Source organism: Pantherophis guttatus, chromosome 2 (genome assembly GCF_059756535.1).
Source record: "Pantherophis guttatus breed Tessera chromosome 2, ASM5975653v1, whole genome shotgun sequence".
Taxonomy (NCBI): Eukaryota; Metazoa; Chordata; class Lepidosauria; order Squamata; family Colubridae; genus Pantherophis; species Pantherophis guttatus.
In genome coordinates, this window is record NC_142064.1 from 76241204 (window position 1) to 76305693 (window position 64490).

The window sequence follows — 64490 nt, forward strand, 5'->3', positions numbered from 1 at the left end:
GAGGGAGGTACTGTATAAATTTTTTTTTGGAAGATTCGGTAACTGCGCTTGGTCTATTTTATGATTTCCAAGCTCTGTTCCAAGCACTGCTGCAATTACATTTAAACATAGAGAATAATGGCCTATTGACATGTATATGGTTTTAGAAAATATGAGGCCTCTTTTACTCCACTGGAATTTCTGCCACAGTTTACATTTACATTGCATTAAGGATGCTCTTTTTTAAAGGCAGCATCCTATACATTCAGACGTTTTGACGTTATCTGGGTCAGAGGTAACGCCTCAAAGCTATAGGCCCTGGGTCTCCCAGGAATCTCTCAGAGGCAGACACAATGCATTAATGAAAATGAGAAAAATACCATGAGAATTTTTTTTCCATGTTATTAAGTCATGCTTTATGACATACCTGCTGCTCCAACATTTATCTATTGGAGATAAATTGTCATGGTCATGCTCTTTTGCTCCATCCCAACTGCATTATACATTACCAAAATTGAAATCTGCATTGTTTCTCCCCCAACCCATCCCACAGTCTCATGTACAGCGCGACGTGACTGTACAAGAAAGGGCAAGGCGCATGAAGGCGCCCCGTTCATCCTGCAAAGTTTTCTCCATGCATTTACCAGTGCACCGAGCAGCTGGCGGGTTTTATTTGTAGTTTGACAGGGGGGGAGGATGGTGTGTGTGTATGTGTGTGTGAGAGAGAGAAATTATTCCTGGCTCCTTTGCCGAATCTTAACCAGCTTGTCAGGGTTCAGAACTGCACAGCTTGGGCCAGGTATGTAAGCAACTCAGCACCTTTCTTGTTTCCAGCAGTGCCCAAGACATAATTGAAGCGGAATGCAGAAATATTCCACCTGTGAGAATGGAGAAAGAAAGGGCTCTTTGTCATTCTCCAAGAATAGGTCAGTTGTAAACAGCAGCTGCTCAAGGAGTCTGGAGGCTTGAAATGAATAGCAAGCCCTATAAAAGTAGGGCAGGGCCTATCCCAAATCAAGTATGCAGCCTTACGTCTCCTTACTAGAATGCCAGCAAGAAGAGGGGCATTTAGCACAAAATTCTCCGAGACTGAGATAGAAGTCCCTGCCCTAGTTTCCACTGTTAAATGCGATTTTCTAAAAGCAGCACTTTCTAATGCTTACAGCTGTACAGTGTATTTTTAATGGTTTGTTTTATTATTCTAAAGATGCAACCAATCTAGTTTCATGGGGTCAGGAGTAAATAATTTCTCCTGCTTTGCCCTTTTTACCTTTTCTCATTGTAAATGCTCCTTTTCCTAGAAAACAGTCAGGCATGGTGAAATATCCCTCACTGTGCACCTTGCCTCTTTTTAAGGCCGAATAGTAGAGTCAGTAGAATTGCCTTATGTAATTATGGTATTGGGCTGTTCCACTTTTGAATTCAGTGTGGGTGGGGAGAATTTGGGGTTTGTCGCCCAATGTTTAGACAGAGAATTAGCCGGTCAACAGAAAGCGTCCTTCCGAGGCTGATGTTTCCCCTGCCTTCATTCCATCTGTTTTAGCATTTAATTTAAACAAACATGCCTTCACCTTCACTTCTCTCTCTGCAGTGCCATTTATACAGGAAGGCCAGCCTGAGTCTGTCTGTTCTAGCACCATAAATAGTGAATGAAGATGAGATGGTTTGGAGTGATTGAGAGTGGGTCTTTCAGCCGCTGAAGTTGCCATTCCGCTGAAATTGGTAACTGCATAATAAAGCAAACACTGAATTACATTTATTTAGCAAAGCTTGCAAAGCTTTGTAAACTCTGAAGTGAAAAAGGAAATGAGCTATATAATGGGCTTACAGAAGTTCATAGGAATGCAGTTTGTCAAGAACCATCAGGTGGTGTCTTATTTAGCTATCAAATTGGCATACGATTAACACAGTGACTATGGAAAGAAGTATGATATACGTTAGGCAATTGTTCCTAATAAATTTTAATCTGAAACGTTATTTTATTTTGAGAAAAGCAACCCTCGACGGCAATTCCACCAACCTTTATTCTCAATAACTTTTCCAATCTTTCTATTCTAAAAGAAAGCATGCAAATTTTGATCTGCGAATTATGCTGATTTTATTTCAGTGGGCCTGCATACTTGTCATAGGTAACATGATATGCAGTTTTCTTACATGGAAACTTTTTAATTTATTTAGATGGACGTCACGTTGCCTTGAATGAATGGGAACAACAACAAGGCCTTGTTCCAAAACATAGACCACAGAAGGTGTAAGTCATCTTCCCTAAACTGGGCCCCTCCATTCATACGGAGACTAAAATTCTGAGCATTCTTACATAGTTGTTGGAAATTCTGTTCCTGGATAACTGGAGGACACTGGTACAGAATCTTATTCTGAATAGCCACACCAAGACCAGACTAAAGACTGCAGAGGATTATTTTTTAGCTTCCTCACATCTTATTGAGGCCTGGACTCCCTGACTGGGAACCTTATCGGCTGTGTCTTCAAGACAAAGGACTGAATCTAAAGAGAATAATTTATAAAACAATGCAGCAACTTTACACACCGATTAATAAACAAGGAGTTTGCCTCTAGGTGATTTTTAGAAGCCAAATGGCCATGCAAAGTTTTAATAAGGCATACACAGAAAGATAGTAGGCCATACCTAATTTATGTTTTGAATTAGAACCGTATTAGAATTGAATGTATTAGAACCGTCATTCAGGATACTTCCTACCCGTTTATATTCCAGAGCTCTCAACAAAAGTCAGGCTCGTCTCAGCCCTAGAAAAACCCATTTGTCAGAATGACAGGTTTATGAACATATATTTAGTGTCAGTGATAGCAAAGATTGACAGCCTTTAGACAGCATTGTAATATTAAGGGATCCCGCAAGGTTAACTGGGTTCTGGATGCCACCCATATTTACATTCAGAATATGCCTGATATTGCATCGCTCCATAGCTTTATAGGCATTCTTAAATAATTTGTATTAGTTGTATTAAGTCTATGAGCATAATCACTGATTCTGGATAGGGCAATGGATCATATCTAAAGCACAAACAAACACTACTTTGTATAATGGGCACTAAAATGGAATCCATATATTCCAAAAAACAAAGGTTTCAAAATAAACTCTTTGGTTTATGCTAAAATTGGGATGACCAAACTACAAACATGCTATAAAAATTCTATATGACTTATACAAATCCTGGATACCTACATGGGCGTGATATCAGAAGACAATAGGAGCACAGTGTCCTGGGCCTACAGTATGTGAAGCAGCTTCAATTTCCTTCACGGATCACTTTATTCTGATTCCTGATTCTTAAATGTCCCTCAACACGAAAAAGTGAGGTGCTATTCCTCCATGCCACAAAATGAGCTGCTTCACTTTTTCTGGCTGCTTTACTTTGCTGGCAGTGCAGTCAGAAATTTACAAATTCTATGCTCAGGCATAGAAAATTACAAAACGACAATGAAGGAGCTTCTTTGTTAATGCTCTCTGATAGGCTGAGCCTCTGGCAATTTCCAATCACGACATTTCACAGTGCAGCCTCAAAGGGGCACTTTAATCAAGGTTTCAAGTTGAATCCACCTCCACGTATTCCTCTTTCTTCCTGGAAAGGCTTAAAATCTCAAAATAGTTGAAAATTAGTATAATAAGGTCTCAAATTTAGTTGATAGATATGTAAAGTATGTACTATTCAATGGTGCCATTCATCAGCATTTCCTTCCTACGTCCCATTAATAATATTCACTCAATTAACATCAACTTGAGAGGCATATTTCACTTCTTAACCATGCTATAATCAGTCTTTGTACCAAAACAATAACTGCGGTAATTTTCTGAATTGTAAATCTAAAACATGCCCTGTCAGAAACCTGTTAAATTTACAATGAATTTGTCAGAAGTATTCCAGCCAGAACTACTTTAATGCACAAAATGCCTACCTTGTTAACACTACTGCTTTTTCTGTTAAATATATAACAGAGAAAAATATAAATGAATCCATGAGATGAATATAAGTACTTCACAGTATGCTCCTTTCCCTTTTAAATTTCTCCTTTCCACTCTAATTCCCCCCCTCCTCCCTTACATGGTTGTGTCTTTGCACAAATAAACTCAGAATCTATGTGTGAAGATATGGAAGTGCGGAGACGGTTGAGGTTATCTCTGATTTTGAAATATTGCTTAATAAATTCTTTCCACCCAATATGCCTGTCGAGGCAGGGCAATGTGGTTGCCAAAGAGGCATTCTAAGGCACGGAGTTTGCATAGAATGCCACACATATTTGTTGCCACAGAAATATTCAGAGTGCAATCAAGCGCAATGCTACTCAGCCCACCAGGAAACATGCTGCAGATTGGACTCAGATGTACTTTACATGAGATTCATTGGTCTTCAAAATTTTATCTTTAGAATTTACCATAAATATAAAAATAACAGAATGCTGCAACCATAGTCTCTCTCTTTTTTAAGGTGGATATTTTGCATCTCTCACAAATCAACATAGTGTTTGTTAAAACTTAAGGTGCAAAAGGCTAAGCAGGGCTGTCTGCAGCTTGTGGTCAAAAAAATCTAGATAGTGGCCAGGGCAGGCTGATCAAAGTTTTACCAGTTTTTTATGTGTCATGGCTGCCATTTTGACTTTTTTGACTACACACTGAAGATATTCATAAGGCTATGGAGTACTGGTTATATATATATATATATATATAGGTAGTCATTGGTTAATAACAGTAACTGAGAGCAAAATTTCTGTTATTAAGTGATGCAGTCTTAAAGCATGATGTCCTATGACCACATTGCTTACCAACTGTGATCTTGTCATTTGCATTTGCCATTCTTAACCAAGGACTGTGAGTGGTTCAGCAAGTCCCAGATGGTCACAAGCAGACCAGCAGGCAAGTGAGGGGCAGTCTGGGAATAGCTTTGCCAAGTGCGAAAGGGTGCACAAGTGGCACAATTATGGAAGGTGGCTGCTGCCTGCCAGGGGAGGGTGCAAGTGACTAACTGAAGTGACTTGCAACCTTCCCTGCCAGATTCCTCATTGGCTTTGCTTGTAGGAAGCCAACAGGAAAGGTTGCAAAAGACGATCAAGTATCCATGGACAATGCAACCATTGTAAGTGAAGACAGTTGCCATTCCCCAGCTCACAATCATGTGGTTGCAAATGTGCTGGGATGGACAGAACTTTGAGGACTGCTCATAAGTCTCCTTTTTCAGCATAGTTATAATTTTTGCTACCTGTAGATGATACTGTGTTTCCCCAAAAATAAGACCCTGTCTTATATTTTTTTGAACCCTGAAATAAGCGCTTGGCCTTATTGCCATGCACTCAAAAGCCCGATTGGGCTTGCTATAAGGGGATGTCTTATTTTGGGGGAAACAGGGTATTTTGGAGTATTCTGGCAAATTTTAAGGAAATCTTTTTGATAGGAATATTATTGATAGAATTTCTTTCACCACTGATGAATACTTAAATGCTGCTTGTTTTCTTTTCTATCTACTCTTCTGCCAAGAAAGGAGGCTTATGGAGAAAGGGTATCTCTGTCTGATAGATCTATTAATCTATCATAGATAGATCTATCATCGAACGGCCTAGGGAGTAGCCTCTTATTTTGGGCTAGGAGTTTAAAATGACCTCTATTGCTTTGCTGGTAAAGATTTTTATCTAACTGTCTATCTATCTGTTTATCTATCTATGTCATCTATCACTCTACTGTAGAAAGAAGGTGGCATATTGTTTATACCAGTGTTTCTCAACCTTAGCAACATTAAGGTGTGTGGACTTGCCAAGATTGAGAAATATTGGTTTATATCACAATTCATTCACATGATGTATTTATTCTCCTTAATTCGCTGGCAGAGCAAAAGAAAATATGAGAAGAGAATGAAAGAATAGCAGAAAGCCTTGCTAGGTGGCAATATCTAAATAAATTTAGATGAACTTGAAAAATCTAACCACAGTCAGATGGGAGACCACCAGAACATCTGAGAACTATGGGCTAGACTTGGAAGTTGAAAAAACCTCCGAGAAGAAGGCATGCCACTGGCAAGCCACTTCCATATCAGTGGCAAGAAAACTACATTTCCATAGCCATGAATTATCTGAGACTCAAAAGAACCTTATCTTGATCTGGGAATCTGACAGATTCTATTCCCTTATTCTTTGAATCTGTTTACTTCTTCATTGTGTCACCAAGGCCATTAGTATATTTTTTTCTGCTGTATTTGAGAAATGGTCTTGCAAAACAAAAAGGCATTGATAAGGTATCTTTCTGTTTGCCTATTATTAAGCAATGATACTCATAGTTGCAAAAAATAGTCTGCCAAATCTCCACTTGATATTGTTAATTACTCTATGAAACAACAATAGTAATTAATCAGCTCAACATACTAGTAGAAGTTTCTGTCACTCCCATGTGCCTCCTGAGACTTCCAACTTTATTTTAGTCTGTAGATCAGAGGTGGGTTTCAGCAGTTCTGACCAGTTCTGGAGAACTGGTAGTGGAATTTTTGAGTAGTTCGGAGAACTGGTAGTAAACATTCTGATTGGCCCCGCCCCCATTTATTCTCTGCCTCCCAAGTCCCAGCTGATCGGGAGGAAATGGGGATTTTGCAGTAACCTTCCCCTGGAGTGGGGTGGGAATGGAGATTTTACAGTATCCTTCCCCTGCCACACCCACCAAGCCATGCCCATCAAGCCATGCCACACCCACCAAGCCACGCCTACAGAACCGGTAGTAAAAATGTTTGAAACCCACCACTGCTGTAGATGCTACGTTCTGCTGGATGTCCGAGCCTGGGATACTGCAAATCACGCACCGGACATACATCCACCAATAGGAAGTGCTTATTAAATAGATTGTGAAAAAGCATAATTACTATAGCATTAGGGTAAAAAAATAATCAGGGCAAGTAAATTTTGATCAGGTAAATTTCTGGTCAAGTGGTCTGATCAACTGCACCTATTAAATATCTTCCTGGACAATCTATCCTAGTGCAAGTTTACCCACTATATTAACTGCATTTAAGCAAGGTACAAGCATCTTAACTTGTAAAGCTACTTAGGATGAATTGCATGAGAGAACAAAATCATTTAAAAAATATATATTATATAATTTATACTCCAATTTAAATCCAGATCATAATTCGGACTCCAGTTTCACGGGCTTTGGAAGCACAGGTAAAAACAAAAGCCATTTTCATAAGGTCAACAGAAAACAAAGTTGAGAAGCAGACAAATATTTTATTATGATTACTGTTGTTGTCCATGATCCTTTGAAACTGATGCTCTTACAATAATAACTGTTGAAAGCACCATGAGTGGCAGATTGAGCATTTTACATCTATTATTCTATTAGTACAGTCAAGAATTGGGACAGAAATAAACTAGCTTCTTTTTCCATTTGTCCCAGTGGAAAGGAAGCTAGAAGAAGATTCATGGATTAAAATAAAGGAAACAATGAAGAGAAGCCCTCCATCCCGCCAAATTGTCATTGTGAATTTATGCTCACTTATCTGAGAGCAAGCTCCACTGATTTCATTCTTCCAAGTGAATGTTGTTGCGAATCTGTATTGTGTTACTATTTTATTTTTGCAGTGCATTTATGTTTGGCCTTTTTGCTCTTTGCTCAGAGCTCAGTACTGAGTACTTTGGAGTTTCCTTTCATTTTATTCTCAACACAGCAACTCTGTAAGATGAACTGAGAGAGTGATGAGTAGAAAATTTTCCACAAAATTTCCACAAGGTTAAATGTGGATTTGAACCATTTTATCTCCTTCTAATATTTTAACCTCTACACTACGTTTGCTTTAAAATTTGATTGAAGCAATAGGTTTAGAAAGGGGATATACCTGATAATGCCCAAATATGCATTTTGGCTCAGAAGTACATCCATCCATCCATCCATCCATCCATCCATCCATCCATCCATCCCCTTCCTTCCTTCCTTCCTTCCTTCCTTCCTTCCTTCCTTGTTTGCTTGCTTGCTTGCTTGCTTGCTTGCTTGCTTACCTTATCTATCTATCTATCTATCTATCTATCTATCTATCTATCTATCTATCTATCTCCCACCTTTATTATTTTTTATAAATAAGTTAAGGTGGCGATAAATTAAGTTACTCCTTTCTCCTATTTTCCCCATGACAACAATTCTGTGAGGTGAGTTGGACTGAGAGTCTGGCCCAAAGTCACCCAGCTAGCTTTCCGGCCTAAGATGGGGCTAGAACTCACAGTCTCCTGGTTTCTAGACTGCCGCCTTAACTACTAGATTAAACTGGTTCCTTTAAAAACACTAAAAAAAAGAGGGCAGACTTTTCTAGATGTAGCACGAACTGAACATTTTGTAGTATTTGCTGTGTTAGGAAAAAAATCATTATTTGCAGGAATAAACAGGAATACCTTTTTATAGAATAATATCTGAAGGCAGTAATAGTTAAAATAATTCAGTAAAAGAGACTGCTTTATTAAGTCTGAGTTCCTAAATGACTGAAAGCAGGTTAACTTTCCTTTTAATTAGAAGGCTTAGTAACTTCTTCAGAACTGACTTCCTTCTCTTTGACTGTAGTAAATGTCCAGCCCATTTCAGCACATGTGACTAAAATTCACATCTCTGATATAGCTCCTGTCATAGAATTTTATGGAATTCATTTTTTTCTTCCCACTTAACAGAGAACATACTAGTCACTTCAGTGAAGCAATAACATCTCTTACTTAAGGTGACCAGACGTCCCACTTTTGGCGGGACAGTCCCGCTTTTGAGCAATTTGTCCCGCGTCCCGTGGCGTTTTTAAAAAGTCCCGATTTTTCATTCTGCCTTCTGAGTCCCGGCTGCCTCCTGAGTCCCAGCTGATGGCTAGAGGGAAAAACCTGTTTAAACTCTTGCCGCGGGGCTTCAAAGGGCCGCCCTACGTTGATTAGCTCGGCTTCCCCCTCTCAGCTGATTTGCGCAGGGCTCTGCTCTTGCTAAATTGCTCAGCAGTTTTTTTTTCTCTTTGTGCAAACCAAGCTCAAAACGAAACTGAAAGTAAAACAGGCTGTTGGCTTTGCTGTTTGCTTGCAACGTTGGAAAATTAAGCAGCAGATTTATTTTCCTTTTCCTCACCAAAAAAGGTAGGTGCAAACAATGGGAAATTATTTAGGGCAAAAGAGGAGAGTTCAAGATTTTAAAACACAAAAGAAAAAAAAGCTCTTTTTAACTAGGGAATTGTAATAATTGAGATACTATTAATTGTATACTGTGTTGAAAGCAGAAATGGTTAAGTTGTGGTTTGGAGGAATATATGGGGGAAATTATTTGGTTTATTATTATTGGTAAGTATAATTAATTGATTTGTAAGAAATTGGATTGCATGGAAATAATTGGAATATTCATGTTCATATTGATTAATATACAAAAAAGATAGTTATATAACTAATTGATTTATATTAAAATGTTGAATTTGTATTAAACAACTGTATTACATAATTACATAATTAACCAATGTGAGGATGGATGTAAAAATAGATGACAATGGGAAGGGGTATAATATAGAATAGAAGGGAAAAATTGAATTTGATTAAGATTAGAGATGAGGATGAAGGGTAATATTGTTTTTTTAAAAAAATAGATGAGGAATAAATATGGCAAAAAGGAAATATAGAAATTGTAAATTTAATTGAAATGACTAAACACTGTTTAAATTTGTGAACCAGCCAAATATTCTGTTCAAAGAAAATACATTGTATGTTTGTATGTTTGTTTCTAATTATTGCTATTTATTCATATTTGTTCTCTTTTATTCTTTAAAGTTTAACAATTCATTCTTTATCTTAATATCTTTATATTGGTTTGGGGTTGGCTTTCTTCCCTTTCATCTTTTTTATTGTACAGCAATCTTTCTCCTCAAACCTACCACCTCTCTTTTCTTTCCTTCTTACTTTCTCTTCCCCCCACCCTCTTCTTCTCCTCCCTATTTCCTCTTCCTTTCTCCTTCTCCTCCTCTCTTCCTCCCTCTCTTACCGTCACTCCTACTCTAATTTCCCTTCCCTTCCTTCATCCCTCTCTATTACTGTATCCTTTTATGCATATGGTCTACTCAGAGGGCTGAAAAAGTTATTTTTGACTGGTCCTCACACTTTTGACCAGTCCTCGAACTTACGACTGTCCTCACATTTTACATTTTTGCCCTATCTTGTCATCATGGTGAAGAGAAGCAGTTGTGAAATGAGTGACATGGTTGTTAAGAATGCTGCACGGGCATAAATGTGAGGATGGTCATAAGTGTGAGGACCAGTCAAAAGTGTGAGGACCTGTCAGAAATGACTTTTTTCAGCTCTCTGGTTAGTCCTTTTGTTTATATGGACTACTCAGAGGGCTGAAAAAGTTATTTTTGACTGGTCCTCGCACTTTTGACCAGTCCTCGAACTTACGACTGTCCTCACATTTTACGTTTTTGCCCTATCTTGTCACCATGGTGAAGAGAAGCAGTTGTGAAATGATGGTTAACATGGTTGTTAAGAATGCTGCACGGGCATAAATGTGAGAATGGTCATAAGTGTGAGGACCAGTCAAAAGTGTGAGGACCTGTCAGAAATGACTTTCCAGCCCTCTGAGTAGTCCCTATACACATAGCCATGGCCACCCGGTCACATGACCAGCTAGCCACGCCCACCCGGTCACATGGCCTCCAAGCCACGCCCACACAATAAGCCACGCCCACAATGGTGTCCCTCTTACCAATGTTAAAATCTGTTCACCTTACCCTATACACATAGCCATGGCCACCCGGTCACATGACCAGCTAGCCACGCCCACCCAGTCACATGACCAGCTAGCCACACCCACAAAATAAGCCACGCCCACAATGTCCCTCTTTACCAATGTTAAAATCTGGTCACCTTACTCTTGCTCCACTAATCAAACGAGAGTACTTCATGAGTTTTCAATCTTTTATGCTGGCCGTGTCATCAGAATGTTTTAATAACTTTGTCTCTCTGTAATAATTTTTACATGTTTGGCCTGCCACTGACATATGTCTTTGGAAGCTTCTGGTTGAAGCCGTAAATGGAACAAAAGATTATATATCAGAGTTTGTAAGATAATGCACTTGGACAGGCAAAATAGAATTCCAACAGCGATTTTAAGAATTATTAACAATTTTTTTTTTTTTAATGTTATGTATCCCATGTTACATTCTTTTCCTATAGTTATATTATAGTCACTATTTTCCCAAGATGATTCATAATTCTCAATTAGCACCATTGGGATCTTGTTGTTCAGCAAATGAAATTCAATTGTCTTTTCCATTAACTTTTCTGAATTAAATTGCAGCCACTATTCCAACATCAGAGTTTGGGAGCTACTTGATGTTGATATTCACCTGATATTTCCTTTATATCTCCCTTCCCTTGTTAAGATTGTTTTTCCTTTAAATTATTCCTTGTTTATCTAATAGATTTAATATTTAGGTATTTATTTATAAGTATTTATTTAAGCCATGTAAGATAACCCCAAAGAACTTATTATTTTTGTATTATTATTTCTACTATTTATTTTTTAAATATATAGGGTCTATCATATAAGGCAGTTCTAGATGGTAAATTACATTAATGGCACAAAACAGGAAAAAGGTTGTGTAAAACAATGTTACAATTGAAGTAACAACAATAATCAGTGGAATGACTTGCCTCCAAAAGTTGTGGCTGCTCCCTCCCTAGAGATTTTTAAAAAGAAATTGAACGGCTATTTGTCTGGAATGGTATAGGGCAGTGATGGCTAACCTTTTTGGCGTTGTGTGCCAAAAGTGGGGGGGGGGTCGCACGCGTGTGTCCACACCCATAATTCAATGCACCCCGCTCCCCCACGCGCAACCCCCCCTGCACTCCCCCTGCTTGGTATGTGATGGACCGGTGGGCCCGTTTTTTCACCCTCCCCAGGCTCCAGAGCCTTTCTAGGAGCCTGGAGAGGGCAAAAACAGCCTTCCCCAGCTCCCCGGAGGCCCTCTGGAGGCCAGAAACAGCCTGTTTCCTGATTTCCAGTGGGCCCAGAAGGTCCAAAAATCAGCTGGCCAGTGTATGCATGCACACCGGAGATGAGCTAGGGCAACGCTCGCATGCCCATTGATATGGCTCCACGTGCCACCTGTGGCACGCGTGCCATATGTTCGCCATCCCAAGTATAGGGTCTTCTGCTTGAGCAGGGGGTTGGACTAAAAGACCTCCAAGGTCCCTTCTAACTCTGTTATTCTGTTATTAAAACAATTGTACCAATACAAGCATTCCAGCAGCGTCATCGTATGATATCAAACTGCTGAAATGATTAAAACATGTTCAGCACATATCTAAACAATAATATATCTCAGAAAGGAGTGTTTCTCAGAATGGCATTACAGTAGAAAAGGATATTTTATTGGTTGAGGGCAAATAAATATTCACAGGATGTGATCCAGCCAATAGAGTCTATTATGATAACTGTAACATTCAAATTCATCTGAACAATTTATCTGCTTGCTGTATCAGTCCTATACCATGTTGTTAAGCAGTTGTTAGGTAATCGTTGCAAACTTAAACCACGATTGTATCTTGATGAATGCCCTGGGACAATGACTAGCCCTAATGTATTAGCGTAAAGAAAATAATTGTGAATTTACATGCTTTCTTCAAAAAAAATATATCCTCCATTATAAAAGTTTGTTTTTAGCAAACAGGGCACCTAACTATTCTTAGAATGGAACAGAACAGAATAGAATTCTTTATTGGCCAAGTGTGATTGGACACACAAGGAATTTGTCTTTGGTGCATATGCTCCCAGTGTACATAAAAAGACAAGATACATTTGTCAAGAATCATAAGGTACAACACAATGATAGTCATAGGATACAAATAAGCAATCAGGAAACAATCAATATCAATATAAATCATAAGGATACAAGCAACAAAGTTACAGTCATGTAGTCATAAGTGGGAGGAGATGGGTGATAGGAACGGTGAGAAGACTAATAGTAATAGTAATGCAACCTTAGTGAAAAGCGTGACAGTTTGAGGGAATTATTTGTTTAGCAGAGTAATGGCGTTCAGGAAAAACTGTTCTTGTGTCTAGTTGTTCTGGTGTACAGTGCTCTATAGCGTCGCTTTGAGGGTAGGAGTTGAAACAGTTTATGTCCAGGATGCCAGAGGTCTGTAAATATTTTCACAGCCCCTCTCTTTGACTCGTGCAGTATACAGATCCTCAATGGAAGGCAGGTTGGTAGTAATTGTTTTTTTTGCCGTTCTAATTATCCTCTGAAGTCTGTGTCTGTTTTGCTGAGTTGCAGAACTGAACCAGACAGTTATGGAGGTGCAGATGACAGACTCAATAATTCCTCTGTAGAACTGGATCAGCAGTTCCTTAGGTTGTTTGAGCTTCCTGAGTTGGCGCAGAAAGAACATTCTTTGTTGTGCTTTTGTGATGACGTTTTTGATGTTAGGTGTCCATTTTAGGTCTTGCGATATGATAGAACCTAGAAATTTGAACCTAGAAATCTTAGTTGGGACTAGTGTTATTGTTATTGTTGGTCACAACAGTCAGCCAAATGTCCAAATGGATTTGACATTGTTATCCACCTATGGAATCCCAAGGACCTGAAATAGGCAGATGTTTCTGTTTAATATTATTAAAGGTAACATCACAGGATGTAAGCTGTTCCATGTAAAGCTGCCTTTTGCAATTGACTTATGATTATTTTGATTATTATTACTGTATACACAATACTGTGAAATCACAGCTGCCAGTTCTTTAGCTGGTATTGGTTTTCATATGCATTGAGTTCTTTCTAAAAATTAAGGATGTCGTATGATATCAGCATATTATTATTTAAATTTAAATCCCAGCGACTCTGCTTTGTGTGATCCCGACAGAATAGTTAGGTGTCCTCTTTGCTGGAAACAAATTGCTTTTATAATGGAGGTGTTGAATACTCATCAATAAACAGAGTGAAGCCGAAGAAAGGAAGGCTTCACTCAGGTCCGCCGTCCAGCCAGGAAGAATAGTTTGAACTGATTGGTCGATTTGTCTGGCAGTCCCTATAAAGGGGCAAGCTGCCAGACACACTTTGCTGGAGTTTCCTTGTAGCAATAAAGAGCTGAAGTCATACTTGCGCCTCTGCCTCTTCACTCCACCCACTACACAACAAGATTATTATTTTTTTAAGAAAACCAATAAACTCACAATTACTTTATAGATCCAGGATTGACTTTAAATGTCATTAAAATAGCAACAATAAGAGGAGATAATTATAAAATTTCCTTTTGTACTACTTCTTATAATAATGTATATGCATTAGCTTTTATATACTATCCAGAATCAGCCTTTATCTTCCTTTCAATTTATAATGTCATTCTTGATTAACTTCTTTCATTTAAGTGGATATGCTTTCAGCCTATGTTGATTGGATATAATTATATGTCCCTTATTAATACATACAGTTGTCCCAACAGGGTCCTTATTATACGTGCTTCATGTATAATTAGCATTAGTGATTGTACCATGGAGAAAATTTTCCAAAAAAGACTAAATTTATCAGTGCAATTTTGGGATGGCAAAGAGAACTGGAAAATATACTTTAGGGAACAAACTTCAGAAGTGCTATATTGTTACTTTAGTTACTAAATCAGGATAAGACGCAACTTTTCTATATCTGGAAAAATATCTTTAGTGTGAAGCACTAATAGGAATTAACTCTGTTTTTGTTAAAGACAAATTATTGCATTAATTGTGTTCTCCATTTCATTGTATCATCCTTAATTCTCTTTGTCTATTGGGGAAAAAAATCAAAGGAAAAATGAAGAGAATATGAAAAGACTAATAAAAATGGTGAATCATTGAACATCTCTGGATATTACAAATGCAAAGGCAAAAAGAGAACTATGATATATAAATAATAGAATTTTGATAAGCATAGGATGAGGTTCAAATTGTCCATTAATTTGGGGTGACATATGGTAGATTTGAGCGGGCTCAGAAGTATTTCACGAGAAAAATCTTGCACTCTTCTGTACACAATAGAATTCCCTATGCTACGAGGCTCGAAATTTTCAGTTTGGATAATTTAGAATTGTGTCGCTTGCGGTCAGACCTAGGTATTGCATACAAAATTATACGTAATAATGTTTTACTTGTAAATGACTTTTTTTGTTTAATCGCAATAATGCGCAGGCTAACAACCACTTTAAACTCAATGTAAATCGTTCTAAACTTGACTGTAAAAAATATGATTTCTCTAATAGAGTTGTCAAAGTCTGGAATGCTCTACTTGATTCAGTTGTTTCAGCTACAAATTTTCACAGTTTCAGTCACAAATTGACTTCCGTGGAGCTTACATCATAAAGTGGTCAGTAGAGGGGACGTGCATAACTGCACTGACATGCCTATAGTCCTTGTCATTGTATTTTTATTCTTTTATTCTTGTTCTTGTTTTTGTTTGACAAATTCTAATAAATAAATAAATAAATTTCTAAAGAATGTGATTAATATGAAAAACAAAGAAAAACAGGAAGTTCATCTTCCTGTTTCCCTTTAATCAAAAGAAGGAAGGAAGGAAATCTTCATGCTGATATCAACAAACTGATAAGAACCAATCAAATATATGAGAAAAGGAAGTGAAGGAGGGGTAAAGAAAATAAACCAAACTGAATATAATTCAATAAAATAGGCTGATATTATTGAAAATTCAAAATATTTATTAAAAGCATTTTAAATTTAACATTCAATTTTTAAAGTTTATTATAGCAAATGAATTAAAGAAAGAAAAATTATATTCACAATAGTATTAAAATTAAGGGGGAGGGCCTTCTCTGTGGGGACTCCAACCCTTTGGAATGAACTGCCCCCGGAGATACGGAATATCCCTGATCTCCGTGCTTTCCGCCGTGCCCTCAAGACCCTGATGTTCCAACAGGCGGGGCTAAACATACGAACATGTGAATGATTTTTTAAATGTTATCTAATTCTGGGTTTTATTTAATTGACCAAACTAAGTAATAATTTTAATTAGCAATTTTATGATGTTTGTGTGTCTATATTTTTCTTGACTGTACACCACCTTGAGTCCTACGGGAGAAAGGCGGTATAGAAATATAATAAATAAATAAATAAATAAATAAATAAATAAATAAATAAATAAATAAATAAGTACTGTTCTGACAACACTCATAATAAAAATGCAAAAGAAAAAAAGGCCCTTGAAATTAAATTAAAAACAGAAAAATGTTTTACAATCATACTGGCTGAACATCTTCTCTCCTGTCTCTTTGCTGAAAAATTCTTCATTCAACTGTGCAGTTGTTGATGTCTTGATAGATTCAAAATAACAGGGATATAGCCAAGAAGAACATATATGCTTTGGTCTATCCAGGGTCTTTATAAATTATGAAAGTCTGAAATATGAAAACAGTAAAGACAAGTCCAAACCTTATAAGCAGATATTCCAGCCAGACTAAGATTTCATATTACTTAAAGTAACCCTGCACTAGTTTACTTGGACAGTAAATTCAAGTGTTGTAAAATAATTCAGATATAACCTTGGGAAAAGTATGGAGATTGAAGCAAGTATGAGAAAGAAACTGAAAATAATTCTGCTGTAATTTTGTCCTTTACAAGATGGGCCAAAGATGGGACAGTCTTTTGTAATTTTGTTATCAAGCCCTATAGTTAGCATTTCTGAAATCCTGCACTGTTTGTTTCTTGGTGTGAGCTATACCAAAGGACTGATATCAAGCTTGAAAGAGTTTCTCTGCCCATTTTATACTTTAAAAAAATCAAGATGTGATTATTTTGAGTTTCTTTCAGGGGTGAAATTCAGCAGGTTCTGACAGGTTCTGGAGAACTGGTAGTGGAATTTTGAGTAGTTTGGAGAACCGGCAAATACCACCTCTGGCTGGCCCCAGAGTGGGGTGAGAATGGGGATTTTGCAGTATCCTTTCCCTGGAGTGGGGTGGGAATGGGGATTTTGCAGTATCCTCCCCTGGAGTGGGGTGGAAATGGAGATTTTGTAGTATCCTTCCCCTGCCGCACCCACCAAGCCATGCCCACCAAGCCACATTCACCAAGCCACGCCCACCAAGTCACAACATGCCCACCAAGCCACGCCCACGGAACAGGTAGTAAAAAAAAATTGAATTCCACCACTGGCTTCTTTCACATGCTTGCTGCAGTCTTCGTACTGTGTAATTGCTTCACTAAGTCCCTCCCTAATGATTCATTCCTTTCCCACCCTTCCATATTTTCTCCAAAGTCATCTCTAAATTCCATTATAACCACATATTTCAAAGATCATGAAAATAACATGTCAAACTACCAACTGACAATTCAGACTGTGGCAGGATATACATGTAATAAGTAAATAAATACATTCTTATTTTTAAAAAGATGAACTTGCTTAAGAAACATATTTTAGTTCCTCCATCACTTCCAAAAACAACAATAGCTTCTGGTGAAAAAAGATGGAATAACAAAAGTGGAGAATAATAAACTACCAAGAAGTATTCTGAGGGAAATAAAACCTTTAAAAATTATGTAAAATTATTTTAAAATTATTTCTTTAGAATTGAGTTGATCCTAGGTAATAGTATTAGTAATAGTATTAGTAATAGTATTGTGAGAAACCCAATTTCCTCAAAAACAGACCAGTGTTGAAAGCCAAATACCATCAATAAATAAGAAATATTGAAGGTTAATTTTACCTTTCCCAACAGGTAATTATAATTGTACAATAAAAATACCACAACATGTCATTGCTATGAGAAATCATTAAATGTTCTGGAAATTCATTTAAAAATATAACAAAATGTGATGAAATAAATAGAGGAAGTTTGTCAAAATGTAAATCAACCATGGAGTTAAACTCATCTTAATCAATATTTTAAGGAATTCTAGACTATCTTTCTCAATCCTATTTCATGTACCTTAAAATGGGATTATTTCAAATTTGCCCATTGTGAAAAATTCCTGGGAATTCTCATTTCAGAGTAAATAATAAGCACAGAACTTAAACCTCCAACTCCTGTAAAAATTTTCATATGGACCAATGACATCAAATCCAATTCATTCTAATTATAGAATAATCAGACAGGATACCAAACTTATTTATTCATTAGCCACGATTAAGCATAGAAATTTATGGTCTACTTATAAACTATAACATCTGTGTACAATAAAAATCTATGCTGAGGGTCCCTGCTATAATTCTGTCAATGTTTTCAAATTTCTGTCTGTACAAATAAGCTTTCTAAAACCAATTTAAATTTATGTATTAACTTGACATAAATTTAATACTAGAGAAAAAAATATATTCATTATTTAGTCTTAAATGAATAGGCTTAAATTTTTCCCCATTCTCCAAATTTGAAATTCATTATCCATAATGCAAAGCAGAAACATCCGTTCATTCTGGTCTCAAATCTGGGCTTACATTTATGAGAAAATAAAAAGGTTCAAAATTAAGGATAAAACTTTATTGACCATTTTGTTCACAACACTTAGATTTTTTCATTAAAATAAAGGCAAGGAAATAGAAATGCAGAGAACAAGATTAGATGGCTCCATTGTTGAGGTAGCCATTTTTATCCTCTTTTTGCATTAGGGTCTATATATTTATTTTTACATTATAATCTAAATGTAGATTTTTACATTTTTTTATATATGCCATTTTTATATTTGTATTTTTATCCATTTTATCCAACTGTTGTGTTTTGTGACCAACACACTTTTTGTAGTCACTTTTTACAAGAGGGAGGGGTCTATACAAATTTAATTAACATATTAAAAAGTGTCCAATGGAGTATATAGATAAACCAAATTGCATTTTGTTCATTTCAAATAAACAGTTCTCATTTAATGGGGAGTTTGAGAAGCTTTTCCAGGTTTTAAGCCTCCAAGTGACTTGCTTGTTGTTGTTTGGGTCTTATTAAAATAAAATATGAATGAAATTGGTTTGGACAGCCTTTTTGTGGCTAAGGAAGAGCCAAAAACAATTTTGGATTGGACAGTACTTGGAACCGTTATTGAATCATTTTCAGTATTAAAAAGGAAAAATCTAGTTCTCTTCTGAAATGAGACATATTGCTGGCTTTTAAGTGAATACAGATTAAGTCAGCAATGCTGACAGCTCTTGTTTTAAGTAATTTGAATTTACCATTGTGATAATATCAGTACTAGAAAACTCCAAAACAAAATATCTACTTTTAATTTGAATTAGAGGAATTATCAAAGGTTAGCTTCAATGAGAAATGATGCATCATTCTGTATTTCATAACCCTACAGGATTCATATTAGTTTCAACACTGTATAAAATTCTGCAAATTAAGTCTGTAGGTTTAATATACTAACCCAGTTATATTACAGGAGGATTTTGGCCTTCCGTCAAAGTTTGACAAAACACTGCAGATTATGTGAATGTGAAACACATACCATATGTTAAAGTTCTTGATTGGATCTGCCTTTCTAAATACTTTTAATTTTTATTTTATTAGTATAGAATGCAATGAACACTGTTGTTCACCAATTCATTTCTTTATCAATCCAGTCTATAGAAGTATTGTGTTCATATATTGGAAAAGATGGGCACTATCATAAGAGACAATTTTCAATCAGGGCTGACCGTTGCTATCAGTCTAAACTGGTTTGAAACATACCATTGATTGTCTTTTTTTCTGCTAGATTCAGTTTGCTGAGAACAGGTAGGAAAAATCATGAACTAATTAAGACTCCCTCTAGCTGACCAATAGGAGAATAGGGGTGTCAAATCGAAATTTTCCCCTTTCCTGAAAAAAACAAATCTGTTCAGTAAGTAATTTTCTTAACCTTCTCTCCTTTCAGTTTCCATCTACATCAATGTTGTAGTGATTTATTTGATTTATTATTAAAAATTTGAGGGGGGAAATGGCTACCAAAAGAAAAAGAGAAAGGGAAACATAGCAGATGAAATAGTAAAATATCAGTAAACGAACAGGGCATTTGCAATGTTTATTGCACTTCAGATTGTAATGAAGTAATTGTATAAAACTACATTCATTGTATCATTAAAAAAAACTAGAAATCTTTATAAAAGACAGAATAATATTAACGTCACCACTGTCTTAGTTGGTGAAGATAATGGAATTTTCTGAGATGGCTAAACTGTCTTTCTTGATTAGACAATTTGTATTGTCATTGGTGACTGGAAATTCCCTATAGATTTTTTTTGTGTGAAACAGGAAAAAAATGAATTTATGACTGTTATGATTAGAAAAAAAACAGGTAAGAGAAAAAAGAGACTTTGTTTTTGTAACCACAAAGTAAGATGTACTTTTGTATTTGTATTTGTAATTATAATTGCAGAAAAAACAATTACTACCAACCTGCCTTCCATTGAGGACCTGAATACTGCACCAGTCAAAAAGAGGGCCATGAAAATATTTACAGACCCCTCACATCCTGGACATAAGCTGTTTCAACTCCAACCCACAAAATGAGGCTATAGAGCACTGCACACCAGAACAACTAGACACAAGAACAGTTTTTTCCCGAACGCCATCACTGCTAAACAAATAATTCCCTCAACACTGTCAAACTAGTTATTAAGTCTGCATTACTATTAATGTTCCCATCATTCCTATCACCCATCTCCTTCCACTTATGACTGTATGACTGTAACCTTGTTGCTGGTATCCTTAAGATTTATATTGACTGTTTCCCTATGACTATAATTAAGTGTTGTACCTTATGATTCTTGATGAATGTATCTTTTCTTTTATGTACACCGAGAGCGTCTGCACCAAAACAAATTCCTTGTGTGTCCAATCACACTTGGCCAATAAAGAATTCTATTCTATTCTATTCTATTCTATTAGTCAGAAGGACCCAGTTAACAGAAGCAATCATTCAATCTTGGTTTCACATTATAACAGCTACAGAACTAAAAGACTTGGTTCACTCCATGGGAAGACGTTGTAAGGCCGTAATTCATGCTAAAGGTTATCCAACTAAGTATTAACTGATATGATAATTTTTGTATATCTCATTTTTTCAATGGTGATATTTTTTGTATATCTCGTTTTTTCTACGTGTTTCATTTTTCTTCTTTATACTGTAACTGCTATTTTAATAGTAAATCCTTCCTAAAAATTATTGCATTACATTCTACATTAAATTATCTTTCCATTGATATATAATTTTATGGTTGTTGTTGTTAGTTGTGAAGTTGTGTCCAACCCATCGCTACCCCATGGACAACGTTCCTCCAGGCCTTCCTGTCCTCTACCATCCTGTGGAGTCCATTTATGGTACTACTCAAAAAAAAAAAAAGTGGTGTTATTAGCTAGTTTTAGAAAATACACTTTTCCCAAAAGGTTTCCACAATTTTGGCCATTATTGTATATAATAGAGTTATGAAACCTTTTTTGACATAGCCACTTTCATTAATGCGATGTTCTGATATAGCATTTAAAATTTTCCTTTTGGTTTCTCTTCTATTGAAAATATGACTCTACTTCTACATAACTTTGCTAACAGAAAATTATGGCTTTAGAATTTACACATCCTGTTTGCCTTATTTTGCTTTGTCCATAGCATTTCAGTTTGCTACAGAATATACCTTGGGTTCTATTCTCCCACCCACCCCCCTCCAATCGTTTTTTTAAAAATATTACAAACACCAGGTCTTGATGAAATTCTACAATGTGAGAACAGAAAGAAATCAGCTTTTCAACATACATAAATGTAAAAGAAGGCATTTTTTCAGAATATTTGACGTGCAAAATTAGCAAGTCTCGTTGTACAAAATGTACAGAATTAAAGCCATATTATCTTTTGGTAGGAAGCCAAAGTGAAAGCACAGAAACGGAAAAAAAAAAGTTTTATATTGCCATACATAGTCTCAATAAGTATAAAATCAGACTCTCAGCGAAGTTTCTTTCTTTTGTCTAGTATTTTGAGTAATGCACAATTGGACATTTGTTCTCGTAAGAAAGGAAAGATAAGAAATATTTCCTAATGTTAATATTTTTCATGTCTATATGTGATTTGCATCTATATGTGAAAGCATAGATGAATATAAGAGAAGTTACAAAATGAAGTGGGTTAAACCTCTTTGGAGAAACCATTTCTGACAAAAGGAGGAAAACTGAACTACAGAGCAAAGTGTTCAGTGAAGCAGTCATCTTTCTTTTTTTTTTAAATTCATCTCCAGGCATTATGCTCTGTTCCAATTGCTGGCATCTATCTATTTATGTAAAATATTTATATAGCCACCAATCTTATAACCAGCTCTGGGTGGCATTTCTAAGGGTCATAAAGCTGGCCAGGGAATTCTGGAAGTTGAAGTCCATGCGTCAAAGTTGCCGAGATTTAGAAACCCTGGCCTAGAGGATTGGAACTCCATTGCCACTTCAAAATATTTTCTGTGGTTGCTTCTTTTTGTTTTTCTTTTTTTTAAAATACAACTTAAACTCTTCCCCTCAGATATATAAAATTTATTTCCTCAAAAGAAATTTGGGCTCCAGATGCAAAATTATTTCTTTCATCACCCCCACCCCATGACAAAAAAAGAAAACCAAATATTGTATACATACATACAAACCCTGTATACATACAAAGAGATACACAGACTAAGGATAACATTTCAGGCACCTCCTTAAAAATCAGTTGTGACCTAGGGAAATCAAACTGTTTCTGTTGAGGTTAATATAATTATATTTTATTTAATTAATATAATATTAGTTAATATAATTTCCTTGAAAGTAATGCTGAAAGGGGGAAAAAGGTATTTGTCAAGGTTCAAATTTATTTATTTTATTAATTTATTATTGAGATTTATATGCCGCCTTTCTTCCTAGGGACTCAAGGCGGCTTACAATATGACAAATTCCAATACAAATCACAATGAAATAAAATTAAAATCAGCAACCCTATTAAAAACAGTTTAAAATTATGACAATGTATCCCCAAATGGATCAGTTGAGTTGACGAAAGAGCCACGTCTTCAGCTCACGACGGAAGGAAATCATAACCAAAATACCGTGTTCCCTAAAAATAAGACCATGTCTTATATTTTTTTTTGAACCCCGAAATAAGCGCTTGGCCTTATTTTCCGGGAGGTCTTATTATTTTGCGCACATGGAGCGAGACAGGGATCCTCTTGCCATCTTACCTGATTTCCAGCTCTGTCTCCCTAACTTTAACCAGAGGAAATAGCGGGGACCAGCTGCGCATGTGTTTAAATATTTTCAGGGAGGGCTTATTTGGGGGGGAGGGATTATTTTCAGGGGAGGGATTATTTTCGGGGAAACACGTTCGTTAGGATATTCATTCTCTTTCTCTTTCTGACATATTTTAAAATAAAAACATGAGGGGACAGAGCAGGGGTGAAATGCTCGCGGTTCTGACCGGATCGCCTGATCCGGTAGCAATGGCGGCGGGTGATTCGGAGAACCGGTAGCAAAAATCCCTGCACCCTCCCCCCATGCCCAGCTGAGTCGCACGATCATCAGAGGCTTTTTTTTTTACTTTTAAAAGCATTTTTTCTACAACCTCTTCCGACAAAAAAATGCTTTTAAAAGTAAAAAAAAAAGCCTCTGATGATCGCACGGCTCAGCTGGGATCATCAGAGGCTTTTCAAAGCATTTTTTTCTGCAACCTCTTGGCTGAAGAGGTGGTAAAAAAAAATGCTTTGAAAAGTCTCTGACGATCCCAGCTGAGTTGCCTGATCGGCAGAGAGGTATTTTTTAAAAAGCCTCTCTGACGATCCCAGCTGAGTTGCCTGATCAGCAGAGGCTTTTCAAACCATTAGAAAAAATGCTTTGAAAAGTTAAAAAAAAAAAAGTTGGCCATGCCCACCCAGTCACATTACCACCACCACCACCACCAAGCCACGCCCACAGAACTGGTAGTAACAAATTTTACATTTCACCCCTGGGACAGAGAGAAACCAAATTTAAAACTATGTGAAAATAGCCTTTGGATTATTTAATTACAGTTGCCAAGTGTTATCCATAATATGTTTGTTAGCTTTTAAAATGTCATAAGGCTTCGGTTTGAACAGATAAAGGCAGTTAATCCTTCCATAACAATAATCCACCATAGACTGCTAAAGTACATTGCCCATTCTTTTGTTAAGGTTCCTTATTAGGTATTGCTTTGACAATAACACACAGCAAAGTTAATACTGTGCTCATATCATATATTAAAAACATTTCCTAGCACCTCAAAAGGGAATGGAAACATTCTACTACCAAAGGGATTGTCTTTAAGTAAAAGTGTGTTCTCTCTTGCTATGCATGGATGCACACACACACAATTTTAGTGAAGAATTAGGAAATAGGTGCCTACACAAGAAATATCATAATGAGAGTTAAAGATAAGATGATTAAGGTTACTAAGGCTTGGTTGCAATTAGTTGGATTAGAGCCTTATATATTTTAATCATCTACTGCAACATGCATACAAAGAGAGACGGAGAGATGAGATATGATGGAATACATGAACATCCAGTGCAAAGCATATTGATGACTGATAATTATGCAACTGACTATTCAGTCACTAGCTAGGTTCACATGTTGTGTTGAGCTAATTGTACGAAATCTGCCAGTCTTACTTGCATGGGCGTACCAGAATATGACCTACTATTCTTTCCTAACCATATTACAAATTAAGCAAGTTAAATGCTACCTTATGATAAAAGGCAGTGGCATCTCTTGAAAAGGTGAGGAAAAATAATAAAGTCACTGTAGTACAATGCAAACATTTTAAGAAAACCAGGTTTGTGTAAAATAAATGGACATTAGGCTTTTTATGCATTCTTAGTTGGGTGCAAAATGCACACCTCCTTTCAAAGAACAGTGCAATATGATTTCCATTCAAGAAAAGGACAAACTGAAGTTTCATTTGTCCAAACATATTTTTTTTTTTTAGCTAAAGGGCCTTTGACACTATTTTTTAAAAGTTTCTTCACAAGCAGCACACAATATTTGGTATGAATACAGTAGAAACTAGGTCTTTAAGACTATAAGGTTGTGATGGAAAAGCTACTTCTTCCTCATCATTACTATAGATGATTCTAGGTGCTTAATGTTTGAAATGAACAAAATTCTTTTTTAAATTAATTTTTATTGAAGATTTTTTTTTACAGAATAAAAACAATAATATTTTTAAAATAAAGAATTTAATAAAAACTGATAATAAGAAAGAAAAGAGACAGAAGAAAGAAAAAAGATATATACAAAGGACTAGCTCCCAATCCTCTTTACAGCCGTTGTAATACATAAAACGTATAAAATTCAGAATTTGATTACATAAGTCTTCTGCATCAAAGATTTCATTTAATAGAACCTGGCTATGTTACCTTTTTTAAAATAACTATATTATTTGCTTTCTTATTAGTATGTTTGGTAGACAGTTCATTTGTAGAAATCCTATTAGCAGTTTCATTATTATATTATTGGTCCTCGTACTTTGCTGATACATAGTGTTGGAAGCTTCATTGTCCGGAGCTTTTAACCACTTGCATCCATCCACAGACAAAAATATACCCTGGCAAACTGCTTAGTATTTCAAATGCTTTCCGGTGCCATGAAATAAAATCAGATGAATTATGGCAGCACTAGAGCAGTGATCACGAGCAATAGCATTGAAAGGGAACACATCCCATTTGCTGACAAGGATATGGATTAAACACTGAATATGGAGTGCCTCGTAGTCTTTTAGAACTCTGTCATTCAGCCAAAAACGTTTACCTTGAAGCAATGTTAAAAGAAATAACATTAGACAAAGCCTATTCTTACTCCTATTTCTGCTTGGTAGTAGGATTCAGCGGCAAAATAGAAAATAGAATTATTTCTCATTCTAACATCATGTAAGGCAGTGGTGGGATTCAAAACTTTTTACTACCGGTTCTGTAGTAAAGGTTGGTGTGGTTTGGTAGGTGTGGCTTGGTGGGCGTGGCAGGAAAAGGATACTGTAAAATCTCCATTCTCACCCCACTCCAGGGGAAGGATATTGTAAAATCTCCATTCCCTCTCCACTCCAGGGGAAGGTTACTGCAAAATCTCCTTTTCCTCCAGATCAGCTGGGACTCGGGAGGCAGAGAATAGATGGGGGCAGGGCCAGTCAGAGGTGGTATTTACTGGTTCTCCAAACTACTCAAAATTTCTGCTACCAGTTCTCCAGAACTGATCAGAACCTGCTGAATACCACCTCTGATGTAAGGACACAGAAAAACCAAAGTAAGAAAATTCATTTTTTTCAGGGAAACCGTGGTAATTCTAAATACGATAAATTCTTCTAAAAGCCTAATGTGTCAGACTTGGTTCTAGAGCTTGTCTCAAGATCTGATAAAGCTTTCCCATATATCCTGACAAAAATACAAGTCAACACAGATTGGAAACATAATCATTAAGCTGTTACACCAACCAGCCTTAAGTCATCATCGATTCCGCCCTTAAACCAAAAGAGGGAAGATCAAAGTAAGGGAACCACAGTTGATAAATAAGATTTTGGAAAGTATTTCCTTATATGAAGAAGATAAGCAGACATTTACCTACCTCTCAAGCCTTGGTCTTTTGAAAAGGGCCTCTGAAAAGTTGCACATTACTGTATGTGTGACTTTCAAATGTAGAGTGTTATAAAGGTGGTAATATTTTTCTTTTAAACAGTAATCAATGCCATAACTAGTGGTGGGTTGTCCCCGGTTTGGACCGGTTCTATAGAACTGGTAGTAAAACCGGTGGGAGGCTCCGCCCTCTGACCCTGATGTCATCAGGTAGCTTCTGCGCATGTGCGGTCCTGTTGCGAACCGGTAGTAAAGATAAGTAGAACCCACTCCTGGCCATAACCAACATATTTTTATTTCCAAAAAAAAGTGATTTTAAGTTAAAAATCTTCTCTGCCCTCCCAAGTGGTAAACAATTTCCTTTTCCCCCCCTTCATTTTTATAATTCAACATTCTTTCCCATCTGTTACTATTCTGTTTGTGGTAAATACTGTATTGTTAAACACTTCATATGTTGACGAACACAAAAAGGAGAAGAATCCTCTGCATTTCAAAACAAGGTTTCCAGCTTCTATATCAAAAAGACACAAGAATTTCCTCCCAGCCAGTAGATTCAGATGGTGGTGGCTACAATAATGGGAGGAATTATCTCTTTCACTGTCCTTCAAATCAGGATTTTACTACTCCTTATGGAACTCAAAGTTCTTATCTGAGGTGTAGTCAGAATGGCCCCACACCTTATAAACGTATGAAGTGCTTAACCACCAAAGTGAAAGACTCTCTTCATTCAGTTATCAAAATCAAGACTCTGGATACAGAGACCAGCAAATCTAATGGCCATTGAAGAAGCGTAGAGGGCAGAGGAAATGACCTTCAGGGACTTGAGGAAGAGTGGCTACCAAAATTATGGTCAGATAAAAGAGAGCTCAATTCTGGACAGAAAAACATAGTATTGGCCTACATCATCTGGTCTACCTTGAAGGGCAAACAAGAAGCATCTTCTACTGTAAATAACAGTGAATAAATGACCAGAAGAGTGACTGATGATCATTTCTGTAGAATATGTGAAGTATTAGTACTACTTTATAAATCCTTAGTAAGACCACACCTGGAATACTGCATCCAGTTTTGGTCACTACATTACAAAAAAGAGATTGAGGCTTTGGAAGAAGTGCAGAGAAGAGCAACTGAAGATGATTAAAGGCCTGGAGATAAAAGATATGAGGAATTGGGTATGGCCAGTTTAGAGAAAAGAAGGACTAGGGCAGGGTTGGGTTCTACTTACCTTTACTACCAGTTTGCAATGAGGGCGCGCACTCTTCTGCACATGTGCAGAAGCTTCTGCGCATGCGCAGAAGCGTTCTGATGACATCGGGGTCGGTGGGCGGAGCCTCCCACTGGTTTTAATACAGGTTCTATAGACCCGGTGCGAACTGGGGGCAACCCACCACTGGACTAGGAGTGACCTGATAGCAGTATTCCAGTATTTGAGGTGCTGCCACAAAGAAGAGGGGCTCAACTTATTTTCCAAAGCACCCAAAGGCAGGACAAGAAACAATGGATGGAAACTAAACAAGGAGAGAAGCAACCTGGAATTAAGGAGAAAGTTTCTAACAGTGAGAACAATTAACCAGTGGTACAGCTGGCTTTCAGAAATTGTAAGTGCTTCATCACAGGGTTTTTTTAAAGAAAAGATTGGATAGCCATTTGTCTGAAATGGTATAGGGACCTGCCTGAGCAGGGATTGGACTAGAAGACCTCCAAGGGCCCTTCCAGCTCTATTCTTATTGATTCATTGCCTTTTCTAATCAAATCCCTTTGATGGATGCAGTTTGGAGATAGTGCCATTAGCTCAAAGTACTATACATTTACAGCAAATTTAATATCTCAAATTCTGTAGATCTGAATGCCTAGGAAAGAGACATTAACTCAGATCTTAATGTATGGTAGACTCAAGACTACCATACATCCTATTGCCCTGTTCAAATGTTAGATATATGGCAGTTGCACTTGGCTTTATATTTTTCACTGGGGGTTTAGCGTTTGCAGCCCACTGACAACCAGCTTTACAGAATACAAATAAGCTTTAGGAAGGAAACTTGAAACAGAACAACCCCACAGATCATGCTGTTGAAGACTGAATGTGATTAGTGAATATGGCTGCCAGAGGTGAGTTGTGGGTTCAATAAACTAATCTGGAGGAAGGCAGCCACACCATAAATCCATATTGCAACACTGGTTTCCAAGTCCCAGGTGTCCTGTCTTTTTATGAGTAGGATCTCTCTACCTGTCCTTTCTTCCTCCCCTGAATAGGTGCCATTTTAGCAGAGGATAAAAGCAGGCAGAGAAGCCTTTTGGCTGCAGCTCATTTGAGTGGCTGAGGGGAATGTAAATTCTTGGCATTACGGATGCTTCCCTTCTGTTTTATCAGGAAGCAGCATACTACAATGCCTGAACTGGTGACATGGCACGAGAAACTGGTTGGGGAAGAGGCTCTTTTCCCAGGCCCTGGGCTGAGGGAGGTGGATGTTTCCAAATAATGGTTTGATGGTGGGGGATGATGGGAGCCCATTAAGAAGCAGATGCTCTCTGCCTCCGAAGCAAAGCTGTTATAATAATCAGCAAAGCACATTCTGTTAGGCAGTCCGCAGCTCTGGGGGTGGAGGGGGGGCAAGGATTTCAGTCCAGGGGGATAAATGCAATTGATTGTCAGATTGGGTTTGTTGCAGTGGTCTATCAGACGAGAAATATTCTCCACATTTAAAGTAAACCATTGTTTCAACCTTAATGAAGGCCACAGGATTTTAACAAACAAACTTCTGTTCTTGTTCTTTTCTTCCTTCCATCCCAACCCACACCTCCCCCCCACCACCCCACCCGGCCACATTCAGTTTCTCTAGCCTTGCACCTGCTTCCAGTTTTTGCTTCTTGGCAATGGAGCTTAGAGAGACATCAGCTGGCAGGAGTGAGCAGCTAAACGCTTCCCCGCAATGCAGCTTTGAAAGTGCCAAGCATTTATCCGCTGGCACATCCAAGCTCAACACAAGGACTTTCTCCCGATCGCTCACATTTGCCTTCGAAAATGATAGTAAATTGCTCAAATTGTGGCTTAGCCTAAGACGCGGTCATTTCTGCTCCCGGGAATCGTAGTGTTCTGGGGCTTGGCGTTCTTTTATTATTCAAATGGCAGTACCAAGGCCCATAAAATGATAATGCCATTTCTTCCTGGTAGCTGGGGAGCTTCACGTTTTCTCAGCAGATGGCAGGCCAAGTGAAGCCTTCTGCATTAAAGGGGCTTCTTTTCTGTTTAGACTCTTTAGAAGCTGGGCACTCTTAGAATAGCAAAGGCAAATGTCTTGCCATTCAAAAGGACTGTTCAGAAACTCGATGAGGCGCTTTTTAAACCTGTATTTTCATAACTCATTTAAATTCCCAAGCACTGACATGAAGAGCTAAACTGCAGGATAAAATGGAAGAAGAAAGATAACGGGTGATAAATAAAATGCATCAGTTTGGGTGATGAGATTAATTAATATAAGCGTAGTGGCAATAAGTATTTAAAGACAACCTGCCCCCACCCCCCGGACCCGAGGTTTATATGGTCCTGACACTTTAAGGATTTCATAAAATTGTAAAAACTTGGCTCTTCCTGCAGGGCCTGGAGTAAGTGGTTTGCTCCTTGGTAGCTTATTCCTGATTGTTATCGTTTTCTTTAGTTGATTACCCTCTCCGATCAATGGTTTGTTTATGTGTCTGTTTTGTCATTTTTACTACTTGTATGCTTGTTTTAATCTCATCATGTAGGTCATCTAGAGTTACCTTGGTGATTGAGATGGCATGCAAATGAGTCAGGAAGTAAATTAAGGCCATTTCAACAGCCTTAGCTAAATCAGTATTATTATTATTATTATTATTATTATTATTATTATTATTATTATTATTCCCTATCCCCAATATTGCATAGAGCTGGTTAAGAAAACAGCTTAGTCGAGTTGCTTGGTGACTTCCTAGCAGAAATGAGATTTAAATAGGAAAACTCCCAATTTCCAATACAATCTTTAAGACATTAGCTTATTCCAGAAATAAGGTGTGAAATTGGTAAGTATCTTCTAATACGAAGGGAACAAAATGAATGTTGAGAGTCAAGAATAATCAATAATAAATAAATAAACAAACAAACAAACAGGCAAATACTCTTGGCTTACCCAAATGAAAGACGCTTCTTCAATTGGATGCATTTTTAATAGAAGTTTCTAGAGGTTGTTTAATTTCCATACGATAGGTTTAAATCAGATGCCAATATGTTGTAGGAAAATTCAATGATACAGATGTCCCCAAATTCATCTGCAAGATGAAGTAGTACAGAATAAATAGCGAGGGTGTGGTTATTGGGAAGGAATTTGCCTGGCAATTATTGAGCTCAGTTCTCAAAATCTTGGATCCAGTTGGGTGCAGGTGATATTAGGTCATGTCTGAGTCCCATTATACTTAGCCGAAGGACATAACATTATGACAGAATCTATATAAATAAGCAAGGACTGGCATTATATTTCATTATGTGGTCCAAACATGTGATTTACACACAATATCTAGGCTATAATCGTAATATTTTTTTTTCAGTTTAAGGTAATTTTTCACTATTTTTTCAATGAACATATAGTTTCTGGCAAAAACAAAACAAAATATGAAGCTTGTGGTCATGTGATCACAAGACTACAAATATTTGTAAATGTCCAAGTGCGCAAAATACAATCAGTGACCATAGGGAAGGCAGATGGCCATTGAAACTTCAAAGACTGCTCGGTCATAAGTAACTCTGGGGAGATCCGTCATAACTTTGAATGATCACTAAGCAACCAGTCATAAGTCAAGGACTATATTTGTAATCAATTTCTTCCCTCCTATTCTGTTCTCCAATATCCTAATCCAGGGGTCAGCAATCTGTGGCTCTGGAGCTGCATGTGGCTCTTTCACCTCTCTGCTGTGGCTCCCTGTCACTCAAAATATGTGTCACAACCGCCAATGTGCAACACTCACTGACACACGATTTATTGAGCTTCTCAACCCCCAGTAGGCCAACCATGGAATAATCCAAGAAAAGAAAAGGTTCAGAAGAAAAGAGAACATTTAATTCAACTACATATGCTAGTTTTGTGGCCGCTCAAGAAATAGTCAGGCACGGGAAGGGTTTTGTGGCTCCCGGTGTTTTCTGTGGGAAATGGCTCCAAATGGCTCTTTGAGTGTTTAAGGTTGCAGATCCCTGGCCTAATCCAACACTCTATTTATATTAATCAAAGGAGTTTAGCTGGCCAATAAAGTCTGTATAATATTATATATTGGATAATATCTCCCACTAAAGACAATTGGGAGATATTATACAATATATGTTATCTTGTTTGATATTTAAAAGCTTGGGGGGGGGGGCAACCATGTACATTTTTTTTTAAAAAAAAAATGATTTATATGCCACCCTTCTCCGGAGACTCAGGGCGGCTTACAATGAGTTAAGCAATAGCCTTCATACTTTTGTATATTTATACAAAGTCAGCTTATTGCCCCCACAAACTGGGTCCTCAATTTACCTACCTTAGAAAGGATGGAAGGCTGAGTCAACCTTGAGCCTTGGCGAGATTCGAACTTGCAGTAATTGCAGGCAGCTGAATGTTAATAACAGGCTATTAGTCTGCTGCGCCACCAGGCTCCTTTGAAGTTTGAAAACATCCCAAAGTTCTACCATGATGGTAAGATTTGCTTAATTATAAAATAGCTGCCATGGTGGTTATGTCAACACAGAAAGCACATACAGGTAGTCCTCAATTTACAACAGTTCATTTAGTGACTGGTCAAAGTTACACAGCACTACAAAAAGTGATTTATGACCATTTTTTAAACGTATGAATGTTGCAGCATTTCCTATGGTCACGCAATCAAAAATTGGATGCTTGGCAACTGGTTCATATTTATGACTGTTGCAGTGTCCCGAGGTCATGTAATCACTGTTTGCAACCTTTTGACAACCAAAGTCAATAGGGAAGCCAGGTTCACTTAACAACCATATTATTAACTTAACAATTGCAATGATTCACTTAATCATTTGTCAAAGGTCATAAAATGGGGCAGAACTCACTTAACAACTGTCTCACTTAGCAAGAGAAATTTGGGGCTCAATTGTGTCCATAAGTCAAAGACTACCTGTAGTAAGGAAGGATGCTCAATATCAATCTTTCTCAACCTCATAAACTAATGTGTGTACATTAACTTTCAGAATTCTCCAACAAGTATTTGGGAAATTGAAGTCCACACATTGTGAAGTTGTTAAGAGAGAGAAGACTGCTCTACACTATCACATTTAACTCAACTATTACAGGGGTGGGTTCTACTTACCTTTACTACCAGTTCACAATGGGATCACACACGCGCGCCTTGCTTCTGCGCATGCGCAGATCACTGATGACGACATCTGGGGCAGTGGGCGGGGCCTCCCGCCAGTTTTACTACCAGTTCTTAGGAACTGGTCTGAACCAGGGGCAATCCACCACTGAACTATTCTAATTTACCTGAAGAGTTTTCTCCACCCCCGCTTCCTTCAATGAAGCAGTAGAATACATTTCCAAATTTAGCCCTGAGTTACTCAGTTCACTACTTTATTTTCTAAGTGTACCTATGAGGCATTTCAGAAATAAAGACATTTCACATTTAACCCATGCAGTCTTTCAAAAGATACATAATGGACTCTTTTCTCTTGTTCTTGCTTGCATATAAAAATGTATAGTAATTCTTTGATCTTAGCCAAAAGACCAAGAATTGAATTATAATTTGAAAGATTGTTTTTTAATAAAATGTTGTATCTGTGGTATTTAATTCCTGAGAAATTTTCAAAGATGCATAAAGGTATATCAAATAAGGGTTGGAAATGTAACCAGTGTGAAGATAGCTTTTATCCCATTTCATGGACAAGTAAGAAGACGAAGAGATATTGCAATCAGATACATCATAGCTTGATTCATAAAATATTAAAAATGGATGTAAAATTGAAAACGGGAACTTTTCTTCTGAGCATCATGGATAAGCAGATTGAAAGAAAACATGGGACTTTTGTTCTTATATATGACAAATGGCAGTGAGATTTTTATATGCAAAGAGGTGGAAAGATAGACAAATTCCCACAAATGAAGATTGGATTGTGACATCAATGTCACTGGCAGAGATATCATACCGGTAATTGGCTACTTTGAAAGATAAAAGTTTATCTAGCTTTTATTTCTACATGGAGATCACTTCTGGACTTCTTGCTTGAAAAAGATAAAAATGAAATTCTGATTTTTAGAGTTTGATCGTTAGATTTGTCATGATTATAGAAATATTGTGGTGTTTAATTATTATTTCGTTATTATTAATATATACTGTACATTCTTAAATTTAGAATAAATGGTTATTTTGTTATATAATTTTGGAAGGGTTGGATAGTTTAGTTTGTATGATGTTTTGCTTTAATTTAAAGTAAGAGGTTACTCTATTATATATTGTACCGATACTGAAGAAAGTTGGAAGGCAAAAAATCAGGGGTTACCACAAAGAAGTGGGAGTCAAGCTATTCTCCAAAGCACCTGAGGATAGGACAAGAAGCAATGGATGGAAACTACCATATTTTTCAGAGTATAAGACGCATCTTTTTCCGCCAAAAAAGAGGGTGAAAATCTGGGTGCATCTTATACGCCGAATGTAGCCACATCCAGCTTCTCAAACGGAAAGAGGCTGAAAAAAGCATCAGAATCAAAGCTTCAGAAAAGAAGCCCCCAAACAGAGCTTCAGAGGCTTTTTTTCTGAAGGTCTGTTTCGGAGGCTTTCAAAGGGAGGAAAAAAAGTTTTTCTGAAACAGAGTTTCAGGAGTTTCAGAGGCAGAAAAAAAAGCAAAAAAAAGCAAGGCACATAGCTCACAACCAAGGAACCTGTTTTGCTTAAGATTTGCTTAATGACCATGGCCAAAAAAAGAAAAAAGATTGCAAAAACACGATGACTACTTAACTGTATTGTTTAGCAACAGAAGTTCCAGTGCCAATTGTGGTCATAATTCAAGGACTACTTTTATTAGCCTTGATGACTGCAAGAAGGCTATCAGCTGGAATTCTAGAGGACTTTCTTATGCAACTGGTTAGCCACTGTGGGAACAGACTCCTGGAGTAGATTGTCCAGCTGCACCGTTTATGTTCCTGCTACTCAGAGGTAAATGCGAAGAAGCAAAGAATCATTTTGGACTTTAGCCCACCTTCAATTTAGTCCTGATGTAGAGTTTTTATTTCTACTCCTCTGGTTCTATTCTTTTTTTTTTTTTTGAGAAGTTTTTTTTATTTTTTAAAACATGAAACATAAAATACATCTTTTTAGAGCAAGGATTTGATCCGATATAAAGTAAATACAATTACTCACATTCCCTCAACCAATTTTGTTCCAAATTTTATCCATTTACCTCTTAAAAAAAAAAAGAAAAGAAAAGAAAAAGAAAAATCTTATTCTAAACATTTAGATTTTAAACATTCTACTGTGTCACCCTAAATTCTAAACAATTATTTCCAAATAGACATCATTCCAAATCTTTGTCATTTTAACAATCAATATTTCATATATATTCCTCATTTCTAAGACCCATTACATCGAGTCTATATTGTACCTCTGGTTCTATTCTTACTTGGAAACAAACTTTCTTTTGAGAAAATATGGACAGAGGGAAATAAGTAAGAATACTACAGGAAAATTACACTAAAGACAAGACAAAAAAAGATCATTTTTCCATATTTGGTAGTCCCCTCACTTCCCCAGAAATAAATCATTGCCAAGTTTTATTTTTATTTACATAGCCCATCTTCATTTAAAATTATGCTGTATTTTTTTTAAAAAAGGGGGGGGATGGAAAGGCAGTTCTCGACTGTGCATTCTGGTTAACATGGAAACAAAGTATAAATTAGATCCATTTATTTGCCGTTTGTATTAGCTGGAAATTCTGCATAGCCTAACAAGCCCTTCTGTTCAACTATAAAAAATAAAAAACTCGTCTTGAAATAATGCACGTCTTCCTGAGCAACATATTGATTTCCACGAGTGCTTTGAAAAAAATAGGGAGGTTATTTTTTATTTTTTTTTGCACTTAACCACCCATGATATTTTACATTTTGGAGCCAGTCGCAAATAGTTGCCATTTGGAGAAATAAAAATTAACATAGCAACTTTCAGAATAATACTGTACAGTCAGATGAATAAATAGCCTTTTTGAGAGGAAGTCAGGATGTTATTGAGGCAGGATATTGGAGAACACTGAAATTTACAAGCATGCAGGAAACCAGGACAAAGTATGACAGACAATGAGCATAAATCCGTCACTGTGCATCCCTTATGTGGGAAACCAAATGCTATGAAGCACATCACACCTGCGAGACAGTAGAACCAAAATAAATCTGCAAATTCTTGAACGATACAAGGCCACGCTTGTTTTCAGTTGCTCTTTTCACAATCACCATATTTCAAATTTCAACTGCTTTATGACGGTGTTGAAATAAGCCCATCTCTTCCCCACCCCACCTCCTGCCCCCCCAACTTCCTTCTGTGAAATCTGGTAAAAGAGTTAAAAACAGAGTTTTTCCACAGGTTGGTGGCTGAAAGTATGCACTTGTTCTTTCCATTTCATCTTTGTTTCATTAGAAAAGCATGGAAGAGGCAGGATGTGGTGAAGCTTATCAGGAGCTTGGAGAAATAAAGCATGTCCAATGGGCCAGAAGTAGTCTAAGGGATCCACACAGCAATAAGTTTCACATTATGTTACTACCGGTTTGCCCGCGCGCACATGCTCGCTTCGTGCGCATGCGCACCCAGTTCACACGCATGCCTGCCTTCCACACATGCGCCCGGCCTTCTGCGCATGCGCTTTGCTGGTGCACGCGCCTTCCGCGCATGTGCCCAACCTCAAAAACATGCCTAAATAGGATGGCATAGAGCTGAGGCGGAGGGGCGGGGGGTGGGGGGGCAGGCCCACCCGCAATTTCCACTACCAGTTTGGCCAAACCAGTTCAAACCGGCTGAATACCACCTCTGGATCCACATCTCTTAAAGTACCCCTGAATATTAAGCTGGAGAGAGCAGATTTTTAACTGGAGAACCAAAAGTGGCTTCATGGCCCAAGAGCTGATGTGCACAGGTTTCCCACTGTTGTTTGTATTCTGAAGTTTTGCAGGATCATAAGGACCTTTCTAAAGCCTGTTTGATCAGAGATACTTGGAGATGAAATAATATAGGAGAAAAAGCAACAGCGCACACATTAAATCAGCTTTACCTCTTTGGCTTCTATGGCACCCCAAGAAGAAACAACACCTGAACCAAGAGACACACCCCTGGCACTTCTGCAATCTACCTGCAAAGCAGAAATGGCTTGAAGAAGCATGCCAAAAACTCTGGATGCTGATCATGACCAAAGAAACAGCTGTTAAAGAATAACAGTATAACAGAGTTGGAAGGGACTTTGGATGTCTTCTAGTCCAACCCCCTGCTCAAGCAGGAAACCCTATACCATTTCAGACAAATGGTTGTCAAATCTCTTCTTAAAGACCTCCAGTGTTGGAGCACCCACAACTTCTGGAGGTAAGTCGTTCCACTGGTTAATTGTTCTCACTGTTGGGAAATTTCTCCTGAGTTCTAAGTTGGTTCTCTCCTTGATTAATTTCCATCTATTGCTTCTTGTCCTGCCTTCTGGTGCTTTAGAGATTTGGTTGACCCAACCTCCTCTTCATTGTGGCAGCACTTCAGATATTGGAACCCTGCTATCATATCACCCCTAGTCCTTCTTTTCATTAAACTAGACAGACACAATTCCTACAACCGTTCTTCATATGCTTTAGGCTCTAGTCCAAGCTGTTGCTGCTTTCCATGACATCTAGCACAAAAGGAACATACACACCTCTGCTGTGGTGTTTTTATTTGCAGAAGCAGCTGTAAGCAAGCAGCTTAAGAAAATACAAACCTGAGCACAGAGCAATGGGGAAAAATAAGAAAGGAGAATTGTTTCCCCTAATTTCTGAGCCCTCTTTGTCCTCCCCATTTCCTACACACACACACACACACACACACACACACACACACAAAATGCAAGTTAGATCATTCAGAGGTGCGCACCGCTTGGTTATATACTGAAAATTCAACAGGTTGAAACTGGCAAAGCTGTTTGAAAACCAGATGCATATTTCCAGCCAGAGTTAGGATATAGCAAAACTACTTCAAATGATTACGTTTAAGCCATTACAATCTCCAGCTTTGATTCATGCCATGCTACTATGTTGTGCATCTGGATTGTTGAGAAAGTTGATTTACTGGTTCCTTCTTAGGCAAGCTTGTAAAAAGTTGATGTCCGTCACCTTTGTAATGGTTTTGCATTATTTTTTCCCTTACATTTTTTTCTATGATTTCCAGTATACATACTTAGAAATGACTACTCGCCCAAAGTCCAAGAAGAACCTTATAATTAAATATTGTGAGCTAACTAACTTGGGGACAGTTGTTGGCAGCCTTTTCTTTTTATGATTTGTTCTAAAATTGAAACAAAATTTAAAAAAGGAAAGAGAAGATCACAAAGAAAAGAGGAAGGGGGGAGAAACCACAGCATAAGGAAAAAGAAACAATTTATGATGTTCTATGCAAGAACTCATTCAACCTAGTTTTTAGCTAATCATTCAAAAACATTATCAGAAAATAATATTCATCCCTTTTTCCATTATGTCAGAAAGGAGCCATCTCCATTCTGTAATTCAGGATTGCAAATCTAGATTCGTACAAGCTTTCCAACACTGAGAAGCAATCTTTTTTGCAATCCCCCATGCTCAGTCAAACTGTAATTTTTCATATAATGATAAGCTTCCAAGTTTTAGATAAATAGCACAATACACTGTCAGCATAGGACAGTTCCTCCTCCCTTTCATTTCCTGTAGTACTGTCCTCAGTTTGTTTAATAAGGATAAACAAATGGTTCCAACATGAAGTTAAAAGTAAGAGGAAATGCATTCCATTGGATATTTGAAGAGTTATTTCCATTTGAAATAACTCCTTAAAAGGGGGGGGTGGTTCTAAACCTGACAACTTTAAGACTTGTGAACTTCAACTCCCAGAAACCCCAAGCCAGCAACATGCAGTTCAGTGGTGGTTTGCCCCCAATTCGGACCGGTTCTATGGAACCAGTAGTAAAACTGGTGGGAGGCTCCGCCCACTGACCCCAACGTCATCAGGAAGCTTCTGCGCCTATCTCTAGGAGTAGCAGGGATGGAATAGACACTCTCCAGAAGCTCTTTCAGCTTCATCTTTGTGGCAACTCCATGCGACTTCCAAAGAAAGCTTTAATTTAGATTCTCACCTAGTTTTATTGACTCCCATCCTTAAGGATTATTTATTGTCAGATAATGTTGCCTCCAAGTAACATTAAAATGACTCTGGTAGACTATTCAAATAAATTCCATTTTCTAAGTCCACGAATGGATGAACAATATCTTTTTTCCCAAAAGTAAATATATGTAAAGTCAGAAAAATAGATATCGGTACAGATGTGTGGAAGAAGGCACATAATAACTTAGCAGCTCTCTCTCTCTCTCTCTCTCTCTTTTTTTGGTGTATGTTTTTGAAACAATCTATCTTTATATCTGAAGATCAAGTTCAAGAAACATTTATTTTAAAAAGGCTATAGATATCCAGTATTTTAAAAGTAATCAGATAAAAATCTACAGTAGCCTCTATCAAAGCTCACTTAACACTACTGTAATATCGCAAGACAGTTTGAATTTCCTTCTGGTGCTTTCCCTTTCCCTATAGGAATGTAAGACTGGAAACAACTAATTTTAATTACTCCTGAATTGGCAGAGGAAGTTGGTTTTAACATTTTTTTAAAGAAAACCTATTTTGCTCCTTGTAAGGATGCAAGAATCTTTCTTCTTGGTTTGTATTTAGGACTATCACATCTGAGTTGCAAATGTATGAAACACCACAAGAGAACACCTGTTAGATGCAAGCAAACAGAACCGCTCATGAATAACAAGTCAATAACTTTATTGTCTATCGCCTATATTACAAGAATCTTACCAGACTGTTTGCTTTCCCTTGGGAATAACCATGATAAGACTTCATGGCTCTTGGGGGAGGTCAGATTTATGATACTTGCAAATGCACAAGGACTCCAAACTAGGTTCTTGTTTGACCTGTCCATCCAGTTTAGCTGGCAGTTTCCCCACAACAGCAAAGAAGTACAGAAGTACAGCAAAGAAGTACAGAAACTCTGAGCTGTTATCTTGGGGTCATTTAGATTTTTGCAACTGAGATACAGAAGCTCTATTCAAGCTGGAGATCAAGATTTTCACTTTTCCTAGGCTGGAATTGTCTTCTCTTTTTAAATTTACCAACGCGTCAACATTAGTTATTTAAGATACAGACAAGCTTATCATCACACACAGTCTAAAAGAAAACATACTAACATTCTTTACCTAACTAATGCCCATTATGAACAAAAGTGTGTGCAATTCTCTAATCCCATCCTTGACTTTTATAGTCAATTTGCAAAATCCAACGTTTGCCACACTTCTTATTTGGTGTAGCTCTTCTTACAATCAATAAGTCTGCAATCTCTAAATCCACAGTTCCCCTGTTGTCATTGCAAAGATTGCAGGACTTATCATATGGCACCCCACTGGTACAGTGGAAAAAGCTTATGGAAACATAATGTTTTATTCTTTATTCCAGGCAAAATGGATCAGACAAAGCTGATTAAGAGTATAGTTGGAGTTACAAGATTTTTCCTTCAAAGGTAATCTTATGTAGCAGAAGTAGTACTTCTGATTCTCATTTCAACATGTGTAAAATAGAGTATTGCTTAAGCTGACAATATTAGATGACATTTGCTATCCTAAATTTCTAGCTTTATTGGAAGGAAAATATTATGAACCAACAAAAAATAGGATAAAACACATTGTAGTAATTTAGCTACTTATTATTTAGTCTCCCTTTTTAAAACTCCCTATTTTAATATATCTAGGCTAGGAGCTGGGGGTAAAGACTTTCCTCTCTAGTCCTAATCCTAAATTTTATTTAGCATAAAAAAGGAGGAAAAACATCATTAGTTTGGCCCTCCTTCTCCACTATTAAAGCTTTGGACTTCGTTTAATTGGCATTTCCTTTTATATATTAGTATAAAACACTTTGCCCCACCCCCCACCCCCCACCCCCGATGCCTACTAACCTGCATATGAGTTCAAAACCTCTACTCTATCCTGTCCAGCAAAGATTGACAACTCATTTCACAATAGAATTGTAGTGTTGGAAATGACCAGAGGGATTGTCCAGTCAAGTGTTTCTCAATCTTGAAATCTTAAGAAATATGGACTTCAATTCCCCAGCCAGCATGCTGGTTGGGAATTCTGGGAGTTGAAGTTCACATTTCTTACAATTGCCAAAGTTGAGAAAGACTGATCAAGTTCAATCCTATGGAATGTTCAAGAAAACCAATTAAATAAATTATGAATGGCTGTCTTGTCTCTTCTACAGTCCCATTGGTAAACTGCTCCACTGATGTACAGGTCTTATCTACAGAAAATAATCTTTGTTCTTAAAGTAAATCTAGTAAACAGCAAATTATATCCATTTTTTTCTGGCCCTAGTTTTTGGGACCACCGAAAATAATTCTTGGTTGTCTTCCCTATAGGCACATGAACTTGGCAGTCATGGCTGTCCCAAATCAACTTTTCTTCAGATGAAGTATTCCAGATTCCTTCTTCAGTCTGTCCTCATAGAGCATATTCCCATGTTCCTGAATCATCTTCACTGACCTCCTCTGAACCTTTTTTAACCTGTTAATAGCCTTCTGGGAAGGTGGTGCCCAGAATTGTACACAGTACTCCAGGTGCAATCTCACCAATGCCAATCAGAGAGAAATAATAGCTTCAGCTGTCTTTGATATGGTGCTTCTTATTCTAATACATCCCAGTATTATGTGAACCCTTCTAGCAACTGACTCATGTTCAGCTTGGGGGCAAAGTGCACACCCAAGCTGTTCTCAGATGTAATTTCCCAAGTCATGAATCTCCTACTTCATATGTGTGTTCTACATTTTATGTCCATAACTGTAATAACCTACATTTGCTCTTGTTAAAAGACATATTGTTCTTTCAACCTCAATTTGTTATCCTAGGTATTGATCAGACCTCCCAGTGTTGTATTATTTGCTGTTTGACAAGCAGCTATCAATCCCATCATCCAGATCATTAATAAAAATATTAAATAAGATAACATTACATACCCCTGATCCCAAGACTGGCCCTACAGAGTCCCATCCCATTCATTACCACTCTCCAGTTTGAGTTATTTATGCTGAGTAGGCGTCATCAGTTGTGCACTCACCTTAGTGTAGTGTCATCTAAATCCCACTTCAGCAGCTTGTCAATGAGAACAACATGTAAGCTTCCCTTTGTACATCCACGGTACTCTTCAAGAAGTCTTCATGCTGAAAAATGAAATAGAATCCTGGTAATCTGACTTCCTTTAAAACCATTGCTACCTCATACTTGAAGCAAATGAAATCCACTTGGTTTCTGACAGAAGGCAACAGCAATAGCACTTAGACTCATATCCCACTTCACAGTGCTTTTCAGCCTTCTCTAAGCGGTTTACAGAGTCAACATATTTCCCCCAACAATCTGGGTCCTCATTTTCTCGACCATGGAAGGATGAGTCAATTTTTGAAGGGTTCACAAGACATGTTTGCTACCACGAATTGCCAGAACCTCCTCTCTGGATATACCTTATCCTAAACGGTATTGCAGGGAGTGGGGAGGGAGGCAGTTACAGATTGATTGATTCATTATGTACGAGCAAGACATATATTTTCATAGATTTTTTCCCTGACAATCTGTCCCTAGCCTGTTTTTTTCAGGTCTCCCACTGACGCATTCATCACCATTGTACTTGAGCCCAGCTCCTTTGTTCTTGGTTATTCTCTTCTCTTCCTTCTTTCTCAGTATTTAGAACTTTTTCCAGAATCCAGAGACATAATAGAGATGGCAGCTTTGTAACTTATGTGCTATCCACTTGAGCTCTTCAGAAAAACTCCCAACTTTCCTAATAGATTTTTTTGAGTACCTGAGTTGACTTCTGACAAACATAACCATTTTTGTTCACCTTATTGTAGAAGTACAACTGCCTTTCTGCTAAAATAACAGGGAAAAATCATACCTTACCATTAGCTACAAAGATAGCATTCATACTGCAGTTCAGTGCTTTAACTTTATATAAGGTTGTCCCAACAATGCTTTTTTTCAGGAGACAACTGGACTTTATTTTTTTCTTTCAAAGATGTTTCACCTCTAATCTAAGAAGATATGACCTATAACCTTTTATATAAGGTTATGTTACATGAAATACTCAAGCCAAGTTCTTATTTTCTGAAGTAATAATATGTATTACACAACCTATATACTGCCTAAGCTTTAAGTTGAACAGCCAGGCAAAATCCAACCTCTTTCACCATCAGTGTGACCTCAGCTCACTTCTTGGAATATACCAAGAATATGTAAATTATCTCTAAGAGTTGCTTCTCAGATGGCTAGTTTGAGTTAATAGAAAAGTCCAACGTGTATACCTAACAGCTTCCCAGAATACATCATGAGTATGTAAATTACCCAAACTGGCCACTTAAATCCTCACCCCTGTGCTGATTAGATGAACCTGGGGCTGGAAGGATTGTGATTCTAGGAGTTTCCCAGACTGCTTTGTATGGAATCTCCATTACTGACTTATTATTGCCAAGAATCAGCAGCTAAACTATAGCTTCCTTTTGTTTTACAGTTGCTTCCTGTTTTACCATCTCTTGGCCCAGTGGCATCTACCCCTAATCACAAGTCATGTTCACCAAGACTCGAAATGCCAGTTCTGGCCTTTTATATGTCCATTGTGCGCTTGCAAAGTACAAAAGAGTTATGATTCATGACTGCAACGTTTTTGGTTCTGAGGATGGGTGTGTTTTTTTCTGAAGCCATCTGCAGCTGGTGTGACCTGAAATGATTTGTAGACCTGTTGCATTATAAGTTAAAACATCTCCAATTTGTTTGTCATGTCACACAATATTTATTATAGACATTAAGAAAACCTGGATGCTATAGAACTTTCAGGCTGCCTGATAAATGCCATTGCAGATTCGTATCGCTTGCCATCGGAATGCAAGGAATTTTATCTTCCAGGAAAGATCTTCCATGGTTACTTGAAATCACAAGAAGAATGGCTTCAGTGGTGGTTTGCAAATAGGATAAAGGAAAATCAGTGTTAGTTTTGGCAACTAGACTGCCTAACCCTAACCCTAACCAAATGTTACTGCACAAGAGTTGAGATTTTCTATTAAGAGGTGATATTAGTGAAACAATGGTGGAGTTGTAGGAGTTGCTCTCCCAACATTGCATTCCTTGTCCCGCTGCTTTTTCAGGTGCTTTGGACTTGATGCTTTCCACTTGCAATAGCCACGGCATCCATCTTCTTAGAAGCATCCAATTATGATGCCCACAGCCCAGGTTCCTATCAAACCATCCTAATGGTGAGAAACTCTTAAGTTAGATAAATTATTGAATGGGAAGAAGCCATAAAACCTGCATAAAGCATTATGCAAAATACATTAACGGCTTGGTCTCCAGCTGTAGCATAATGATCTGTAGATATCTGTACAATGTTCCCAGATGAGGGCTTCCTTTAAAATCCTTTTAAAAACTGAGGAAGAAAAATGATGACAATGGAAATAATCTGGGTGGGGGAGGCAGGAAAGAAGATTGTGTACGTGAGTGTGAGTGTGTGTGTGTGTGTGAGAAAGAGAGAGAGAGTGCTAAAAGGCAGGAGCTGTCCAGGCAAGGTGAGCCAAGGACACTGTGCAGGGCTGAACAATTCATGAGTAACATTTGGATGGACGCCAAAGCATTCCACGGTGGCACGTTTGCCTTTAGGTACTCTTTATATTTTCCCTGTTTTTACTAAGCCTTTCCCTTCTCCTAGCTGGAACCAAGTATATTTTCTCTCTCTCTCTCTCTTTCCTGCACAGTGCAATTAACTACCTCGAGCGAATCCTGCTCTGGGAGTGTCATGGTAGATGCAGATGTCTTCCACCCACACCTCACAGGAACTAACTTTCTGTTTTACCCATTTTTCAGCTTGCATGAGTGCTATATAGAGCCTCCCTTGAAAAACAGAGCAAACTTTTGATAGCCAAAACCCCTGGCTGGAGACTCATCTCTGATCTTGCCTGCACAAAATGGACTCTTGTAAACAAGGAAGAAGCTTGTTGCCCTGGAAAGATAAAGGCCCTGATTTCTCTTGTTCTCTCTCTCTACCACTCCCTCTCTGTCCTCCTCCCACTTCTTCCCCCTTCTGTGTTTCCCACAGCTAGAAATTGCCTCCAGGACTCGGCAGCTCCACGTTGGCAGAACTCCTTGTTGTGGTGCAGGTGTGCTGGAGACTTCCTCCGTGTGGTCGCCACAGCAACCCGCCTGTCTAATCTGTTGAATATATAGAGAAAAAGAAGAAACAGATAGACAAAAGCTATCCACCCCCTTCTGCTCCATCTTTGAGGCCTAAAAGAAGACTCCCGTCTCCAAGCATTCCTCATAATCCCCCTGCCATTGCCTGGGCAACAGGCACAAGGAGCCGGCGGGCCCTGTGATACAATAGCTTCTCCTGTCTCTGACTTGTTTCCCCGATAAATACCTCCTCCCTCACGCCTCCCCGGCCTTCATTCCTTCTTGCCTTGATTTATCAGATCGGTGGACCTGAACAAATTAATGGAAGCAAGTTTGACTTTGACCGACCCAGCACACACCTTTCCTGTTAGAGACTCTGGACCGGCCTGTCCAATTTGGCAAGATCTTCAGATCTCAAGGGTAGCAGATCCTTCAAGAGCTCTTAATGCAGCTTAAGTCACTACTTTTCTACCTGAAATTATTAAAAACAGTGGTAGCTTATTTAATCTTGACGTAGACCACACTTAAAAGGAAAGAGGAAATTTAGGATATATGTTATTATGAGAACAATATTAAATTTAGGATATTTGTTATTATGAAAACAAATAATACCAAATCCATAGGTCACACCCTGTACGATGGCAGAGTCAAGGTAAAAATAAAGGTATGCTTGCCTTTGAGTAAATGAAGAGAATGTTTTAAACAAACACATGTGCCCCAATTGCCATTTTCACAACCCTATGGATTTAAAAATACAGGTAATTCTCGACTCACAACTATTCAAAGTTATGACAAACTTGAAAAAAGTGACTTACAACCTAGCACTTATGACCATCATAGCATCCCCATGGTCATGCGATAAAAATTCAGGTCCTTGGCAAGTAACATTTATGACAGTCCCTGGGATCATGTGATCATGTGATTTCCATTTGCAATCTTCCCAGCCAGCTTCTGACAAGCAAAATCAATGGGGGAGAGCTAGATTCACTTAATGACCACATGGTTCACTTAACAACTGGGGGATTTGCTTAACAACCATGGCACAAAAGGCTGTAAAATTGGGCACGACTCATTTATAACCACCTTACTCTGCCATGGTCGTAAGTCAAGGAATACCTGTAAAACATGTTAGGATTTCTAGGAGGGAACTTCTTACTTTTAAACAGGCATGGGGAACCTATGGCTCTTCCAAAATTGCTAAACTATTGTATTGCTAACGTCTACCTACCATGCCAGGGTGGTGACTGTTGGGACTTGCAGTTCAGCAAAATCTGAGGCAGAATGATTAACCTATGATTAAGACATGCAGATGCCTGAACAGCATTAGAAGACAAGGTTTGGGGCTACAGTAGCAAACCCCAGCATGGCAGCTAGCAATGCAGCCAGGAGAAAAAAAAGGAAGCCGCCAGTGATTCAATTCCCAGCTACCTCTCCAATGAACGATGTATGGCTGCAAAAGTGTTTATATGCTGAAGAAAAGGCTAGAGAGAGAAAATCCTCCTTATCAAAAGGGGTCCTTTAAGAGGCCGTCCCTGGCAGTTTCAGTTATGACAGCTGTTTCGGGAATATGGAGCGGCTTTTCAGCACGGTGGGCTCTCTCTTCCCCATATCCAGCAGTGAAAGCTCTCATTTGTCTTCTCGCCATCGTGTTGATGCAGCTGGGGCTGACACTGCTTACCTCAGCAATTTTGTTGTTGTTGTTGTTAAAAGACAGAAGGCTTCCTTGTGATCCCAGCCTTTTCCTATCAAATGACACTCAGCCAGGGTTTGGTGACTTATTTACTGGCAGCGGACCAGTCAAAGCAAAGCAAAAAAAACAAAGTTATATATTCACATTTAATAAATCCTCGGACAGAGATATCTTCAGATAGAAAGGCAATATCATGTGAAGATGGTAGGAGCCTAAGACAGTGGTTGCACATAGAACTGGGATCCCTGTCTGGGATCAGTACAGAAGATAGATCTTTTTCTCCTCCTCAATAATTTGGTTCTCAACTTGAGTCAGGCAAAACATTTCTGGATATTTTGACACTCAGAATCTTGGAAAAAGAAGGTACTCTTACAAACTATTCACCGGTTTGCTTATTGTCCTTCCTCCTTCTTGTCCTTCACAGAGTGTTGGTATCTCAGCAACTCATCCAAATTGGTCTCTCATTGTCCAAGAGGCAATTTTGAGTAAGAGCAGCTGAAAAAAAAAAGTCACAGCTTGCCTCACTCAGCTAACAGACAAAGTTTTAAAGAGGATATCACACCAAGTTAGTTTACCTAATCAAATTGTAAGCTGCCCAGGCCACAGCGCTTCCCACAGAGAGCTCACTGATAACTTGCTCAAGCATTGTGTTCTGTCATACACATCCTGAGAGCATACAGGATGAAAGAATAATAGTTTTGTTGGATTTAGGAAGTGAAATGTGTTGTATATTGTATTTATTTTCTTTTTAAATGTTCAGAATTTTATGTAATTCCTTGAAGTTTTCACTGGGGGACTGGGACATGATGATGATCTCACTTCTCCAAAATACCAGGAAACCTATTATTATCTATTTACTTTCTTCATTAAACATGAAACGCAGTCAACTGAACATTTAAAAATGTGTCACAAATACGAGTGACTGGTGCTAATGATTGATACAGGTTGCTGCCAGCGTCCTAGGTATCAACTAAGTATCTTCTTAAAATATGATGTTCCAAGTAGCGCAGTTTTTTGCAGTTCCACTGGTGTTATTGCAGGAAGCTGCAATTTCTTGATGTGTTTTGTAAAATTCTTGGACATGGTACCAAGTGTCCCAATGACAATGGGTATCACTGTTACATATTTCATCCATAGCGGTGTAGTTTCGATGGCCAGGTCGCAATATTTCGTAATTTTTTCCAGTTCTTTTTCTTCGATTCTGGCATCTCCTGGTACAATGATATTAATAAACTGTATGCTTCGGCCTTTGACAACTGTGATATCTGGCGTGTTGTGTTCCAAATGATGATCCGTCTGTATTCAAAAGTACCACAAGATCTTCACCATCTCATTTTTGGTAACTTTTTCCACTTTGTGCTCCCATGACTTTTCAGATACAGGTATGTCATATTTTTTTACATAATGACCAGTGGACTAATTTAGCAACTCGATCATGTCTAGCTTTGAAATCAGTTTGCACGATTTTGCTGCACTCTCATATTAAGTGTGAAACAGTTTCAACTTTGTCGTTGCAAAGTCGGCAGTTTGGATTGTCAGTGGATTTTTGTATCTTCGCTTTCATGGCATTAGTTTGTAGTGCTTGTTTTTGAGCAGCAAGTATTAAACCTTCTGCTTCTTTCTTGATGGTTACTCTATGCCCATGTCAAGTTGTTGTTGTTGTTGTTGTTGTTGTTGTTGTTGTTAGCCAAGCTTCATTTCTCACTACCTTAATCTGCCCACAAATGTGACAAGGAGTAAGTTGCCTCCCATCTTTCATGGTGTATTTAAAATGAGGGTAATTTTACAAAAGCAGCAAGTAGCATTTTTTGAGATGAGAGATTGTCCTGCTCTAAAGAATGTAGAAGACTTTTCAATTCTACATGAAATGTTTGTGTCTGAACAAGACTTCTGTGTAATTCCAAGAAATGATGCTTATAACTAAATTTTGTAGTTAATCCTTTAATATTCACTATTATTAGTATTGTTAGTATGGTGGAAAGCCTCCATATTTTAACAGTGTTATTTGTAGTATACAATTATTAAATGATGGAACTATTTTCTGAAAATTGCTATGTATATAAGAAGGGACAGAGCATATCTGAAAAGCTCAAAATTTCAGCAAGAAACATTCACAAATTACCCTTTGATTACAATGATATGCCAGTGATAGGATATGGTGATTTGACAAGTGTCCCTTGTCAAAATGTACTTTTTAGAGTAAGTCAACAGCAGCTGACACAAATTCCACATGGTGCAAGGCTAAATGCAACATTTATGTGCCCAAAGTTTGATTACCTTCCACTAAAGAGACTGTTGCTTTCACACATTAAAAATTACAACAAGAGACCCATGCATGTAATTTTCAAGATCAAAAGAAGCATTATTGAAGAATCCCTGCATTGGCTTCAAAGAAGTTAGATGTGCTTTTAATGACATCCCAATCCTGCAGTTCACACATGGTGATATTGGCTACATTTCATTGACTTATAGTTTTCATTTTATATACAATAACTATGGACAATCTATGTACATGTCAGCAAGGCAATGTTTCAAGGAAGACCAGACTAAGAAACCAAAGTCACATAAGCTATGCTCCTTTTATTATAAGGCTATGGTAACAGAATCTTGAAGGTCTGAATCTTTTTCTTTTCCCCTTCTTTTATCTTCATGAGAACTCGGGTGGGTCTTGCTTGAGATACTTTGTGGTTGTTGTTGTTGTTAGTTGCGAAGTCGTGTCCAACCCATCGCGACCTCATGGACAACGTTCCTCCAGGCCTTCGTGTCCTCTACCATCCTCTGGAGTCCATTTAAGCTCATGCCTACTGCTTCAGTGACTCCATTCAGCCACCTCATTCTATGTTGTCCCATTCTTCTTTTGCCCTCAATCTTTCCCAGCATTAGGCTCTTCTCCAGTGAGTCCTTCCTTCTCATTAGGTGGCCAACATATTTGAGTTTTGAGATACTTACAGGTTATAAATCTGGCTTGGACTCAGATTTCTTTTATCTGACCATTGTCTGATTGCTCTTCTCCTATTCCTCAAGGTTGTTCCTTCTTCCCATTACAGTATATGATGTATGGACCTTGTCTCTATTGGTTGGGGAACAACATCTCAGCAATCCTAGTGCAGGATATCACTGCTTTCCCAATGCAGTTGTGGAAACAGTACTGTGGAAACAGAAATCTAAGAAGCAGCAGTAAAACCATTATTTCAAGAGAGATCTTCAGGGTGACAACACTTTCAACCCACTACCTTCTTTCCCAGTCATGATGGATCTCAGACTGTTCTCATATCACCCACAAACTTTTTGGAGGGGGGAGCAAGGGACAGAATATATCTTTCTGTCCCAGCAGGGAAAGTGACTGGTTTGTCACTCTGTTTCTGCCTATATGTACAGTAGTGGCCAAAGTTGTGGAAACCTTTTGGGAAAAGTGTATTTTTAAAACAAGGTAATAACACCACTTTTTTTTTAGTAGTACCATAAAATTATATATTAATGGAAAGATAATGTAATCAAGAATGTAATGCAATAACTTTAATGAAGGATTTGCTATTAAAATAGCAGTTACAGTATAAAGAAGAAAAGGGAAACACGTAGAAAAAAACAAGATATACAAAAATTATCACGTCAGTTAATACTTAGTTGGGTAACCTTTAGCATGAATTACGGCCTTACAACATCTTACCATGGAGTGAACCAAGTCTTTTAGTTCTGCAGCTGTTATAATATGAAACCAAAATTGAATGATTGCTTCTATTAACTGGGTTTTATTGCTGGGTCGCTTCTGACTAACAAGTTTCTTTAGTTGGCTCCATAGATTTTCAATTGGGTTAAGGTCTGGGTTATTCCCAGGCCATTCCAGCAATGGAATATGATTATCTTGAAACTCCCCCCCCCCCAAAAATGTGGTGTTATTAGCCATCAAACCTGAAAAATACACTTTTCCCAAAAGGTTTCCACAATTTTGGCCACTACTGTATGTAGGTGCAAATGCATTGTTTGTGAATGTATAGGCATTTATTCACTTGTTATATTTATATCCTGGCTTCCTTCCAGAAGCTCAAGATGAACAGCACTCCCTCCTCCAGGTTTTCCCTACAAGGGCAGCAAAAGAAATAATTGTCCAAAATCGCACCGTGAGCATCCATAGCTAATGGTGATCTTGGACTTGGATCTCACCAGTTCTTATTCAACATCTTCACTGCTATATCATACTGGCTCCCCCATATACAAAACTTTTGACCTACCATCTGGTGTTGTGTGGAACTTTAAAGGCCAAAATATTGTCCACTCTGATGACACCCTCCACACACCCTCCACACAGGGAATCTAATTATATTAGAATACCTTAAATGCAGGCAGCAACAGCTTCCATTATTTAATTCAAAGCTCTGAAGAACTTGCTGATGTAGGACGTGACTTAGAATTAAAATCCAGTACCTACAGTTAGAGGAGGTCAATGAAAAGTCCGCAATGCCTGGAAGTTGTGCTTGCTATCAATCACGGAGTGACAGAAAAACTGCTGTCCAAAATTGCTTATTCAGCATGTAAGAGAGAACACGGAGAACTGAACCTAAGAGGCATCGTTCAGAGAATTCAGTGAAAGGAAACAAATTTCCTAAATGGACTTGAACCTATGGACCGTCACATCAATTTTAAATAATCAATTGCTAAAGCGGTTAGAGTAACATTTTTATTTGCTGGATTCACCTATAGCTAGAATTAATTATGGAACAGAGGGAAAGGACAAAGAAGTACAAACTGTGTATAGACGAACTTACCAAAAAATACTGTGATTAATGTAATATATTTTAGTCAGAACATGATAGGAACATCTTCAACAAATAAGTGGATGTTTTGTGGGATATCTGGATTCAGATTAAAACAGAATTAGGCATCCTTCTCAGATCCTGGATTTAGGCTTATGGATAATCAGAAGAGAACTGGAAAAAGAGAGTGACTGAGAAACTAAGATGTTGTTGCGTTAGCTTGCACTAGCAAGTTTGGGAATACGAGCTGCAATACGATTGTATACTAAAGATAACAGATGCTCCTCCAGCTTCACTTCAAATTTGAGAAAGATTCCCTGTCCCCAATACAGGTAGTCCTTGACTTAAAACAGTTCACTTCATGACCATTCAAAGTTACAACATCACTGGAAAAAGTGACTTATGACTGGTTTTCACACTTATGACTGTTGCATCATCCCCAAGATCATGTAATTTACGTTTGGATGCTTGGCAACTGACTCATATTTATGACGGTTGCAATGTCCCAGGGACAGTGATCACTTTTTGCAAACTTCTGACAAGCAAATTCAATGGGGAAACCAGATTCACTTCACAACAGTGCTACTAACATAACCACTGCAGTGATTCACTTAACAGTTGCGGCAAGAAAGTTCGTAAAATGGGGCAAAACTCACTTAACAAGCGTCTTGCTTAGCAACAGAAATGTTGAGCTCAATTGTGGTCTACCTGTGCTTAGAATAAGAGTATTGGAGAACTTTTAATGCGGCCCAGGAAGGAATAGCAATAACAATAGCACTTAGATTTATATACCGCTTCACAGTGCTTTATAGCCCTCTCTAAGCAGTTTACAGAGACAGCATATTGCCCCCAACAATTGGGTCTTCATTTTACCGGCCCTGGAAGGATGGAAGGTTGAGTCACCCTTGAGCGGGTCAGAATCAAACTGCCGACAGCCAGCAATCAGCAAAAATAGCCTATAGTACTGCATTCTAACCTCTGTGCCACCATGGCTCATAATCCTCACTCTGCTCAGATAAATGTTCAACTTTTGTGTGAAAATCTCCAGTGATGGGAGCACCCATGATTCCAGGAGGCCCTTAACATTTCTACTTACTGATTTGCCGCTGGATTTTGGGGAGCTTCTTGAAATCTTCCTTTTTAAAAGGCCTTGGGATACTTTTGAGGCCTAAGGGGAACCAAGGATAGCCATTTTATCCAATATTGCTTCTTACTAATATGATTGATTGAAAGTATTTTACACTGCCCAGATCTGAAAAGGGCAGGAGTCGTGTAAAAATTATAGAAATAAATAAATACATTTGCCTTAAATCTATTTCAGAAATATGCTATTTTTCTCATCAGAGATTCCAGCTTCTTTTTTTTCCCAGGAACATATTCAATGGGGAAAAAAACACTGAGCTACAACAAAAGGCTTCTATTGCCTTATGAAACCATACAATGAAGAAGATCTAAGGCTGTGGTTTTGAAAAGCCCAAAGAGGTAAACAATTGTGCAGATCATCTGCAAAAACTCTCCAGAAAGGAGAGAGAAAAATGTCAGTGTTCTCAGATCACAGATTGCTTACAAGAAGACAATAGCCTTAGACTTGCCAACACCATCAGAAATGGTGACTTCTGAGTGGTTTGAAGGAGGGGGGAAAAGCAAGCAAGAAATAGTTACTTTCTTTTGAAATGAAAGGAAAGCGGCTTTTGGACCTTAGGATTCAAATCCAGCCTTCCAGCCTTCCCTCCCTCCTTCTCCACTGAAGTTCAAAGCTGTCTGGCATTCAGAGTTCTGGTGGGAGTCCAACTCATGTTTAAGGAAAGTTTTCTTTTAGCATGATTTCAATTCTAATGGGGATGGAGAGGTTGATTTTATTCCCCGTCTCAAGGTTTCTAATTTCACTTTATGCTTTTGCCCCTGGCTCCCGACCCCAACCCCCTGCCCCCTTTTGCACTGAGTTATGCTTCCTCTTGATTACCAGAAATGGGGTTGAACTAATAAATCTACATTAAGGAATCTGATGAAACAAGTTGTAAAAAAAAAAAAAAGTTCAGTGACTAATAAAATAACCCAGAGCAGCAGCAGCATACATTAATTAGAAGTCAAAATGGAAAATCACATTGGAGAGAGGCAATGTTGGGCCAGTAAAACGAATGAATTTCACCTGTCCTTTTTAACACAATCCACTACTGTCAAAGAGAAAGGAGAGAGAGTACACCCTAGGCATGTTTGTACACTTCTCCTTACTTTGACAGAACACCTTGACTTAGAAACAAGCTTGTGCATCTGGGGGTATTTTGTTACTAAAACGAACGTTTCAGGCTTCATTGCCTTTTTCTTCTCTTAACACAATTCACGGTGAGCCTCTGGGGGGGAAAAAAAAATACCTGCTGGATTGCCCAATCTGGATCAAAAACCCAGAAAAGATTTTTATTTTTAATTTATTTTATTTTTTTTTTAATTCCAAAGAGTTCTGCTGGACTTGCAAAGTTTGCAGGTTGCTTTTCTCTCAAGCGTGAGGCATTTGCAACTCGGAAAGCCTGACAGCATTTGAAACCAAGCTTTGGCACGCCATATTTAAAAGCGAACGCTTGGCAAATTCGGCTAGAATGAAGTCTGGCAAGCAGTGCAGAGCAAAAACTAAGGGGCATTTGCTTTAATTATATTTTAAAATTTAGCTCCCTGCGGTTTTTATAGGACGTGGTGCAAACAAACAAACAAACAAACAAACAAAACTCAAGCCCTGTGTTTGTTTGCCCACTTTCTGTAGGGGAAAAGGAAGGGGGGGGAAGCCCAGTTTATACAAAAAAGAAGAAAACACCTTTGTTTTAATTAGCATGGCAGCAGATCCTTCTTTTTGGACTTGGTTGTTTTAATTGTTTCAAAGGGTCTTAGTGAAAACTGCCCCTCAGAATAAGATTCCATACAGGGATGGAAAGAAAAGGACTAGCCGGTGACTCTAGTGTGAATAGTGTGGCTGTAAAAAAAAAATAAAAAATCCAGACAGACTCTGCAAAGCGGTCCACGGGGAGTGAGTTGTCAAGCTATTATGACTTGAATAGTGTCCAGCTCCAGTGTGGTGTCCCTCCCAAGGTTAACAAGATAGGTCATTTAAAAATAACATTAAATAAGGGGGTGGGAGGGTTAGGAGAAGAAACCCAGCATTTAAATAACATTGACAGCCCCGGCTTAAAAATGACAAAAGCCAGGAAATGCAAAGGTAAGGCGCAAACTCCATCTCCGGATCATAAGGTGGGAGGGAGGGTGGCAAGAAAAGGGAAAGCAAAGAATGAAGTGCTGAGCAGAATTGTGGATTTCCTTGTTTTTTTTGTCTGCTGAGTTAGATCCTGTATTTTATGTAAGCAAGGTTAGGAGATAATAATGTTCAATACCTCTCGTGCATCTAGCACCCATAGAGTTGCACACACACACACAATATAATATTAATTGGGTTTACCCAAGATATTTCTGTAGCAGTAGGTATTACCTAGTGTAAAGATATTTTGGTGTAGACCTGTCTGATGTGGTGGCGTAGGTGTTGGCTTAGAAATCAGGAGATTGTGAATTGTGATTGTGATTGTGATTGTGTGTTCTAGTCCCGCCTTAGGCATGAAAGATGGCAGGATCACTTTGGGCCAATCATTAGGAGACTGTGTGTTCTAGTCCCGCCTTAGGCATGAAAGCTGGCAGGGTCACTTTGGACCAATCACCAGGAGACTGTGTGTTATAGTCCCTAGTCACTTTCTCACACTCAGCCCAACCTACCTTAGAGGGCAGGGGTGGGTTCTAAATTTTTTTACTACCGGTTCTGTGGGCGTGGCTTATTTTATGGGCGTGGTTTGATGGTCATGTGACAATTCTTTAGGATTTAACAGAGGTACTGGTCTACCAAGCTTTTAAACTGCTTGCAGAGCTGTACCGGTCTACCTATTTGTTCTTGGAGCGTTCCAGTCTACCCATTTGTTTTTGGAGGCACTGGTCTACCCACTTGTTTTGGGAGGCACTGGTCTACCCATTTGTTTTTCGAGTGCACTGGTCCACCACCACACTGCCTTTTAACACTGATCAGCTGTAGGGCGGCCCTTTGAAGCTCCGTGGCTTCAGTTTTTTAGTTTAAACAGTTTTTTTTCCTTCTAGCCAATCAGCTGGGACTCGGGAGGCAGCGAATAGATTGGGGGCGGGGCCAAATAAAAGGTAAGAATAATGCGGGGGGCGGGAGGGCCCAGCTCCCGAACAAAGAGAACCGGTTCAGTGACATCATACCGTCACCGCTACCGGCTCGGCCAAACCGGGCCAAACCGGGAGGAACTCACCACAGTTACAGGGCCGTTGTGGGGAAAATAGGCAAAGGAAGGAGTACTGCTATGTTTGCTACCTGAGTTATTTATAAAATAATAAAGGTAGAATAAAAATCTAATAAAGAAATGAAATAAAATTTTATTTCTAGATGTTCATTTTAAAACAGTCCAGTTGCAAAGGATGGAAGTCAAGCAATATTTAATCTCTTTGAACCTGATCACCCCTAAATTCAGCCATGCCAAGTAGAGATATAATACCAGGCATTGGTTTCCAACCTGTGGGTAGGGAGGCTGGAATATAAGGAAAATTAAAAGCCCATCAACTCTAATTTCCTCTTTTTCATCATGACCTGACATGCCAATGGGAAGCCCATGAGACAACAACCTCTTGCTCATTCTTCCCATGACTTGTATTAAGTGTTTGAACTATGATTGCAAAACTTTGGAAAACTATGAATGCTATACTGGTAATTCTCAATTTATGACAATTGGGATGAGGATTTCCATTTCTAAGCAAAGCAGTTGTCAAAAAGCCCGATTTTACAACCCTGGTATTTTATTTTATTTTTTGAGCCGTAATTAAGCAAATCGCTGTGGTTGTTAAGTGAACCATGATGCCATTAAGCAAATCCAGCATCCCCCATTGACTTTGCTTGTTGGAAGCCAGCTAGGAAGGCTGAAAATAATGTTGACATAACTCAAGGATGCAGCAACCATTATAATACATGCTGGATGCCGAGTGCTTGAATCTTGATTATGTGAGTGTAGGGTACTGTGTCAGTCATAAGCGCAAGCATTAATTGTAAGTTGTTTTTTTCGGTGCTGTTGTAACTTTGAATGGTCATTAAGTGAATGTTTGTAATTCATGGATTACCTGTATTCCAAAACAATATGGAAATCCAATGTGTATATCAGTGGTGGGTTGCCCCCAGTTCGCACCGGTTCTATAGAACCAGTAGTAAAACCGTCAGGAGGTTCCGCCCACCGACCCTGATGTCATCAGAATGCTTCTGTGCATGTGCAGAAGAGTGCGTGCCTGGCCCTGTTGTGAACCAGTAGTAAAGGTAAGTAGAACCCACCTTGGTGTATATGCAGATTTGTGCAAAGAAAAGATGTTATGATTCCTGCTGGCATACATACCATTATTCTTGTAAGGAATTTCATTTACCAAGATTTTATATGGAATTGAATACAAGGGGACAGAGATAAACCAATCTATTCCAGTTCTCCCAAGGAATAATATGCAGAAGTATCAATGCAGGTTCATATTAACAATAGCAAAACTGTGAAATCTGATTAGAATAACAAGACAGAAGATAATCATAATATCATCACCCAATACACAAACCTGACATCTATAGTCTCAATTCACATAGATGTGTACTTAATGTATAGGGATAAAATGACTTAACTGCTTCTAATGCAAGACCTTGCATATGAGGCAACGGAAAACCAAATTAAAGTTCTCATTTAGACATTTAATCAATAACTCTAACCCTCTTCTGCCATGGTCTATCATGGGAAGAAGCATATCAACTCATCGGGGAGCCCCTGTCTAATTGTGCAGGCATGCCATCTCTAAATTAAGCCACCATTGCATGGTAAACTATCAAGGCCTTTCTTCCAACCCAAATTTAATTTTACAGTCAAAGGCTGCATTCAAACATGACATCCCCATGTGGATAGAAGGAGACAGAAAAAGTGAAGTTAACACAGTCAGGAATATAGAAAAAGTAGTTAGTTGGTTAGTTTAGTTGGTTAGTTGGTTAGTTAGTTAGTTCTTATATAGTCATTACTATATATACTTATATAGTAATCCTAGGTGGCTTACAAAAGAACAATCAAACCAAACAAAAGCTAAAGCAAACTAAAAAAAAATGCAACAAAATTTTCTATATCCCAAAGGCAACACCTCCCCACACATCTGCTTTCAACTGTACTGGGTTTTAGTCTTACTTCCAACATCTGCAGGAAGACCCAGCTCTTCAAGGTCCTTCCAGAAAGCTAGGAAGGTAGCCTGCTGGTTCTCAGGAACAGGAACTGTAATTTATACACCACACAGAAGATAAATTCAGAAGAAAATGGCATCCCATCTTTGATAACCTTCACGTTTCTTGAAATTTTGATCCATGCCTGTAGGCACACACACAGACAGTTTGCAGAGATTTTACTCTTATAAATTGTAGATTTTACAATCTACATATGAAGAACAGTTGCAGAAATTGGGTATGGATAGTCTAAAGAAAAGAAGGATTTTATTCCGATATTTGAAAGGCTGCTACAAAGAAGAGGGGGTCAACTTATTTTCCAAATCACCAGAAGGCAAGACAAGAAACAATGGATGGAAACTAATCAAGGAAAGAAATAACTGGAATTAAGGAGAAACTTCCTAACAGTGAGAACAATTAACCAGTGGAACAGCTGGCCTTCAGAAGTTGCAAGTGCTTCATCACTTGAGGTTTTTAAGAAGACTGGACATCCACTTGTCTGAAATGGTATGAAGTCTCCTTCTTGAGCAGGGGGTTGGACTAGAAGATATTTCTTGATTTTTTTTCTCTCTTATTTAAAAAGAATTCTCATAATGTAATACATAAATGACCCATTCCTGAGTTGATGCCCTCATATGCATAGCCTTTGCCCTGCTGGGTGTGAATTCTGAAAATTGTAATCCCAACCCAACTGGAGGTTATTAGCCTACAGAAGTTGATTCAAATGTCTATTTGTGACAATAAAACAAAACAATAACAATAACCTTGCATAAAAAGCAATTAATCTAAAACTGATTTATAGTGCAGTTAGGTCTGTATTGTAATTGTAACATTTTGCAATGTCCTTCCAAAACTTGTTTTCACTGCAGACTTCAATTTTTTTCCATTTACCTATGAGTGTTTGCTATAAAAAGCCAGAGAAAGTTTGCAAATGAGATAATTTATCTTGGACTCCCAATATAACTGCACCATGTATCATTATGCTAGGAAAACATCCCTACCACTTTAAAAGTTTTGTGATTTAGAACTGATGGATACCTTCGGGACTAAAGACCATTTTACAAGAACTGCACATTCACTTTTTAATGGATCAATTAGCATCTTTCTACAATCCAGCTACGTTATTAATGTGCATCCTATACACTATGCCAAAATGCAGTTAGACAAAATTAAATTTGGCTGAAGAACTCTAATAAAGGAAACTCAATGAGAGTACATGGCTGTAGCCTTTTTCAAGGAGAAATTCTTAGCTCTGAGATCTAGCATTTTCCCTTTAAAACTATACATAGTATCTTGTATCATGCAGCACAATGTCACTTTGGTAACACCGTATATAATTATAATAAGGATTGTAAATGGCCACATCGCCATCATCAATACTGCCTGCTATGTAAGATAAAGTAGATCTGCTTTACAGATAAATCTGCTCCCATCTGTGTCCAAATCCAATTTAGAATCTTCATGTCCAATCTTGATATGCAGGCATGAAACTATAGCAAAAGTTAAAACCCACATAAAAGCTCATTAAACTAGACTAAAATGGCATCACTTTGGTATGGGAACATAAAGCTATAGACTCATAGGGCTGGAAGGGACTTTGGAGGTCTTCTAGTCCAACCCAAGGCAGGACTTCTTATATCAGGACTCCTATCAAGCCAGAAATGTCATCTTCATAATTAGTTAAATCACCACTGGCTAAGCAAGCCACCATTTAGATGCAGCCGGCATTTTTTTTCTAACAGTGAGAGTATGGCCATGAATGAGTTCCATTTAAGGAGTTCAAGGTTTTGATTACCACCTTTAGAGCGCTCCATGGTTTAGGACCTGGTTACTTATGGGACCGCCTACTACCACAAACAGCCTCCCACCGGCCGGTATGCTTTCATAGAGAGGGGCTCCTCCGGGTGCCGTCGGCCAAGCAGTGTCGGCTGGCGGCCCCCAGGGGGAGGGCCTTCTCTGTGGGGGCACCCACTATCTGGAACGAGCTCCCCCGGAGATACAGAGGATCCCGGATCTGCGCACTTTCCGCTGTGGTCTTAAGACCCTCTTATTTCAGCAAGCCGGCCAGGCCTAATTTTTCTCCCCTTTCTTTTAAATTTTTAAACTGAAATTTTAATTTGTTTTTAAATTATTGGGATTTTAAATTGTCGTGGGCTAAATTATTTAATTTGGTTTTAAATTGTTTCTAACTTTTGTATTTCTGTATTTTATCCTGTGCCTGTTCACCGCCCTGAGTCCTTCGGGAGTAGGGCGGTATACAAATTTAATAAAACATAAACATAAAACAAACATTTAAAATGTTTTATGGCATTATCAGAAGGAGAATGTTAGAATATCCTCTTTTATCTACAATTCTAGAGTTCTAGTACGTTACTTTAGTCTTAGGAGATCTTGGCAATCTATTGATAAACAGCGATGAAAGGAAAGCAACTAGTGATAACTGTCTTCTCTTTCCTACAACCAGCAAAGACACAACACCAGATGAGAAAGTTGACTATGGAAACTCGAGAGCAGGCCAGGGATGCTTTGTGAGTTGACACTCACACTTAATAAAACAATAAAGAATATTCTGTTCTGTTCCATGCCATCCTGTTCCGTTCCGTTCCGTTCCGTTCCGTTCCATTCCATTCCATTCCAGCCCACCCCACCCCACTCCACCCCACCCCACCCCATCCCATCCCATCCCATCCCATCCCATCCCATTCCATTCTACTATTCATGGAGAACAGAAACCAGATCTAAGCCAATATACTCTGAAAGAAGGCATTTCCTTAGCTTGGTATAATCTAAATGCATTAAAACAACTACCAGAATTCAACTTTATTTTAAGTTTACCAGCTTTGAATCCAAAATCATTTTGATTTATTTATTCATTTTATTATCTTTTCACAGCATCGGTCTTTGCATTGCTTTAGTAAAATAATATTTCATTTTACTGTGGTGGGTTTGGCTGTTTCCCCTCTGAGGAAAATGCAGTGAAAATGTGCAGTGCTTCATAACACAATAAATACAAGATTTCAATATGAGACAGAGTATTGAGGGGACACAGTAAAACAGCTGTATGGGGAAAAAAACATATAAGCAGATCAAAAAGTAACATGAGAATCAAGCCGATGAGTGGCTTAGGGGTGTAATTAAAATTTTGCAGGTGGAGGATACAAACCAGAAAACCTGCAGCTCTTTTTGAAGGTTTTGGAGAAAGCCAGCTTTGAATCGTTCCAAACAAATATCTTCAAATAAGCTGCTGAGGGATCTTTGAGTGACATTATTGCTTACGAGTTATTACTCATTCCTTAATGGCAAAAATGCCATTTCACAAAGTTTGATAAATAGCCGAGTACCATTTGATTTAATATATGTCTTTGGCTCATTTTTTTTTAACTGCAGATAATGGAATTAGCTCTTAGTAGCCACCATTCTTGCTGGAAGTGAATTGGGGTTTATTCTAGCTATTCTGGAATTGGCCCTTCCACCATGCAGAAAGACCCCTGTCCTTTCTCAGAATTGCTGTAAGTGTAATTTCAAAATTAAAAACAGGTAAAAAGCACCTTTTGGCCACATCATAGCATTTAGAAAGTTAAGTGCAGCTCCAAGTCCACCTCTGGGTCCAATTTGGCTTATTTTAAAAAGGAACAAAAATTTGACAGCTTGGACGATTGTCTTCAGAGGTGATTCGTTAAACAGAACAGACTTAATCCCAGGCCGCTAATCACTACTCGTTTTATATCAGTTAATAAAAGTTATTTGAGAAATGACCAAAGCATAATGTCATTAATGGAGGAGGAGAAATGTGCAAAGTAGGCAGCTTAACATTGTTCAGGAGCTTACAAATTTGCTCAGGAGGTTTCGCTTGAAGATTGCAAGGAGATTCACAAACTGGCCAAACCAATTCTAGCCCAAGTCAAAAAAAAAAAAAATGGCACTGTTAGATATCAACATCTTTTATATATTTACTATGACTGAGTGAACTAACAAAATATAACAGAATAACAATAACAGTTGGAAGGGATCTTGGAGGTCTTCTAATCCAGTCCCCTGCTCAAGCTCAAACCTTATACATTTTAGACAAATGGTTGTCCAGTCTCTTCTTGAAAACCTCCAGTGTTGGACCACCTAATTTCTGGAGGCAAGTCATTCCACTGATTAATTGTTCTAACTGTCAGGACATTTCTCCTTGGTTCTAGGTTGATTTTCTCCTGGATTAGTTTCCATCCATTGCTTCTTGTCTTGCCTTCTGGTGCTTTGGAAAATAGGTTGATCCCCTCTTCTTTGTGGCAGCCCTTCAGCTATTGGAACACTGCTATCATGTCAAATATTCCTTCTTTTCATTAAACTAGACGTACCCAATTCCTGAAACCATTGTTCATCTTTTAGCCTTCAGTCCTCTAACCATCTTTGCTGCTTTTCTCTGCGCTCTTTCTAGAGTCCCAACATCTTTTTTACATATTGTAACGACCAACACGGAATGCAATATTCCAATTAAAACAAGGGACAGTCACTTTGTTTATTCTGCTGTAGGAAAGGAACATTTAGTAATCGATACTCTCACGAAACGTCAGATTTTATCACCCCACTGCATGCATGTTAGTTCCTGGTTTCCTTTTCAACTGATACTTTGCAAAGGCTGAAATCACTCTGCTGGCTGTGGGGTGTAGTATCGATATATATGTAAGAGGTAGATAAAATGTTAAGGGATATTACGATCTGCTTGTAATGTTTCCACTTCTGTTTTTTTGCTTACCTCCAGCCCCGGATATTCATGATTGTTATTTTATATAGTTTCTGCCTTAAAATACATCAAATGCCTTTTAAAATTCTGTAAGAGGGAACCAAATGTCCGCAGTCCTACAGCTGCACTGGAACATTTTTAAACACGATTATGTGAAGGAATCAAGTTCCAGACAAGTACAAAACGAATCTAAAATGGGAAGACTGAGATGAGAATGGCAGGCCTGATGAAAACACGTTGAGATTCACAGGTTGGGAAACAAATGCTGGGTTTGTTTTCCTGATACTCCGTCCAGTCACTATGAGGAACTCTTCGAAACAATAGCTATATTTTAGTACCCTTTAGAAAAGTGGATTCATTTGCTTGTATCGGATGTGAATGGAGCCGCTGCTAAACTTTTAGCATTGCTTGTGAACACTGGGGGGAGCCACGCTCATAGATCCGGCTTTTTCTTCGGTGACAAAACTTTTGTCCCTTTTACTGAAGCCTGAACTTCTTAAGGTAGACTGGAATACAGTAAGAATTTGATCAATAGACAATATGAGAAGATTCAGACTGCAAAGTTTTTATGGACTTTTTGCTAAAAGAATTAAAAAGTGGACTGATGGTTGTTGGATTTAATATGGGGTTGAAGAGATTTCTGGAAGAGATAAGAGGGAGGGGAAGCAATAGGTTTGTCAATATCTATCGAAGAGAAAGTTGGAAGTCACTATATTCTATATTTTTCTTTCTTTTTCTTTCTTTCTTTCCATCTTTCTTTTTTCTTTCTTTCTCCTTCTCCTTCCTTCTTTCCTTTCCTTTCCTTTCCTTTCTCCTTTTCTTCCTTCCTTCCTTCCTTCTTTTCTTGCAATTTCTTTTTTACTTTACATAAAACTCCCAATAAACATAACTAATAATGATGGTGAAAATATTTCTCAGCTACACGTATATATATGTGTTTAAATCTATGTTTGCCATTGACAAACTTCAGTATGGTACAAGAAAGGAAAAACAATGATCAAATGCAAATATGAGGACGCTATTTTAAGGGTCCAAGTGAAACGTGTAACAGCTTGTGGCTATCGTAGCCCTCCTTAGCCAGACGCACTGAGCTTTCAAATGCATCTCAATGGTAGCAGGCTGGGAGAACCGGTCTATGCATAATGATGTTTTCACGATACCTGGAGTTAAACTGGGTGTTTCAGTGCCAGCTGTGACTTGCAGCTCTTGCAACCAAAAATGCAAGCCAGGAATGTGGGACCTTGAGAGGACCACATTCCTGACAGTGATAACTCTGACATCAGAGAGAGCAGTTGAAACTATGTCTATTAATATGAAATTAGCCATAGACCTGCCAAAGGATACGTTATCGTAGATTGTTTGGTGGCTAACATTCAAACCATATGCCACAACCTGTGCCCAAGATAAATTTCTTCTCAAGATACGAAATATGACCAACCAAAATGCTAGGTGGAGAAAAATTGTTTAAGAGTATGTAGATATGTGAAAGTGCAAAATATGTTCACATTCTGTCCTGAGCCTCTTTACATTGATATTTTATTAGGCAAAGGATAGACAATTTTGGAAACAAAACAAAACAATCCCATGCTGAATTGTTCCAAAAAATGATGTAAAACCTGAGCATTGTCTGGTTGACAAAAGAGTAAAGGGAGATCAAAGCCACAAAGATAGCTTCCTAATTACTTATTTATTTCCCTGAAGTAAAATGTGATAGACAATGCATTGCAAGCTTAAAACTTTTCATTTGGAAGTTAAGTCGTCCAATTTCAGTGGAAATATTGTCGTAGTAATAGTAGTAGTGCTAATTATAATTATATTCTGCCTTTTCTCTTGAGAACTCAAAGAAGTGTAAAGCACCAGACTGCATTCTGTATGGGTACCTAATGGATTATATACCAATTCTTTTTCATAGTTCTTCCAAGTATGAATTGTGGCGGGTTTTTTTTTTTTTTTTCAATTATTGGGAAGACTAGAAGTAATAGCTAAAGCCCAAAAGCCTGGATGCTTGCCATTAAATATAGAAACACATGCTAGAATACATCTTCCACAAATATTTTTAAAACCAAGACCGACCTCACAAATCAGCCCTCTTCTCA

At 38.1% G+C, this 64490-nt stretch overlaps 1 long non-coding RNA gene across 1 annotated transcript; it reads left to right on the forward strand.

Annotated features, from left to right (window-relative positions):
- The first annotated feature begins 37018 nt into the window (after window positions 1-37018).
- Window positions 37019-41785, forward strand: LOC117661981 (uncharacterized). The gene is made up of 3 exons (XR_004590204.2): window positions 37019-37076; window positions 40209-40272; window positions 41167-41785. It is a non-coding gene; the product is annotated as an uncharacterized LOC117661981 (long non-coding RNA).
- Window positions 41786-64490: the final 22705 nt, after the last annotated feature.